The sequence below is a fragment of the Mustela nigripes genome, chromosome 9 (genome assembly GCF_022355385.1).
Source record: "Mustela nigripes isolate SB6536 chromosome 9, MUSNIG.SB6536, whole genome shotgun sequence".
NCBI lineage: Eukaryota > Metazoa > Chordata > Mammalia > Carnivora > Mustelidae > Mustela > Mustela nigripes.
In genome coordinates this window covers 63897546-63969634 of record NC_081565.1, presented here as the reverse complement: position 1 = coordinate 63969634, position 72089 = coordinate 63897546, and positions in this window count along the sequence as shown.

The window sequence follows — 72089 nt, the reverse complement described above, 5'->3', positions numbered from 1 at the left end:
GTCTGTTTCAGGACAGTGGCCATGCTAGCTCCCATGGCTCCCTGCTGCTTTGGGTTCAATCTCAGGATAAATGGGAACCCGAAGGAGCAGTGGTGAGAGAGGCCCAGGAGGACCTGGGCCACCCTTCTGGCCTGTGGTGTCACTGCTGAGAACACTGAAGAGGAGCCCCCCTTTTCCAGAGGCCGAAGGGGCAGGGGACTCAGCCTAAGGATCCAGAGGCAAGGGTGACAGAAGAGGACCCTTGGATTATATTTGACCCATGAATGATTTTGTTTGGCCTATAATTTTTTGAACTTGAATTAGTTGCCAAAACCAGAAGAGTTCACATAAAAATTCAGTGTGTCTTGCAGGAAAAAGTTGGGAGATACAGCTGACGATGCTGGTCAGCATCTCCCTCTCATGCCAATGACCCGCCCTAACTGACCCTTCAGATAGCACTCATGTGTTCCATTTCTATACCCCCAACCACCTGGTTTGGTTTCCTTGGCTTGCAGGGGTCCTGTGGTCATTTGGGCTGGTGGCCCCATGCTGGGATTGCTGGTCCCCTAGAACTGAGGAGAGGCATATGGCCCCATGCTAAATCACACGGAAGGAACAGAAATGGTGGGGCTGCTGAGCCGTGGGCTTACTAGAAGCTGATGGATGGACTACGATTATATCGGGAGCCCAGCACCTTCTTAAAAGAACAAAGCCAGGGGCGCCTGGGTGGCTCAGTGGGTTAAAGCCTCTGCCTTCGGCTCAGGTCATGATCCCAGGGTCCTGGGATCAAGCCCCGAATAAGGCTCCCTTCTCAGCGGGGAGCCTGCTTCCTCCTCTCTCTCTGCCTGCCTCTCTGCCTACTTGTGATCTCTGTCAAATAAATAAATAAAATCTTTAAAAAAAAAAAAAAAAAAAACAAAGCCAAAAAGGTCAACGAGCTCCACTGGTTCTGAACCTTTGGCCCCATTTGTTAAAAATACTAAGATTTGGGCCCCATCTCCAGGAATTTTGGTTTGACTGGTCCGGGGTTGGCCTGGGGTATGGCTATTTTGAAGAGAGTTGGTGTATGCTGGAGTTGGCTTGTACAACTCTGGAGAGCCCATGGTGTGTATCTCTTGCTGAAATTGATGGATGGGAGTTTTTAAACCACGGAGACCAGAGCTCACTCTGCCCCTCTAGGGGGTCTATTATTAGACATTAACCAGCGCAACCCTGAAGAGCCCCATGTTGGTCTAATGGGAACTGTGACACGAGCTGTGGCCTTCGCAGGGATTAGTAGCCCCAACGTGGGATTTGTTGACCAGTTTGGGGCAGAAAACTCTACACACGAAGGGCTTTAGGTCCAAGCTGGTGGAGGCCCCATGGAGTCTTCCATTTGACTTGAGAGTTGGAATTTCCATTCCTCTGATCATTAACTGTGTGACCTTGGATAAAATGTCTTCACCTTTGGGCTCCTGGCTTCCTGTGGATTCGGTAGGAACAGCACTATCCACCTCTCAGGAGGGTTGTAAGAATGAATGAGATCCCACAAACCAGTCATCGCCACCGTGTCTGCCATAGAGTCATACTCCATAAACGCCATTTGTCTCTCCCTTTGTCTGAAAAGGTACAAAGTACACAGTGTAGCTTCTCAAGCTTCCTTCAAGGAGTGTGTCATGACTGACCGCCGATCGGAGAGGGTGTTCGAGAAGATCTGCTTGGAGGCCTTGTGGGGAGAAACACCATGGACCGGTTCTTCTGTGGCTGGGCCTGGGCCCCTGGGGGTGGTAGAGTTCATTTTTCAGGTGGAAATGACTCTTCCAACTATGACTGCTTTCTTTGATACAGGAGAATCGAGGGCTGTTGTCTATTGAAAGAAAAAAAGAGCTACATTAATTACAGTCTCACCCATGACATTCACTCTGACTAAAATCTCACCACTCACCATTTCATATGATCTCTTTTAACCTGAAAAGCAGCTTTTTTTTTTTTGCTCCCTTTCTAACCCAGACCCAGTATTTAGCAGGGTAATGGGATTTATGATTTTGTTTACATCAGTCTCCGTGGCGATCCACCATAAAAGATCAGTTGCTTGGCAACTTGGCATTGTGGCGTTGCAATGGAGGGTGGAATTTTTTGTCCCTCTGAAGCGAGGGCTTAAGGAAGAATGAAAACTTCTGCTCATACTTCTCGTGAATGCTTTTATTTTCAAGGTCAACCAAATGTTTTTTCAGGGAAGACTAATGCACTTTTCTTCAAGCGATACACCGTAAAATGTTTCTCCAAGATTATCCTGTCTTCGAGCCGAGGACAACGGGCTCTCCATGCTTTTATTCTGTCCTTGCTGTTGCAAAATTAGGTTTGAGCAACTCTGGGACCATCATAATGGAGGGGGTCCCTCTCATTTACTGGCATTTTCTACACTCATTAGCAAATGCTTTTTTTTTTTTTTTTTAATGAGCTGCTCTACACTCTGAATCACTTCTCCTCTTAGAAACCAGTTTCGTTTGGTTTGCAATTGGTTTACCACGATCCCTTTGATGAAGGGGTCAATGTTAGCTGAAGCCTGGAGGGCACAAAGCAGGACCCCAATTTCCCTCTGAGGTTCCTACTGATGATAGGCGTTTCTTCCAACGATCAAAGGGCCCGTTTTAAAACATGCAAAAGCCCTTCCCTGACCTCTTTCTCAACACGGGTGCACACGAAGGGGAGAAGTTGACTCATACAGATATGCATGGACGCAGCCCATGTCAGAGTGTGAAGCCTGTAGTGGGAATCAACAGTGAAGGTCATAGGAGCTAAATGAACACCTGCCAAGTGCTTTACTTATAGTACCCGGCATCATTCTTGCAACAACACTCAGCCATGTGTAATCTGCTAGGGGGCCAGTCATGGTGATCTTAGCAATCGAGACCCCCTCTGCGGGGCGATGGCTCCCTCATCAGCAAGCTAAACTCAGACCTCAGCTTCTCATGGTGAGTGATCACTGACTGCCCTGGTCACAGGCCCATCCTCACCTTGAGTCATTTAACCTCAAGACTCTTCTGCATCCCTGTGAGGTGTGTTCATAATCCACTGGGTTGTCACTACCGTGAAGTATGCTTCTCGCACCCGAACGTGTGTGAGAATCATGTGTGGGTCTTGCTCATGTGCACACGCTGAGCCTCATCCTCAGAGCCTCTCATTTAGCGGGTCTCTGGGTTCTGGAAATATTTGATGAGATACTTTATGATGCACTGTTTTCACCTCACTTCTTGCCAAGGACGTGGCAGCTTTTATGTTTGTCGACTGTTGACAGTTTACATGCATTGCGTAACATTTGTGGAGTGATTTGTAATTTACGTGCACTGTGTCATTTGGCCCAGTGGGGTATGGTTTGCCCACTTTACAAATTAACCAATGGAGGCTGAGATGGTTCAAGGGCTGGAGATATAACATCAACCAGGCCTTTGGGTCCTAAGTTCCTGTCTCTTCACTCCACGGGAGCTGACCAGCTGTGTGTCTGGTCATGAAGTTGCGTCAGTGCTGTGAGGCAGTGGGAATCACACTTCCTGAGGAGACAAGATGGAACCTTGGTGAAGAAAGGAGTCCCAAAATAGAGGCTGAGAGTTGAACTCTGACCACTCAGTTGGCATCCAATTCCCTATCCATTAAATAGAGATAAGAGTATTTCTATCTCAAAGGCTGTGCAGAGAATTAAATGTGTATAGTGGGTTTGTCCCAGAGTAAGCTGTTACTAGAATTCCCAGTAAATCAGAAAAGATACTAGCAGTATGAAGATAGCAAGACCATTGCTCACATGGATTCTAGATGTTTCATAGGCAAGGACACACTCCTGTGTTTTCTGATTAACTCTGAAATGCTCATACAAGTTTCAGAATATTACTTTGTGGTAGAATTAAATCTTGGTTCTGAGGTAGTCCTTATTTTGGAACACGACAGCCCATAGCTGGATGTCATATTGTTTCTTTTCTTCCTTTGGTTCAAACTAAAGCACTTGAAAAGGGGTTAAAGTAATTGGTTGTTCAGTCCACTCATGTGTAAGCATGTTACTGAAGAGTCAGGGATGGCTAGAGAAAAAGACTAATAAATTCTACTTATCAAGTATTAGGCGCCAATCCCAATGCCGGTGTGCGGAGGTGGGAGGTAGGAGGAAACCCTGCCCAAAGTTTGCATTGGAAGTCATTCAGCTGTCTCCAAAGCTGGCTTCTTAACCACTCTGCTATATTGCCATGCCTCTTAACCCAAAACAAAAGTCTACCACTGACTTAAAAAACAAAAAATCTGAATTTGGGAAGAGAAGTTTCTGTCTTCTTTCTTATCCAAGCTTGGGCTGTTTTCTGAACTGGTAAGTCCAAGTGCATGTTTCATTTCATCTTGAGTTTCTTTTTGGCTCTAAAGCCCAATGCCTGAGTAAGGGGCACAGGGACATTTAAGGCAGAGAAAGATGGAAGACAGAGAGCCCAAGCCAATGATGCTTCAGGAAAGGGGCCCAAACTTGTGACGCCCAAGGCCAGCATCATTAGACTGTAGTGTGGCTGGTTGGAAGCCATGGATGGTGGGCGCTGCATAGACAATGGGCTTCCCTAGCGGTTGCTTGGGTTTGTTGGGTGGCTCTGGGGCCAATAAGGTAAACTCTCAAGCTTGCTATAACCTTGGAGTGTCTGTGGCATTGCCTGCAAAGTTCCCTCTCCCAGGGCTGAAAAGTTCCTGGAATGACCTTTTAAATTGGGTAACTCGACCTCCTCAGCCAATGCATGAGCTCATGATGTCATCAAAAGAGCAGTGAGCTCTTTACAGCAGCTGGTATAAGGAGGCATCCTGCGGGGTGGCTAGAATTAACTGCATTTTCCAGACATGGAAACGGATTTAAGGAAGCTCGGTAAAGGGCCCAAGAACACATAGCTAGTAAGTAAAGTGTTCTGTGAAAGCATCCACACCTGAATCTGCCAATTCGAAAATACACGTCCTTTTCACTGCTCTCTGTTGCCTTTGATGGGAAGGTCCAGCTCCTGGGAATCTTCTAGAGTAAGAAAGGGCCTTGGGGAGAGAAGGCTCTTATAGAGGGGCTGTGGTCTCCCCAACCCACCTTCTCCTCAGACCACCTGACAGAGAAGCTGGCGGGCTTTCATAGGTGCAGGAGGGTGCTGACGGACACTCATGGACCACAGTAGGCATGTCCTTTCACCCAGATTAAACTGGGACCCAACGTGGCTAAGTAACAATGGTGAAGGAATGTCAACCTGGCCTGAGGGAAAAAGAAAGTACAGGAATTGGGGTGCCTGGGTGGCTCAGTCGGTTAAGCAGCTGCCTTCAGCTTGGGTCACGATCCCGGAGTCCTGGGGTTGAGCCCCCTGTTGGGCTCCCCACTTAGCGGAGAGCCTGCTTCTCCCTCTCCTGCTGCCTGCTGCTCTGCCTACTTGTGCTCTCTGTCTCTCTAATAAATAAATAAACTCTTAAAAAAAAAAAGAAAGAAAGAACAGGAACAAAGTGAGTGGATGGGCTAACAGCTCAATTTCACTGTATTTGGCTCTGCTTCAAAAAGTCCAGGTGGAAGGTGTAAGTGGCTTTCAACATGGATGGAGTCCCAGGAAGCTTCTCTGAGCAAAAAAGACAAATCCTCAAAGTCTATCATGCCATTTATGTAAAGAAACATAATTCCCACAAAGATACTATGAAGTGTCTGAGAGCACACACTTGTATGTATACATGTGAGCCTACATGGAGCCAGCAGGAATTTCTCCTAACTTTGGCTACCTCAGGGACTGGGACTGGAGTAGTAGACTTCAAAATTAACCAAATGTTTTAATTCTTGAAAGTAGAGAGAACTTGTGTATTATTTTTACAATCAAACACTAAATTAAAAATAATGGTTAAGAAAGAGAAAGTGGCTCATTGTAAGGATTGCTTGAGGGGTGACACTTTGATGACTCTGCTTTGACCGTCCCCTGAATAACTGAGGCTCAGAGGCTCCTTGCTGCAGTTCTGTAACTTCAGTCTTACAGATGGAGGCTCCACCAAGTTCCCATTGCCCTTAGGGTTTGGGTGAGCAACAGCCTTAGTATAGAGTAGGGAAGCCTTTCCCCCAGGGTTGATGGCCCCTCACTTTCTCATAGGCCTTTTACTACATCCATTCCCTCCTTTTGAAGTGTCTTTAATCAGTTTTGTTACAGGAAAACTAAATGGTGAAAGCTTAAGGGGTCTTTACTTCCAGACACATCTAGATTTTACTAGGGAGTAAAGAAAGCATTCTGGAGGAAATGATGAGCGCAGTCTGGGGACGCTGGCAACCAGGCTTTATGCGAGTGCTCCCATAGCTGACAAGAGACTCTAATTTTGCCTCAGGCCAAAGGGAGAAAGGAGACTTGTGGTCTGTAAAGCAGGCAGATTCGTTTTAACAGAGAGTTCCTTCTCAACTCATTAGCCACAGGATTAAACAGGTACTCTTTTTTCCCCTCGCCTTAATCTCTGATAATCCCAGATAATCTCCGCACTGAAGATGACACTCCTCAGTGGGGTTGACTCATACATCCCTAACGTCTGGGCAGCCAGATGCCTGCTGAAGTGCAAGCTGTCTTACTCTGGGGCCGAGTCCACTGTCTGGATGGGATCTTGGAGTTGGCAAGTAGATCTGTTGTCAGAGTACAATTTTCACCTTTCTCTTGACTGGGTAATAGAGCTGCAGTCTTAATAATCCAAGAGTCCAAGCCACACAGTCTAAGAAGCACGAGGGACCTGGATAGCATATCCCTTTCCTTCCTTCCTTCCGGAACAGCATGGGAGGCCAGACTTCCTTGTTGGCTATTGAAATCACACAGCATAGTAAAAAATTTGGTGGAAAATAGACATGACTGGTGAGTGTGAGGAGGATTTGGGAGACCAAAGGGATGGTTCAATTAAAAATAACTACATTTTATTTTGATACAATCATTGACAAGCCAATCATGTCCAAGAACAATCTTTATTCCTTGCTGTCAGTATGTGGCAGTTGTCCTTTCCTTGATGAGACAGCTGGTGTAGGGAAAAGAATATGGATTCTTTAGGTGGGAAAACCCGAGTTCAAATCTCGTTTCTGTGACTTATTCATGGTATAATCTTGGACAAACCGTTTGCCCCTCTGAGCCTTAGTTTCCCCCAGGAGAATCAAACTTATAATGCCCTTTGTCCACGGCTATAGAGCTTAGAATACTATATCTTTAGTCTGCCTGGCACATACTATGTGCTTAATAAAAAGGGAATTTATTGGTTTATCTAACTGAAAAGTCCAGAACTTCAGGTATGACTTAATCTAGTTGCTCAAGCTGATTTTCATGCGGAATCAGTCTTTCTTTTTCTCCACCTCTTAGGCTGTTTCCCTTTGAGCTGGCTTCCCTCAAATGACAGCAAAGATGGACATCGGTAGATCGAGATTTATATTCTAACAGTTGAGCAAGCTTGGGAGAAAAAAGACATGTTTTCCAATTGCTTAGTATATTCCCAAATTATTCTAATGGGAGTGATTTAGGTATATCATCTTCCCACCCTTCAGCCAATTATTGTGTCCAGAAGATTGGAATATGTTAGTCATGCTATGGTCATGTGTCTGACCTGGCATCTGGTAAACACACGTGAACCAGACAGAGGGTTAGAGGGATGATCCTAAGGAAAACTGGGATAGGCGCCATTATCAGAAGAAGGGATAATAGATATTGGGCAGGGACAAACAAGAGACCCCAAGGGCGTGTTTTTAGTAGATTCTCTAATTGTGAGATTGACAGCCTTGGAAGATTACTGTTCAACAGATGGTTGCCATTAATTTCCTTAGCTGCTTATAAGTTTTTTGATTCTCTAGTTTTTCAGAAATACAAAAGAGTGAGCAAATTAACAACTTCTTAATGGATATGCAGGATTATAATTTGAAAGTGACCAGTGTCCTAAACGTCCATGGGAGTGATCATGCTGGAGTTGTTTGTTTTAAGTAAGCTCTGTGCCCAATGTGGGGTTGAACTCATGACCCCAAGATCCAGAGTCACATGCTCTACCAACTGAGCCAGCCCCTCATCCCCATACTGGAGTTTTAAAAGTAATTAAAATGGACTTCTAGAAAATGTTTTCAGCTCTTACTATCTATGTGGAGGGAACTTAGTAGACACCCCAGCTCCGTAAACTGCTTTAGGCATATTGCCCCAGGACACATGCTATTTCTTCTGTATTAATTGAGTACCTTTGAGAGTGGAAATTCCTAATACACTAGAAGGTTCTCTTCAGAGAACCATCAGAAAACACTGGGTTTGATTTGCTCCAATTTCACAATCACTGAGCAGCATACCTTGAAGACAAAGAGTCAAAAACCTTTACCACAAGGACACAGCAAGTGCCCCAAAGATTGGATGCTATTGAAAATATACAAAGGTTCCCCCTAAGGGGGAACCAGACAAGGATAAATATTTGGGGGAGCTTAAAACCCCTTCATGAAGGACAGCAAATGGAATGGATTTTGAAGGGTATGGTCATGTTGGCAAAAGCTCTACCTGGCAGTATGAACCTGAGCATATATCATGATGGATTGTTTCCTGTTGGTCTCTGCATATAAATAGTGTTGCTATCAGCTAAGAATGCCTGGTCGACCTGGAGGGTATATAGCATGCCTACAGGTCAGTGAGGCTTGGGGTGGGGTGAGGGGAGAGAGAGAGAGAGAGAGAGAGAACCTGTGAGAGAGCAGACTTGGGGTTCAGCAGTTACTGGGGCTGAGAGGTGGGCACCAAGGTTTTGCAGATTCATTCTCTATTGGTGAATTTAAAACATAAGAGTAGAATTAGGCGTGGGAAGGGAAGACTAGGGTCATTCAAATGGTTACTTATCTAGGTCACCCCAGAACTTTCTAAAAGGAGAACTTAGTGGGTATGGGTGGCCTGCCTCCTTATCTGCTTAGCTGTGTTACACAGCTGGCAATATGTTGTCTTTTAAATGGAGGCCTTGGCAATCCAAGTTTAATGACAACCACTTACACTCCAAGTATTGAAGCCTCCAGAGGATTTCTTCTTTCACAGCCCAAAATAAGAACAACTAGATTTCAAAGAGTGCTGTTGACCTCACAAAATGCCCTCATAAGCATTTTCTATGGATCTAAGAACAAAGTCTCCCAAGCAGTAGACATTCTGATTGCTTGCTTTGGATTTGGGGTTGTGGTTCCGAGGTATGACCTGCCTTGTAAGGAATGCATTTCTCTGCCCCCAGAACTGGCCTTCCTGCTTTTCAACCTTTCTTTGAGCTCTTTGTGTATGCTTTGTAGCTTGATCTGGGGGTCAGATCAAAAGCATTTCAGAATTTCATTTCAAGTTTCAAAAGCATTTCAAATTTCAGAATCTTACCATTGTTAGTGCATTAACATTATATGTAAATGGATTATAATTTAAAGGCAAAAAAGACGGGATTTTCTCCTTCCCCAAGTTGATGGGAACCCAGTGTCCAGCAAGGCTCTCCCTGAGAGCAGACTCTCTCAGAATCATACAGACAGGAATTTTCAACAGCCATTTAAATTGCTTCCTTCACCTCATACATTTTTTATCATGGCCCATGAATTTATGCCCTGGAAAGTCTTTTAAAGATTAGAAAAATTTTGCTTGGCTCCTGTTCTGTGTTATAATTTAGCTGGAAGGCAATGCAGAGAGCAGGCTGTTTTAAAAGGTCTGTGACATGAACGAGGGTCCTGGGCCACTAGATTTTAATTTATACCATGCATGGCTGTCCATTTCTGTCTTTGGTCAGGTTACCTTTTGCTCTCTTGGTGGCCACCTCTCCATTTCTGAAAGGAGACCCTTATTCTGGAACATTAACAGAACAGGGACACTTTCCTGCTCTCGGCTTTCTCCTTTAAAGGCACCGAGTTTGGTTCCCATCTCTTGGATGCTATCCAAGAGGAGTTTCAGAAGAGGAAAAAAAAATCCTCACCAGGTCAGTGGGTAATTCAGGGCCCCCCAGAGTCTTTCCTGGGGATCATGTCCTAACATTGGTCTTTGGCAAGCCTCTTCTCTTCCCTCCTTTACTGGCCAGGCCTTGGCTCTGCGAACCACTTCCCTCTCAGTGCGTCAGTATTTACTTGAGGGGGAGATAAGTCACGTGACAAGGGAGGTGTTTATTGCTCCCTATCTAGATTTAATGGGAAGGGAGCCGTAGAAGCTGTCTGGCATCTCATGTAGTGTCTGAATTCATGGACCCTGTTGCTACCCAAAAGGGGAGAACTGGTTTTAGAATTGAAATCGCGGGCGTGCCATTTGTGACTGTGCCAACCTAAACACTTTTCATATAGAAACCCCAAACATTCTACCCATGAAAGCCACCAACCTAAATAAGAAGGATTAGAGACCTCCTGATATTTGGAGAAGTTTGAAAAGAGAAAAGTGAAAGCCATGTGCTCAGTGGGTGCTGGCCCCTGCAAGCTGTAGCCACAATAAGGTGTCAGGGTGACAGGATTACACCAGGAAGAGGAACACATCTGTACTCATGGGCTGAACAGAACTGTCAAGGAGAAGAGGAAGTTTGTGATTGGAAGGGTCTTGGCCAAGTGGGGAGTCTGAAATAAATAGCTTTGCTTGGCGGTTCTTTATTTCTTCTGTTGGCAGAGTTTGGGGGTAGGGTGAGTGAGCCGGGCTGTGTGAGGAGGGGATTACTGCAGACTGGCTTATTCTTAGATGCTCCATCAGTGGCTGCCTGTGAGTGGAGGGTCCAGCAGTGGGCTTCCCTGGGAGAGGTCCCTTTTGTTCCACTAGGAAATTTCTGTAGGAGTGATTAGAAGGATAAATTATCAAAAGGAAAATCAAGAATACAGGATGCCAGTTTTATTTGGCTCTCTGTGTATGTGTGTGTGTGTGTGTGAGAGAGAGAGAGAGAGAAAGGAAGGGATGGGGAGGGGGCTAAGATGCATGGATTCCTCTTCAGTGAGTGAACCTCAGCTGGTGATAGTTTTTCCCTGCCTTGTTCAAGGAGACACAAACTGAGATTATGAAGTGTCAGGTTGTTTACTAAAGGTCTTGGTGAGCTCTGGGGTAAACCGTACTCTGGATTCAGTCAAGAAAGCACAACTTGCAGACACAGGTCATGAGTGAACTTATATCAAAAATGGGGAGTACAGTTCTGAGCCTTTCCCAGTCCTGATTCCATTTGATCCCATAATACCTACCAGAGGGGGCAAGGCAGACATTTTCTTTTTTTGTTGTCTTCCCATAGATGGGGAGAACAAGGCGCAGAGAGAGTTTGGGTCTCTAGCCAAGGGTCTGCCTACCCTTTGGCAGAATCCTGTTCTCACCTCCTTTATAGGTTATGAGCTCATGAAACAGCTTTGCTGGGGGCATTGGAGCTACTTGAAAGGTAGCATCTTAACTAGCAGTTGTGATTCCAGTGGGCCCATCCTGAAAGCACTTCTCAGGGAAGGGCAAGCTCAACAAACACAAAGCTTTGGCTTAAGGTGTGCAGTGTTATGGGAATAAATCCCAAATCTTGGACCATGGGAAGTAACTCTCACTAGGATTGGGAAGCCCCTCTCAGCTGTCCTGCAGCATGACTACTTCCTCAGCCTCTCTTAAATGCGTGGCCCTGGAAAGAGAGCAGTGCCCAAAGCAGACAAGACTCTCTGTCTCAATGGCAGAGGAAGCAGGGTTAGTAAGTAAAAGTGTGGAGTGTCATATGGTGATAAGTGCTGTGAGGAAGAACTAAGAGCAGGGAAGAGGGACAGGGAGAGGGACAGGAAGAGCAAGAATTGCCCTTCTTGTTTTTTTTAGTTTTGTTTTAAAGATTTTATTTATTTATTTGTCAGAGAGAGAGTGAGTGAGAGCGAGCACAGGTAGACAGAGTGGAAGGAAGAGTCAGAGGGAGAAGCAGGCTCCCTGTGGAGCAAGGAGCCCGATGTGGGACTCGATCCCAGGACGCTGGATCATGACCTGAGCCGAAGGCAGCTGCTTAACCAACTGAGCCACCCAGGCGTCCCAAGAATTGCCCTTCTGAGCAGAGTGGCTGGAGAGCTGTTGCTGGAGGGGTACCATGTGGTAAAGCTGTGAAGACTGTGAGGGGTGAGTCAGGCAGGTACCTGAGGGAGAACATGCCAGGCAGAGGGAACAGCAAAGAGGTCATATTGCTGGGACCATGGGTGAAGGCTGTGGAGGCAGAGTGGGTCCATGATACCCACTGTTGAGGGCCCAGACGCCAACTGAGAGGAGTCTGGCTTTTCCTCTCAGTGAAATGGAAAACCATTAAGGGTTTGGCCAGTGAAGTCATATGCTTTGCAAGTTCTCTGATATTGAGAATAGACCCAGGAGAGAGGCAAGGACAGAAACAGGGAGACTAGGAGCCAGGGCAATAATTGAAGGGGAGATGACAATGACTGGGTTCTGATAGACTTGATGGATTTTGGGTAGGGTGTGAGGGAAAGCAGAAGTCAAGATGAACTGGGAGTACCTGGGTGGCTCAGTCAGTTAAGCATCTGACTCCTGATGTTGGCTCAGGTCATAATCTTAGGGCCATGAGATCGAGTCCCACGTTGTTGGGCTCTGTGCTTAGCAAGGAGTCTGCTTGAGATTCTCTCTCTCCCTCTCCCTCTGCCCCTCCTCCTGTTCTCTCTGTCTCTCAAATATATAAATAAATCTGAGGGGAAAAAAAAAGAAGTCAACATGAACCTAAACTTCCCCAGAGGATAGAAAGATGAAGTTGCAATGAGTTAAGTCTGTGGAAGGATGGAAGGACCAGGCCTTCGGGGAGGAGTCTTGGAACCCTCTTTTGAACATGTTAATTGTGCCCTTTAAACACCCTAGTAATAATGTTGAAAAGGGCTGGTGGATATATATGAAAGGAGTTTAGGGGTGAAGCTGAAGCTGGAGATGTGCTTTAGCATATGATGTCATTGAGAGAAGAGCCATGTTCCTCCAGCATTAAGAAGTCACAGAGAAAAGGGGGACCTTGGGAAATGTTTTCTGTTAATTTGGAAATGAGTTTGTCCAGAGAGAGCTACAGTTTAAGTGGCTACTGAAATTTTTACTTCTAATCACCTACCTGTAGATGAGGTTCCTTTTTAGACTGGGACTTTGCAGGTGACACTGGCCTATGACTTTTCTTTCTGTTAGGGCAGCATGGACTGTGGTGCTTTGAAGAGCCAGAGAAGGACTCTCAGTCCTCAGCATCTCAGATAGAGTCAGGTGAGAAACACAGCCAGGTGGGGGTTAGACACTCTGCTCCCTTTAACCTGCTGGCAGAGCAGCCTCAAGCAGCTCCTTGAACTCTCCAAGCCTGGATTGCTTCTTTGTAAAGTCAAGACAATAATGGCATGTGAGTCATAGGATTGTTTCAAGGAGTAGGTAATAATGAGTGTTAAAAGCACTTAGCTGAAACATAGTAAGCTCTCAATAAGTGTTAGTTTTTATTGTTGTTATTTAATTTTACCTTTTTTTAAGGTACTTTGAGATTTGAAGTGAAAATTGGCAAAAAGGAGAAAAGTACCATTGATTACCAGGAGTCTAAGATAAATTTAAATTAAAATTAGGTGGCATTTTACTAACTCAGTAAATAAATTATTTACTAAAATCTCTGCTTGAAAATACCCAAACTAAAGGGGGGAAATTCTTGGTGCTCCAGTATTTCTCCATTATTTACTTCAGCTAAATATAATTCTATTTGAGGAATGCCTGGGTGGCTCAGTTGGTTAAGTGTCTGCTTTCAGCTCAGATCATAATCTCAGGGTCTTGGGATCAAGCCCCACTTCTGGCTCCCTGCTCAGTGTGGAGTCTGTTTCTCCCTCTTCCTCTATCCCCGACCCCCACCCCAGCTCGTGCTCTGTCTCTATCTCAAAAAAATAAATAAAATCTTAAAAAGACTACAATTCTATTTGGTAAGCAGCTCACAATGGTTACTCTACGGAGACACTGAGATTTCAAAGGAGTTAAAGTAATAAAAATCATTATTTTCCTTTTTCAATATGGCTGAGTCTAGATCTGCTTTGATTCTCACTGCCTCTACGTCACTGGCTTCTTTCCACTCCCCTCACTCTTCCTTACAAAAGAAGGTTCTCTCTTACAAAACTTCTCTTACAAAACAGTGAGCTTCTTGGGGACAGCGTCATCTGTATCACGTAGATGTCAGGTGTCACTCACCTATGTACCCTCAGCACACAATGAACACTCAGGGCATTTTTGTTTAAAAAAAAGTTATTGATGACTGATTAAATGATTGACTAACTGAATGAATAAATGAAACTCAGTCCTTTCCAGGAAATTCTCCATGAGATGGAGAAGAAAGATGTTCATGTAGATCAATTAAAAAACAGTGTGTGATTATTAAGGCAGACAACTTGTATAGGCAGGAGTTTTGAATTGGAGTGTGAATCCAAAGACCTCCCACAGTGTACGTGGGATGAGCTGGTTTTAAGAGATCAACTTCAGATGTTCAAATTCCACATTGACTGAAAAATGGCTGTGATGGGGTAAGCCCATCACCTTTCTCAACTCCCTATTTACCTGGTTAAAGAAAGCTGTGGGCTTTCACTCATTATGAGTCCCTCCATGGGGTCTTGCACAGGGGTGTAAAAGTCTTTGGGGTAATAAAATTATGATTCAACATATTGGTGTTGGCAAAACTTCGGTAACTGGACACCACTGACCTCCAGAGAACCTAGTGTCTTTCTGTTATAGGCTGAGTTCTCCAGAAGCAGAAGCTGAAAGAGTATTTGGGGTGCCAGATATCTTTAGGGATCAACACCTGCCAAGGGAGAGAGGCAGAAGAAGTCAGACTGAGATGCAGGCCTGACAAAGGCTTGGCAACCCTTGGGGAGTTAAGCACTGGCCCCCAGAGTGGTCCTCACTGGGCAGGAAAGGCACACTGGTTGGCTTTCTTGAAGCCAAGGCCAGCCCCAAAGGAGTTAATTGGAGGCCATCTGCTGGCTCACCTCCCACAGTTGGGCAGGGTTTCTTTGGAGGGGATCTTCATAGCATATCGTTAAGTCTACCACACTTTCACTGTGTTGTATGCAATTCTGCCATGGGTGAAATGTGGTGCCCAGAAAGGAAGTATCTGGGCCTGTGAATTCAGATGTTTGTAGAGTGAGGCAATAGGAGTGATGAAGATTTCTGTTCAACAATCTCTCCCCTTCCATCCTTAAAATAATGTCAAAGAATATATACTTCCTAAAGGAAGACTGTCAAACATGGAGTAAAGAAGGTACCAAAAAGCAATAACAAAGGTCTACTCCATTAAAACAATTAATTCACAATGTGGTGCTGTGCCTTCTTGATATCTAAGACAGACAGTTGGTCTACCATTCATTTGCCTATGCATTGATCTCTCATCTCAGAATTCAAATTCAGAAGTAAGGTGGTTGGCTAGCTTTGGGTATTATTAACACATAAAGTTGAAACTGAAATCAGTTTTTCTCTAACTGAAACTAAATCTGGTTTGGCTGCTTGGCTTGACAATGTGGACTGCTTTGCCAGATAGGTTATAGAGCAGACATTTCCCTGAACTGAATCAGCTAAATCTGAAAATCCAAGCTTTAGATGAAAATATACTTAAAGCATGTGATGAAATAAAATAATTTTATTGAAATTGTATTGGTTAGAGGTGGGGAAGGGAGGTTGAAGAATAGTACTCATAAATGCAGGAATTTTTTTTTTTTTTTTTAAAGTGCAGGAGGTCTTAACTGGGGTGATGAAAATGTTCTGAAATTAGATAGTGGTTATGATTGTATAACTTTGTGAATATACTAAAATCCACTCAATTATGCACTTTAAAGGGGGGGAGTTTTATAATATGTGAATTATGTTTCAATTTAAAAAGAAAAAAAATATTGTATTGGCGATGTTGTATTGAAATAACAAGTATTTTAATTTTCCCAAACTTTTCAGTTTAAACAGGGGACCTCTAAGTAAATGAGTACCAGGTATAATTAGCAGTCATCTGAGAAGTCTGGGTATAGCCTTTTTGGTGTCTTTCCCAGAATTAGGAAAGCAAATGACTAATGACTGGGTAACAAATATATTTTCAGCTCTCATGATTTCTAATTCTCTTCTTTCAACAAAATTGAAGGAGGACCAAACTGGTTTGCCAGCTGATGGGTCACTACTAACTTTAGAGACTATTATGGAATTTTTGGCATCATAAAAGTTCTTTCCTTCATGTCTTATTTTTGGGAGAACAAGATTTCTCAGAGTTTTCTATCTAGAAGTGTTAAATAGGAATAGAAGTGACTCTGGATCCTATCTCATCTTAAGAATGAATAATTTTCATTCATGGATACATCTAATTGAAAGTCTATAACATGTATAAATTATTTATGAAAAAATATACGCATAATATATTCTCTTGGTTGTGTTCTGATAATTATTAAAGATTTTATTTATTTATTTGAGAGAGAGAGAGAGAGAACATGAGAAGGGGTAAGGGGTAGAGAGAGAAAGGGACAAGCAGACTCTGCTCTTAGCACAGAGCCTGACCTGAGGCTCAATTCCACGACCCTGAGATCATGGCCTCAGCTGAAATCAAGAGTCAGATGCTTAACTGACTGAGCTACCCAGGCGCCCCTCTGATAATTATTGAAGTTATAAGTTGGTCTAGAAAAAGCTGCTTAAAACTTATAGACTTATAGTGATAATGAATTAAAATTTCAATGTATTTACATTTTCTGTTGCAGAAAAGAATGGTGTGATGATCATTTGTGAAAAAAACTTTCCAAAGTGAAAGTATATGACAATTGCTAAAATGTACAAGGAGTAAATAGAATGGAAATGTGAGTTCAAGGAGAAAAGGACCAATAATTTGATAAATAAGACTTTTCATAGGGTTGCCTGTCTGGCTCAGTCAAAAGATCAAGTGACTCTTGATCTTGGAGTCATGAGTTTGAGCCCCACATTGGAAATAGAGATTACTTAAAAATAAATAAGTAAATAAATAAATAAACTTTAATAAAAAGGAGGACTTTTCATGTATTTTTAAAATCGATAAGTTTCAGAGTATAGAGTTGCTCTGGTACTTAGAATCCACTGGCAACATTTAAAGAGCGATGTCATAATTTTATTTTAAAATGCTAATATTTACAATGCTAAGGAAATGACATCCTCTGGAACTATTTAAACTTCCAGTAAAAGTTTTTCTATGTCATCTTAAAACTGTGAGAAAGGGTGTATGAATTTTCTGACCACTTCTAGGGAGTATGCAAACCAAAAATTTAGGAGACCATTGCTTTGTGGGGCCAGACAAGGGGCAACTTGGGTTGCTCCAATGGGTTGAGCCTTAAGAGGGAGTGATGTGTGAGCTGGACCTTGACAGATGGCGAAAGGTGTCTGTCAGGCGGAGGAGGGCCCTCGGCAGCTGCCAGCCTAGGGAGGCTGATGTTTTAGGGGCACGAGCCAGCTCTTGGCATTCTCACCAGTATTACTATAACTTGAGCCATTACTATAACTATAGCCATTACTATAACCTTGAGCCTCATGAATGTGACAATTAAGACCTTGGCCATTTTATAGGGACCTGAGTGAAAGATGGAGCTAAGTGATGCGTCCACATTTAGCCTCCAGGTGACATGGCCATAGACTGACTCCTTGGCAGCTGTGCTAAGTATTATTCTCCACTTCCTCTGCCCGTTGGCCAAACTTTTGCTTGCCTTCAAAGCTCACTGTTTTTCTTGCCCCCACGTGCATCTTAGGGTCCACAATGTGTCAAAAGGGCAGCCTACTCATCCTCAGCCTTCCAGAACTCAGACTGGCATTTTCCATCTCTGTCATCTGTGAGGTCAGTCTGAGACTGGATTTGGACAATGGACAAGAATAAACTTGCAAAGAGCAGTCTTTGTTTTTTGCCGTCTTAGTGAGAAAAAAAAACCCTTGGTGAAGTTGGGAGGTGGGGTTGGGTCTTGGGTTGGAGGGTTTCCAACGAACTTGAGAAGAAACTTGGGCTTTTTCACCCTCTGAGCCGAGTTCAGAAATTTGTAGATGTTTTTGGGGGGAGAAAATTTGTGCTGCAGACCTCAAAATTGTGTTTGTGTTGAATAGGGAATCACAAAGCAGGTATGATATTCGAATGAGTTCTCAAACTTCTCGAAAATGCTACAATTAGAGCCTGTCCAGGATGGCTCTCCTGGGGGAACAGAGCAGTTCTGGGGCAAGGTCCACCAGGAGAAGAACCTCAGAGGCCCTTCCCACCCCCCACCCTCAGCTTGGATTCTGCTTTTATGCATATTTATTTTAAAGTGTGTATACAGATGTGTGGGTTTTCTGGAAGGAATCTGAGAGGAGGGAGGCAAATGCGGCTGTGCTGAATGTTTTGAGCTCCAGCCATAGAGACCCAGAGGAAACGAGTTTACTTTTTCAAGCTTGCCCAGATGGGCCATGCGTGCGGGTTGTTAGCTCTGGCACTGGCCGCCAGGCTCTGTAAACACCGTGTGGCCTCTCCCCCAGGACGTGTGTTGACTGTCATGCCTTACCGCCTAATTGGCTGTCACTGGAGAGCTATGGGCTGCTTCTTTCTGGTCTCTGTTGTTCTGCAAGGAAGCCTTGGGGTTGGCAATGGGCATCAAGTTATTTGGTTCTGTCCCTTTGTTCGTTTGTTCATTTCCCAGTGGACCCAACTTAATGGCTGAGAAGAACTTGCCTTCTTTTCAGAAGACCTTTGTAGCATCTGTCCTATGTGTCTTTTGGGATAGAAGGGCAAGTTTAATTCACTGCCATAGGTCAAGTCTTAGACGGGCCATGGGAGGCTCATTACCCTCCAGCCATTTCCTCCAGCTCCCCTTCCCCACAATCACTATTTTTGCTCCTTTCCGGGTCCCATTTTTTAATTTCCCCTCTGGATAAGTGCATTTTCTTTCTGCTCTTTTCATTCCAACCGCCCAGAAACTGCTGCGCGGGGTGGGGGTGGGGGGAGTGATGCACGTGCATATGCACGCTAAGTCAGCATGGACGAATGCCAGGTGCCAGGCTCCACAACCAACAAATCACACCCTCTCTCCAGCCCTGCTACAGCCCTTCAGAGACTTGTGTCTATAAATTGCGCCAAGACAGGTCTCCTGGAAACTTCCTTTGCCGCTGGCAGCTCCACACCCATGCATTTCCTTTTTCCTGCAAAAGATCCATTCCCAGCTCCAACTCAAGACAGAAGGTCAGTTATATTGACACCTACTGCACACAGACGTTGTATTTTCAGGAAAATATTTTCACCTTTGAAATTTTTCATGTTGGGTCCCCTTCCCCTCCACAATCCACTGCCCAACCACCCCTCAAACTCCTGAGGTAAAAGTCAACTTAAAGGCCAGCTCTCCAGCTGCACACTCCACCCACAGGAGGATGTGTGCTTTGGGAAATGTTTCCAATGGCAGCAAGGAGCTCCACAGAGATACTCATGAATTCTCCCTTCAGTAGGGAAAAGACACTTGAGTTCCTAGGCTCATGGCAGACTTTCTGCTTAGCTTGATAATCTTGGGCAAAGTTTCTCTCTTCCCTGCCTGCCTTTCTTACTTTGTGAAATAGGAGACTAATGGTTTCCCAGGAGGAAATATACATACAGGTAGCTTGTAAGTTTCCAGTGTTGGGATGTTTTATGGGATGGTGCTCCTTCCTTTATGATCAGGCCAGGGGAACCTTTCCTGCTTTTCCACAGATGTCAATCTGTCTCCAGGAGTCTTGGGTTAAAAATCAAATATATTAACTTAGGGAGGAGGTGGGGTGGACATTTGTTGTTTTTGCTGTTCCCCATTCATACTAATAGCACCCCATTTCCTTTCCAGGAAATTACCTCATCCCCATTCTGTGCATTCCAGGGAATTAGCTCACCCGACTTGGTAGACTGTCAATCATGGTGCCCCACTCTCCCCAGCCAGGCAGTGAGCTTGTTCAAGAGGGGCTGGCTGGATTCTCCTGGTTAGGCGTCAAATCTGGATCAATGTCATGAGTCAGGACATATGTTGGAGCTAATACACGCTGGTGAGCTCCCTACACAGCAACCATGGATCCTGGTTCTTCTGGGCCTGGAAAGACCCAACTTTATGTTTCCTACCAGCCTGGTGCTAAATTAACAGGAAGTAGAGTTTTTTTTTTTTTTTTTTTACCTATCTGATTTGGTGAGCTGGGAGTAACAAGTTAATTCATAAATTCTGACAGACTGAGGGAGAAAATGAGTCAGAAATGCTGGAAAAACTCTCTACAAATAACGGGATACTGGATTCCGCCCTCACCAAACATTCATGTCTCTCTGCATTTGTGTCAAATAAGGAAGGAAGGGCACTCACCCCTTCTTTCTGCTCTTCTTCCTCTTTTTGTTTCTTTCTTTTAATGAACAAAAATGGGTCTTTTTTGTTTGAGAATGCAGTTTTTTCTCTTAGTTATCTATCTAAATGAGTTGAAGATCTCTTTTTATATCTAGATGATCAAAAGTTTAGGGGCTGACTTTCCATAACTGGAGTCTGAAAACCAAATTCATCATTCTGAAGTGTCTCCTATGGAATTGAAACTAGTACTTCAACTATGTCAAACCAGTTGAACAAAACAAGCAGAAAGACCAAAGTCATGGCTTCCCTCTCCTTCTTCCATCACCTCGGGCAGACAGCATAGTTTTCTTGCAGTCAGGCGTGAATCTTCTTTTGTTCCACCTGGGCTTTGGAGAGACACTTTTCTTTCAAAACAACTTTTCATTGCCTGAGTTCACAGGTAACCTTGATGTGAGCTGTACTGTCTCAGCAGAACACACAGGACGTTCCAACAATGCTAAAAGAAACTGTGATAATTGTGTGAGTTTTTCAGTGGTGAGCCACATTAGAGATGGGTCTCAAAGACCCGCAAGTCTGGATAACACAATCCCAGAGATAAGGTGGACATTGTCTCAGGACCTGGGGAATGATTGCACTTTTTCCTATATGGACAGAATAGTAAATAGCTTCCATTTCCTGGAACTCAACATAGGGGCTACTGGAAGGCTTAGGGGTAAATTTTCTCTAGTCTTTCCATTCTTCTTTGTAGTAGTCACAGAAATTAAAGACAGCTGCTATAACAAATATTCCCAAGTTCCAGTGACTTAAGACTAGTTCTTATTCACGTCATTTTACGGCAGCTGTCCTCCAAAGCAGCGACTCTGGAATCATTGTGTGACTTTGCTATATGAGCCAAATGCTTGCAGTTGTGTGGGCAGAAGAGAGAGGATGAAAGGCGGACCAGATACATAACCACTTCAACAAGACGTGTGAGTTCGTTGGCCCAGACTAGTCATGTAATTAACTTAACTGTGAAGGAACAAGGGAAACAGGAAGATGAAAACGGCTATCAGTGAAATGCCTTGAGAAGGATGTCCTTCTCAAGTCCTGGTGAACTGCTTCCCTGCCATAAGAGTTCCAGGAATGGTTAGAAACCTGCTCGTTGCTAAAGTACACGAGTATCATGACCTCTTCCAATATTGTAACTTAGGGCAGGCTAACCTTCTTAACCCAAAGAGATAAGGGAAAGGACTTTTGCTAGCTTTCCTGGTTAACATTGGGGCTTTCTTAATTTCCAGGCCCTAAAATTCAGGTGAATGCTTATAAAGAGGGTCTTGCTACACTTACATGGTCCCCAGATTCAACCCTTGCTTGAACAGCCATCATTCTTAGAAATAAACACAGAAGGAGTTTCCACTGGCGATACTTATGTAAAATGAGGAAAGAACTGCTGGGCCCTGGTTCTTTCCTGCCCAGAGCTTGTCTCATTTGCCTTTTCATTTTCTAGTCAGACTTATGCTTGGGGCTTTTCAGTTCACAAACAATGGGACTGATTTCCATTGGGTGGATCTGTCATCTGGTAGGTCACCCTGGAACTTTATGTTTTGTGCTCTGATTGAGAACAGAAACAAGTTAAAGAAGGAAAAAGGGCAACAAATCTTAACTCACAATTATAATGTGAATCAGTAACAAAGCTCTAAGTTTGGTGTGTGGGATGAAACATTGCTTTTTGTCCATCTATCTCCTGGTTCTAATTTCCAAGAACCAAGAAAAGAGCTTGAGAGAATCAGGAGGCAATAATGTAATCATGGGGAACTTGAGAGACATAATCAAAGGGAGGGTGAACTCAGTACGAAAACATCGGACCAAGGTTACAAAAGGGAAGCCAGGGGCCATCTCCAGTCCTCATACGTATTTTGATGAGCTTCTGGTTGGTTGGTCCACACAGCTTTGGGTAGACAATCTGATTTTGTAGCCAACATTTTAAAGACTCAGAGATTTCTCATAAAAAGCCAGATTTATGACTTCTTTTGAAATATCAAAATTTGTGGCAACATTAAACCTTACAAGAATAGGATTGTAAGAATTGGACTATAATCCAATAAAGCAACAGTTGGCCTTAACTAGTCAGTAGCTGTCCCCTTCAAATAGGACAGTGGCCTTGCAGTCAGTTGAACGTGGTTCCACTATTCCCTCTTGCACCCCCAACTCTAAGCTCAGTGTCAATCTTTGTCCATGACTTGTTTCTTCTAGCAGTCTCATTCATTCACACCGGCTGCCTGGGCACTGCAGGTATATGGAAGGCATGACCTCAGGGGTTTCTGTACCTCAAACTCAAAGCTGCTGAAAGGCATTTAAGACAAGGAAGTACTGGTGGTGCAAAGAAAGAAAAGCAGGAATGAGGACCTTGAAGGCAACAGGAAAAAAAACTCAGGGAGTCTAATTGCATCCCAGAATTAGAGCCTCTTGGTGGTCATGTGATACACTGGGACTCCTTCTCTCTTGGCTGTGACAAGCCCAAAGGTCAAGGATAGAGGCTAGAGGAAGTGCCAGGTACCATCTTGTTGTAGGTGAGGGGCTGGCCATGGCCTGTGCCAGGCTTGTAAAGGGGAAGACAATCAGATGGGGGGAGGGAGGTATGAAGAAAGTGAATATAGACTACTTTTTGAGGAATTTTGCTGCCAAGTGGAGCAGAGAGAATCGGGCAATAGTTGGAAAAAATGAGATCAATATTTGTTTCTTAAGCTGAAAGCCCAGTATTTATTTATTGATTGAATTATTTATTAGAAAGGAAACTGATGATTCTTTAAGAAGCATGTTAAGTGAAGATGTGGGGTCTCTGAATTAGTGAGAGGAAATGAGATTGCACAGATGAAGTTAAAGTAAGAGGGCAGAATATAAGAAACAGGGGGAGTGATGTTTGGTAGATGATTAAGTGTGGCATGTTCTTTGATAATTATAGCTCAGTTGTCCTCTTTTCAGCTATTGGTAATAAACGTACTGAAATTGGACTTAATTTAATGTATTGGGTCTTATTTTCATATATGGTTGTGTAAGTTGTTCACAGCACAAGGGCACCTTGGCAAGAGGATGAAATGAGACAAAAATCCCATTCATGTTCTTCTCTATGTCCAGCAGCATACTTGGAGCAGCACTAAAAACCCTTGGAGTCAGGGGCATCTCTGTTCTCCAGTTTGCACAAAGCAGCAGATAGAAGGAAGAAGGAACTCTATTTTGTTCTCTAGTTCTGTAATGTGAGTCAATCCTGCTCAGAAATGAAAGTGTGAGATCCCTGAAGGAAGAGGCTGCCTCTTATTTGTTACCACCAACAGCACCCAGACCAGCATGTGGTTTCCTCTAGAATGGTCCATGGAACATTGCTGTAATATTGAAATAGATGTTCTATAAAAAGAAATGCGTGCAAAAAAAAAAAAAAGGGGGGGGGGGGAATCTGCACAGTGAAGACAGTCACTCAGTGTCACAGAACAACATTGAGAAACATAGCACTCACCCTCTCTGGTCATGTATAATTGAGCTGAAAGGTGCCCACTGTGGTGGTCCTGGTGAGGACCTGCATGGAACACCAGCCCACACCCAACCCCAGGTCTGTTGCGATGTCTCAGGGAATTCAGGCCCATGGGCAAAAGATGTTCCTCTGGCTAATCTGAGTACTCCAAGGGATGTACATTATTTCCAAGAGTGAGGTTTAAGCCCTGGAGCAATCTGACTCAATATTTTCCTTTACCAGGAAGATAGTGTCTGTAAAATTCACTACATCATTCTCGCTCCATAGAATTATCTAGAGCTCTTTCATTACATTTTCTTTAGGCTTTAAACTCCTCCCAAGGTTATTTCCCTCAAAACCAAAACCACTCCTTTTTATTTATTTATTTATTTTTTGAGAGAGAGAGAGAGAGAGAGAGAGAGAGAGAGAAAATAAAGTACTTAAAGGGTTTGGCTCCTAGGAAATACTCAGAAAATTGTGGTGATGTCACTGTCACCATCATCATCAACCTCATCTTGATACATTGATATCTTTGATGCAAAATTATAATCACAACCAGACTGCACTCCCTCTTTCTATCTTTTTTTTTTCCACTTAAAAATCCCTCTTTCTATCTTGTAAACTTTTACCTGTCCCCTCCCTCCAAATGCCACATTTATCTCTCATCATATGACCTATTTTTCCCAGATAGAATTTCTCTCCAGCAGAATGTGAGGGCTCACTAACAAACTATGGGAGAGACGGACTTGGTTCATGTTTATTACCCAAGACATCCCTGAGTGAGATTCGAGTCCTCATAGGTTCTAGGTGTAAGATTGTCTGCGTGCACCCTTGCCTGCTGCTCCTGCTCAGAGCACCAGAGAAACAGAAGAAGGGGTTAAGGCCCAAGTTTGAGAGCCTGTGGTGCACCCTGCTTCCTGGAGGGAAGAGGATAGTCAGAGCTACTAGACACAGGCAGCTTTGTCTTGTTTGGAGATCCATGGACAGCCTCATTCTGGTCATTTTTATAATTCCTCCCAGTCTCAGTTCTCCAGGCAGAGCTGTTGGCCTCGACCAGAGTGCCCCAGGGAGGCAAAGGCCAACACTTGCCTTTGGAGAGAGCTGCATTCTCTCTGCAGGCCTTTGAACTTCCCGGGAGCATTGCTATGGCCTGTAGATCTTATCTGAAATGTTTTCTTCAAGAGGCCCATTCCCTCACCCTCAGCAGTGGTATGACACAGGCCACTCTCTCATCTGGTTCCCAGCAGCTGGAAATGTGAATGTTTTCCTCCCGGCCAGCACACACACAGACTGGGGCTGCCCCCCACATGTTCTTGGAGAACTGGCACTCAGGCCCCTTTTCTTGATGCTTTGTTAACACACACTTCAAATGAGTGGGCAGGGCTTGATCTTAATCAAATGTCTCATTAATATCTGCCCTTGGCTTCCCTCCAGTTCCTGAGTGCCGTGTATGAGAGGCATTTGCATAACACACACATATACTCACACATGTGGTCATACCACCCACCGTCATAACATGAAGGTCTCAAGCATATGATGAGCCTATTTTTTCAGCAGAGATGGTTTAAATAAATGGATAGAATAAATAGTTCCTCTCCCAGCAGTATGTACTCAAGGTCACTCAACAAGGAAATGGGATAAAAGTTCTTGAGGTGAAAGTCAAGAACAAGGAAAGCCCTATTCGCAAACTGTCTTGTCTGTCGGTCTGTCTGTCTTTCTTTCTTTCTGTCATGAGTGTAGGTACAATCCATGAGTGTTTGGTTGGGAAGTATCTGGATATGTCCGTCAACCCAGATTGCCATGGGATGTTCTAGTCCATTAAGTAAGATGGTTGCTCTGGCTTATCATTTGAAATGTTTTCCCCAAGAGGCCCACACAGAGACAGAGTTTGAGGTTAATATAAGCTTCAGGCTCTGAAGCTAGGTTTTTCCATGCTGAGTTCTCACAGTTCCATGCTGTTTCTCTCATTTTGGTGGGCATGCATGGGAATTAATGAGGGTAGCCATGGGTGAGTTGGGGTCCTTTTTAAAATGTAGGTTCCTGAGGTTCACCTCCAGAGGTGTCACTCCAGCAGGTCAAGTGTGGGGCCAGGAATCTGTACTTTGACAGCCTACTCCCCATATTCTGATGTGGCTGGTTCCAAAGATGGGGACCCTTTGAGAGCATGTGTGGATGTTCCCTCCCTTACCCCAGAGTTGCCACCATCGTGAGGCCCCCTGAATGCCTGGGGAACGTTGCTGCTCCTTTGTCTTTCTCATTCTTGGCAGCCTTGGAACAATTAGCACTGGGGACAGGTGCTGCCTGTTAACATGTAGACACGTTCTGCAGAGACTCTTCCAGGGGATTCTAGGGCATGGCTTGTCCTTCCTTTTATCTGAGTTTTCTCTGATAAGATGATGACAAGTGCCAAAGAAGTGTATAGACCACAGATTCTGAAATGAAATGAAAATGTCTTGAAGCAATTTAAATTTTTTTTTCTTTCTTTTTTTTTTAAAGTAGGCTCTATGCCCAAGCCCACTGTGGCGGTTGAACTCACAACCCTGAGATCAAGACTCACATGCTTTACCAACTGAGCCAGCCAGGTACCTAAGATCTTCTGCAATTTGAAGCCTAGAGACTTCTGTTGTTACTGCATTAAAACAGTGTGGGGTGGGGAAGAGGCTACCTCTCTGATGCTTTTGTTGTTTCTGATCATTTACTATTTGCCGGGTTCTAGCAACAGACATACCTGTTCACTAAGGACAGTTCATTATCCTGTCACACCTATCCTAAGCAAAGATTTAGTTGCCCCTTTTTATAACATTTTTTATTTTTCAAATCACTTTAAATTTTTACCAAAGTAATATATGCACATACTTGTGGGACTCAAATAGTACCATAAGGCTTATAACAAAAAAAGCAATCCCTCCTGGAAATTTTTCTCATAGTGATTCCTTGTGAATTTCCTGCCAACATCTTTTCTAGTCTTGTTCTTGAGCTCCTTTGTGTGTTGAATATCCTGGGTTGATCCTCTGATTCTTTATCTTTTCTAGTGTCCATCTCTTTATCTTTACCCTCATCTGAGGGATTACTATGTCTTTATGATCCAACTCCTTATGGTCATTTTTACTTAGCTACTATATTTTCTAATTTTCAAAATGTCTTATTAATTTTTACAGTATCCTGGCATTGCTTTATGAATGCAATACATTCTGTTAGTTCTCTGAAGTTTATGATTTCTGAAGTTTTGATGTAGCCCTCTAAATTGCTTTTGTTTCTTCTAAGACCCCAAGAAGGACCCAGTGTCTTGAATTGGGGGCCAGAGAAGAGACTGATGCCTGTATTCTGGTTTTTGGGTGAGGGGGCTGGACTGCAGACTTTTACTTAAAACTCCTGTTCAGTTCAGTTGTGGAACCCAGATTCTTTCCTGGGTCTGTGTCTTTGCATTCAGGGCCTTTTTGGTTCCATTGCTGTAGACCCATGTTGTTTAATACAATAACCTTTGGCCACATATGGCTGTGGAACGTTCGAAATGTGGCTGGTCAGAATTGAAATGTGCTGTGAAAGTAAAATATATACCAGATTTTGAAGACATTTTGGAAAAAAAAGTAAAATATCTCATTACAAATTTTAGAAGATATTGATTACATATTGAAATAATAACATATTGGGTTAAGTAAAATGTATTAGTAAAATTAATTTTACCTCTCTTAATGTGGCTACTGGAAAATTTGAAATCACATCCATGGTCTGCATTCTATTCCTATTTCACAGAGCTGCTCTTCTGTGGTTGCTGGGATGGGGACCCGTGGCTGCACTGTTCCTGTTTCACCCCCACGCATTAATGGGAACTGCTGCTTCTAGTACCTAGTCCTTTCTGGGCTCAGCACGACAAATCATTTGCTTCTCCCTGGTGTCCTATGCAGGCTTTTGGTTTCAACTTCCCCTGTTTCCTCTGTTCTGTTTAGGTCAGTTATCCCTCATCAGCTTTATACCTTAAAAAAGTTGATTGACATATCTTTTCTCCCATTCTCTTAGCAAATATTTGCCTCTGCTGTCATTTTAGTATGGGTTTGGAAGGGAATGGCTATAAATGCATGTGATCATTCTGCCTTTTTAAGTTATAATGGCTGCTTGACTCAAAATAAATTGGTAACTTTCAGGATCATGATAATTTCCCCTAAGGTTTATGTGCAGGTCAGCCAAGACTATAATAACCAATATCACAGACTGGGGGGTTTAAACAACAGGAATTAATGTCTCAGAGTTCTGAAGGCTGGAAGTCCAAGACCAGGGTGCTGGCTGATTTGGGTACCTGGTGAGGATTCTCTTCATGGCTTGTAGACAGTTGCCTATCATTGTGCCCTCACATGGCAGAGAGAGAAAGGGGGAGCAAGCTCTCTGGTGTCTCTTTTTATGAGGGCACTGATCACATCATGAGGGCCCTACCCCCCATGTCCTCATCTAAACCTAATTTTCTCCCAAAGACTTGATCTCCAAATACCATCCCACTGGGGGTTAAGGACTTCAACATATGAATTTTTGAGGGGGACATGATTCGGTCCATAGCAGTCTCCCTTCTGGCTCATGGCCCAAGTTTTTAACCAAGAAAAGCTTCTAGACATACAAACAGCCAACAGACATATGAAAAAATGCTCAACATCACTCTGCATCAGGGAAATCCAAATCAAAACCACAATGAGATACCACCTCACATTGGTCAGAATGGCTAAAATGAACAGCTCAGGAAACAACAAATGTTGGTGAGAATGTGGAGAAAGGGAACACTCTTTCACTGTCGATGGGAATTCAAATGAGTGTAGGTATTCTGGAAAACAGAATGAAGATTCATCAAAAAGGTAAAAATAGAGCTACACTATGACCCAGCAATTGTACTGCTATGTATTTACCCAAAGGATACAAACAGTGATTCGAAGGGGCACCTGCACCTCAAAATTTATAGCAGCAATGTCCATAGTAGCCAAACTATGGAAAAAGCCCAGATGTCATCGATGGATGAATGCATAAAGAAGTGATACACACACACACACACACACACACACACACACACACACAGGAATACTGCTCAGCCATCAAAAAGAATGAAATCTTGCCATTTGCAATGCTGTGGATGGAACTAGAGGGTATTATGCTAAGCAAAATAAGTCAATCAGAGAAAGACAAATATATGATTTCACTCATATGTGGAATTTAAGAAACAAAACAAATGAACATAAGGGAAGGGAAGGAAAAATAAAATAAAGTGAAAATAGGGAGGCAAACCATAAGGGATGCTGAACTTCAGGAAACAAACTGAAGGTTGCTAGGGGGGACATGGGTAGGAGGATGGGGTAACTGGGTGATGGGCATTAAGGAGGGCATTGATGTAATGAACATTGGGTGCTACATGCAACTAAATTCTACTTCTGAAACTAATCAAATGAAAAGCTTCTAATTATCCTCTACACAAATGTATTTGTCCCCCTGTCCCCACCCAGATGCTTGCCACCAGGATATTCGTCCCAAAGTTTTTTTAAATCTTTTTCATAGCAAAGCCTTTTCCCATCACCTTTAATATATAGCTTGAAGGCTTTTATTATGAAACTGATAGGACAATTATAAAATTTATTTGGACAAGCAAAGGACCAAGAATAGCCTAAAAAATTGTGAAAAAAAAACCAAGTTGGTAGACTGATGCTACTTGACTTCAACACTATTAATCAGATAAATGTGGTATTGATGACAGACAGGACATGTAGCTCAATGAGGCAGAATAGAGCATCCAGAGATAAATCCACAAATATATGACTAAATAACTTTGGATAAAAGTGTCAAGGAAATTTAATGGGGAAAGGATACTGGAACAATGAGATATTTATACATATGTGAATATTCCATTGTGTGTGTGTGTATAGTGTGTGTGTGTGTGTGTGTGTGTGTGTGTGTGTGTGTATGATGAATCTCCACCCCTACTTTATGCAGGACAATCAATCAATTTGAGATGGATGTAAGATATAAATGTAATATTTATAATATTGTAATATATAAATGTAATATATAAATGTAATATTTAAGACAATAAAACTAATAAAAGAAAATCTAGAGGGATATCTATATGAACTCTGGCTAAGCAAACATTTATTGGAAAGGATACAGGAAGTACAAGTCATAAAATAATGTAAGTTACAAGGAACATGAAGAAACATTTTGGGGAAAATGGAAATATTCTGTCTTGATAAACATTTTTCAAATTGGTTGAATGGTACATATTAGATCAGGACATCTATAGTGTATAAACTATGCTTTAAAAAAGGAAAATAATTAAAATATAAAATGCTGCATAAAATTCATTTACTGGGGGCATGTGCACCTAAATATTTATAGCGGCAATGTCCACAATAGCCAAACTATGGAAAAAGCCTAGATGTCCATCCACAGATGAATGGATAAAGAAGAGGTGGCATATATATACAATGGAATATTATGGAGCCTTCAAAGAACCCAAATCTTGCCATTTGCAACAACATGGCTGGAACTAAAGGGTATTATACTAAATAAAATAAGTCAATCAGAGAAAGACAATAACCATATGATCTCACTGATATTATGAATTTGAGAAACAAGACAGAGGATCATAGGGGAAGGGGGGAAAAAATGAAACAAGATGAAACCAGAGAGGGAGACAAAACATAGAGACTCTTAGTCTCAGGAAACAAACTGAAGGTTGCTGGGGGGGATGGAGGTGGGAGGGATGGGATGGCTGGGTGATGGACATTGGGGAGGGTAGGTACTAATGTGAGTGCTGTGAACTGTGTAAGACTCATGAATCACAGACCTGTACTCCTGAAACAAATAATACATTATATGTTAATAAAAAAATGCATTTACTGTGTTTCATTTTATCAGAAGAACCTTAAGAAGTTACTCAACTTACTTTACCTACTTCATTAATTTACACATTCTTCTAACTGGTGTAAATTGAAATGTTTCTCAGTTTGTTATGAAATTTCTTTCTCTAAAGATATATCTTTCTTTCCAAAATTATTTTTTACTTTTAAGTAATCTCTACACCTGTTTTGAGGCTTGAACTCACAACTCCATGATCAAGAGTTGAATGCTTTACTGACTGAGCTAGCCAGGTGCCCCCAAAGATATATCTTTTTAGATAAGATGCTTGACCTACCTAACTGGTGGCTTGGAACTAAAAACAGAGAAAGCGCTTGGAGTGTCAAGAGCTGAGTCACATACTTTTACCTATGTTTTCCTTTATGGCCAAATTTCTTTTTCCAGAATTCTTATTCCATTGCATCAGCTGACTTTGCCAGGTCCTTAAAGAAGCATTTTTATCTATATATCTGTATCATTCAGGAACCTTTCAGTAAAAAATTCATGGAATGGCTTATTCTTTAAGAAAAATGTATTATGTTATGAGAAGTTTGGAGGAAAGACAGTTTCAAAATGGATTACATTAGCAGCTTCATGACTTCCTCAAGGTCTTGGGTTCTTTCAATCACTTTTCAGTCTTTCTCAGAACATCCAGCTTTGTCCTCAGATCCTAAGTTCTCATATTCATCATCTACCTCATGGTTGCAAGTGGGCTGCTACTGTTCCAGGTATTATATCAAGAAAGAAAAGTCTTCTAGAGGATGAAGATCCATTACTTCCTGTGTTTTTTCTTTTTCTTTTTCTTTTTTTTTTTTGGTAGCTAGCATATCTTTCTCAGAAGCCACTCAATAAACTTCACTTGGCCATCTCATTGACCAAACGTGCGAAGGGAACTGGGATTGCCACTGTTGAGTTAGACCTGTCAGGTCCTTTCCCTGAGGCCAGTACTTGGCCATTCTCCTTGAAGTAATGGGCATACATTGTAGGGTTTATACCTGGCTGTAATCAATGTCTGTTAGAAGACTGGAAATGGCAGTCTTGATGGATATTGGGTTAGCAAGTAACAATGTCTGCTACAGGAACATTTGTGTTTGTTCTGTTTTCCTTAAAAATGTAAACTTGATGATAGAGATTCTTTGAAGCACTTTCTTGTGTACATGGTGAATAGTATAAGGGCCTTCACAGTAGGCCTTTCATAGTATACAATTTAAATCTGCTCAAAAGGCACTCAGCAAATATGTCATTCTAACTAAAAGGACAAGTTTAAGAGTGCAACCCAAATGTTAGAAAAAGTGATGTATTTTAAGACAAATGAGATTTTATTATACAACCAACTTGAGTGTCCTGTTTTGAGGGGATTTTCCTAGGTTCCCAAGTTATCCTGCTTATCTTGGTCTTCGGCGTGACCATTCAAGAATAGAAAGGAACCGAATCAGGAGAAGTTTGACTTTTTTAAGGGCTCTCATTAAAAACTGATGTTTTTGCTTAAAAGGAGACTTGTGTAGTGGGTTTGATGTCTACTTCTTCTGGCCTCCATTAGTGCTATCACCTGTCATCTAGAATGATCTGACTCAAAGGATACCTCCTTGATGGTTTCACCATATATGGGCCCAGATGTTATTTGAGCTGGGAGCTGGTTTTTCTCGGGAGTCAGAGAGAGCTGGTAGCTTTCAGAGATGCCCGGAATATCTGGGGGGCCCAGTTTACAAAGTGCTTTATGACAGCAGATGGAGTGCTTGGAACAGGGGATTCGAGAGTGGTTCGATGTCAGCACCCCTGCAAGGAGGGGGATCTTGTTAGTTGACCTAAGAGATTCCATTCTAATGTGCTGAAGATGGATTTTAGGCCTGGCCTTTGCTGAGGCTAAGAAAGATTCATTGCAAATTTCTGTTTACTTGTCTGGCTTTCATGGGATAGCCAGTGTTTTCCCTTGTCTTAGGTTATCTTTGGCTGGAGGGCAAGAAAAATAGTCAATGATGTCTTGGAAGTTTAAGTCTATACTATATGGCTCTTTTAAAAAATATTTGGTTATCCAGCAAGATATTTCTTGTGTTTCTACATCTACAATTTCCCTGTGGTTTGGCAGACCCATGGCTTTTCATGGCTGCCAGTCATATCTTAATTGGATCACCTTGTGGAAACTTCGGAGACATTTCCTAGAATTTGTTTCCAATTTCAGATGCCAACCCAGCTTTTATTATTTAAGGTGAGACAGACATGACAATCTTCTCATTTCCTTTTCTTTAAAAGAACTTGTCGCATTTTCCAAAATACCTCCCAGAGTGTGCTCACTGGGGATAGCATTCTCCTCTCTTGGCAAAAATGCTTTTGCTAGCTCTGTGACCCCTCAAATGATGGTAAGGGTTTTTTGTTTTTGTTTTTTGTTTCAAATCTGATTGCTGAAACTTCAAAGGGGAAGAAAAACATTACTTTGTACTCATCCCTGGGCCTGTTTTATTGTTACTTTTAAAAATCATGCTCATCTGAGTCCACCTTGGACTCAGATTATGAATGACAGATGAAAGACAGATGTACTTGCCTTTTGTTATGAATTATGAATGTATTATGTATTATGTATGACATATGTACTATGTATTATGTATGAATGACAGATTACGAATGACAGATATACTTGCCTTTCAAAAAATTTTTGTGGTACCAAATTATAAGCTCCTTGAAGGCAGGCAAAACATCTACTTCCTCTTCCACATTTTCAATATCAGCCAGAATGTCTGATATATAATAGGTGCCTGGGACATACTTACAGAATTAAGATGCTTGAAATATATCCATGCAAAACACTGGAGTGGGTATTAAAATTTTTCCCCAAAATATTTAATGACATGGGGAAGATGGTTTTAATGAAAAAAGCAAGACACAAAATTTTGCCTGTAATGGGATTTCACTGTTGTTATAAATGGGTATAAATATGTAGACACAGAAGAAAGACTAAAAGGAAATACGACCAAATAGGAAGCACAGTAATTTTAGGGTGATGAGATTAAGAGATAATTTTAACTCTTCTGTGATTTAACTCATTTTCATATTATCTACAATAACAATTTTATAGTTAGAAAACACTAAATGTTAAAATTTTGTGTAGTTATTTATTATTTTTTTTAAATTTTATTTATTGGGATGCCAAGGAGGCTCATTTGTTAAGCCTCTGCCTTTGGCTCAGATCATGATCCCAGGGTCCTGGGATCGAATTCCGCATTGGGATCCCTGCTCAGTGGGAAGCCTGTCTCTCCCTCCCCGTTTCCCCTGCTTGTGTTCTCTCTCTCTGTCAAATAAATAAAAATCTTTAAAAAAAACTATTTATTTATTTATTTATTTATTTATTTTGAGATTTTGAGATTTTATTTTTAAGCCATCTCTACACCCAACGTGGGGCTTGAACTCACAAACTCCAGATCAAGAGTCACATGCTATACTTGCTGAGCCAGCCAGGCACCCTTGTGCAGTTGGGTTTTTAAAAAATCATTTTCCTTAGGGTATTTTAAACCAAGACATTGCAAAATTTATTCGATTATGGCAATATTTTTTATTTAGTCTGACTGTGTGCCAGGCACTGTGTGTTTCACATTATTATTTCTTGTTGTTGTTACTTAATGACCTTGCTCCATGTGTCTTATTATCTTCATTTTATGGATGAGGAAATTGATGCGCAGACAGGCTAACAGGCTGCCATGCAGAAGAGGGGATCTGGACCCGGCCCCGCTGATGTTAAACCTCAGCCATAACCACACACCCCACTTGCTCTGAGCTGGACTCCACATGTCGATGCTCCAGCATGGACCTTAGGAACATGTCAGACTTATGCTATTCTTTTTGCCCTTGGCTCATATATTAAATCATGTCATGGGGCACCTGGGTGGCTCAGTGGGTTAAGCCTCTGCCTTCGGCTCAGGTCATGATCTCAGGGTCCTGGGATCGAGCCCCACATCGGGCTCTCCGCTCGGAGGGAAGCCTGCTTCCCCCTTTCTCTGCCTGTCTCTCTGCCTACTTGTGATCTCTATCTCTGTCAAATAAATAAATAAAATCTTTAAAACAAAACAAAAAACAACCCCCCCTAAAACATGTCATGACTGTACCATCTATCTGAAGTTTTTAGTCCTTTCTAATTTATGAATATTACAGACTTACCAAACACTGATAACATGACTATAATAGTAAAGGTTACCCTATGTGTAGAGACAAAGAACAAATGGGAAACATACCCCAAACTTTTGATGATAGTTGTCAGGGGACACTTGCTTTCTAGGTAACGTAGTTTTGCAATGTTTTCATTTTGTGTAAAGAACATGTATTATTTCTGGTCCAAAAGGGTAATGAAAATATGAGAAAAGATGGAAATAATTTGTAGCTGAAAGCTGGGTCAGTAAACTTTTTCTGGAAAGGGCCAGATTGTAAATAGCTTCAAATTTGTAGGCCATGTGTTCCCTTCACACTACTCAACTCTGCCAGGGTAGCAAAAAGCAATCACTGATATTTCAGAATGGAATGGACAAGGCTCTGTTCCAATAAAACTTTATTTACAAACAAGAGGCAACAGGCCAGATTTGGTTCATGAGCCATCATTTGCCAACCCTGTGTATTAGTGTCCTCTTAACATTATAGCAAATGACTGCAAATTAGTGACATATAATAGCACAATTTTATTTTCTTGCAGTGCACGAGGACAGATGCTCAAAATGACTATCCCCGGGCTAAAGTCTCCTGTGGGTTCTAAAGCAGCAAGCTTGGCTTGTGGCCTCATCACTTCAAACCCTGCTTCTCTTATCACATTGCCTTCTCCTCTTCAGTAGGCACAGCTCCTTCTGCCTTCCTTTTACGAGGACACCATGATTGCATTCAGTGCCCACCTGGGTAACTGAGGAGAATCTCCCCATTTCAAGATGCTTAACTTAATCGTATCTGCAAAGTCTCTTTTGCCATGTAAATAAATACATCTACAAGTTCTAGGGATTACGATGTGGATACCTTGGGGGCCATTATTCATTCTTCTATACCCCTGTTTAAAGTAATAGGAGTTTTGCAGGCTGCCATAAAATAGAACATTGATTTAGGATCAAGCTCATATGAGTTGGGGCCCCAGTTCCAGAACTATATATATGGCCTTTTACCTCCCTGGCTTTTAGCTTTTCTCATTTATGATGTGAGGGAATTAGACTATATGACCCAACATGCCTTCTTAGCTCTTTAAATTTTATAATTTATATAAAGAATATTTTTTTAACATCTGCTATATGTCACAGTAACCTTTAACATAAGTAATATAAGTCCATTTTAAGCAGGTTTGTGTTAACTTATATCAGGGAAGATGCAATATTTATAAGCAAAATAAAGGAAGAGAGAAATTTTAACTATTCCCAAGTTAACATAAGTATGGGAGAATTATAGGCCAACCCCCTCATTAAGAATGAAACTTAAAAATTTTTACATGCCATTCTGTACAGAAAAGCACTTCAAGAGTCCTCAGAAGTACTTTCAGAACTTGTAGATAAAGAATAATAAATTCAGGATGGTGAGGGAGATGGGATTGAATTATTATATGGACCTAGGTCAAGGGAAAATACAGAAAAGCATACACTTGGGCCTTGGGCAATTCTTAAAGATAGGCTGTAATTCTGTCTGTGAGTTTCCCAGTGACAAAAGCAAAGAGGGAAAGATGATTGTGTAAGAATATTAATAGAATTTTGAAAATTGCTAGAAGTTCCACAACATGAGTGCTATTTCCCAGGTGTATCTCTGAACAGGGCCACCAAAGTTGTTCTAACAGTATCACGTCATTTACTCATACATTCAACAGTTATTCATTGATTGCTTACTACCTACCCAGCACTGTACTATTCAATTAGGGAGATGGTAGTGAGCTGCATAGAAATGCCTCTGTGTTTTTAGTGCTCACAGTCTGGCACTGGGGCAAATATTGACAAGTGCAATGAGTTCCATGAGAGTGGGAGAACAGCAAGGCATAGGGGTTTATAACAGGGAGGCTTAACTGCAGGTTATTAGAAATGTTTTTCTGCAGAAATGACATCCAATGTGTCTATGGGATGATGATAATTAGCCAAGCAGAGTGGAGAAGGTAGTTTCCGGGTAAGGTGGAGAGAATGGCTTGTGCCCATGTTGAGGATTTTGGACTTTGTTAATGTAAAGTGTATTAGAGTAATGTCAGCTGCTGTAGTGAATAACCCTCAAGGTTTCAGGGGTTCCGTGTATACCACAGTTTATTTATGACTCTTATAGTAGTCTTACACCATTTTTCTGGTAGGTGGGCAGCTTTACCTCAGGTTGTGATTCTAGTGTCTCCTCTGCCTCTAGGGACTTCTTGCCAACAGTGGAGGTGAAAGAGAAGAAGAAAAGTGGAGAGAACACAAGTAGACAGGAATGTCTTAATCACCTTGGCCTTGAAAACGACTCATACCACTTTGACATCATTCACCTGTAAGAAGTAGTCCCAGAGCCTCAACTACCTGCTAGTGGTGGGCAGGGAGGGGTGGGGGATAGAAGGATCATGTCTGGCTGGGCAGCCACTTGGCAGCAATATCTTGATTCTGGAAGGGGTCATGGCATTTAGAGTACAGTTAGTTATTTCTGCTGCAGGAGGTCCCTGGAGAGCTGTTAGCAGGATCTTGGTATGATTGAATTTGAATTTTAAAACGGCCATCCTTGGGATGCCTGGGTGGCTCAGTTGGTTAAGCAGCTGCCTTCGGCTCAGGTCATGATCCCAGTGTCCTGGGATCGAGTCCCATATCGGGCTCCTTGCTTGGCAGGGAGCCTGCTTCTCCTTCTGCTTCTGTCTGCCTGTGCTCGCTCTCTCTCCCTCTCTCTGACAAATAAATAAAATCTTAAAAATAAATAAATAAATAAATAAATAAATAAATAAATAAATAAATAAAAAAAACGGCCATCCTGACCACAGAATGGAGGATGGTTTGGAAGGGGCAAGACTAGACACAGAGAGACAAGTTATGTTGCTCAATAAAATTAACAGTGGCCATTACAGCAGAGTTACTAGGGGTATTTCACAGTGACAGTCAAGGACATGATGCCAGTGTGCACGTTCATGAACTCCATTATGTCAGGGTTCTGTCAGGTGGAAATACACTCAACTGTGACAACCAAGGGATTCATTTGCTTTTTATAACCAGAAGTCTGCGGGTAGACAGCTGATTGGTTGATGCCTAATGTGATCAAAGGTGGTCCCAAAGGCTAGCTTCCTTCTGTCTGCTGCTTCACTGTCTTTAGTATGTGGTGTTTATCCTCATGGTCCCGGGATTGTTGCTGCACTACTTGGCAGGGACAAGGTGGGACAGATTGACAAGCAAGAGCTATTTCTTCTTGACATTTTATTCAGGAAGCCCAACCCAGGGACCTCCACATCTCATGGGTCACATGACTTCCCTGGAAGTCTGGGAAGGGAGTCTGGGAAGCTGAGTATTTCAGCAGCGTATGTGTGCATGAGTCCGTGTGTGTGTGCTCACACATGCACATGGAGGTATAGGAGGGAGGCTTGACCAAGAACTATAGGGGACATACTGGGAATGAGTGATGAGATGGGAGAAGCAGAGACTGCTACTCTAGGACGAGCCTTGCAGCAGAGGGTGGAATTCTTATGGAAAGCAATTGTGCCATAGTGGCCAGGAGCGCCACAGGCTTTATTCTTGTGGGGCGTCTCTGAAGACCGACAGATGGTTCAGGAGTGATCTTCCCGTCTTATTCCCCTCTTATTCACAGCAGGTACCAGTGCTTGCATGTTAGGGACAGACATCTGAGCCCTGTGATCTGGATGGTACTGGCTCAGTACAGCAATATGTGTCACCCACGTCCCAGGCTGGGCAGTGACACTGGATTGCCCAGCTTTGCAGAAGCAGGAGAGAGGGGGGGTATGAAGATGAGTTCAGCCCTGGGTTGCTCCCTCCCAAACCACTCCTGCTGTTGAGAGGGTAGTGAGCAAAGAAGCAAAGAAAGGAGAGGAGAAGTTGTGGGGTGGTGAGGAGATCTGGAAGCACTGTACCCCAAGAGTTCTCTTCTTCACACGACCACCAAGGTGGTCATCATGCCTGGTCATCATGGCTCCGGGCAGACCCGTGGTGTTAGCGTCTCTGCCTTGTAATACGTACATGGCAGTGACTTTCAGATGTCTTCTTATGGGATGGTTCCTCTTCAAAGGAATTTCAGGTGTTACTAAATGTGTAAGAGGGGTATTTGGGGGCAACGAACCTCTGAACCCCTGAAACAAATTCAACATGCAATGACACTCCTGTTTTTGCAGCCTCGTGCTTATACATGGTTTCCCTCTCACCAGCTGCGGTGGCTGTCCTCGAGATGGCATTTCAACTCCCTGCCCCTTCAGAGGCCCCTCCTCCAGCTGCCCCCCCTTCACTGGTTTCCATCTACTCCCCATGATGTTTGTTGCTGACTGCACCTGCATTCTGGCTGCTTTGTTTGGAAAAAGGGGTTATGATTTATCATGCAGATGGTCACACAGTTCGCCTACTTTAGAGAAAGATGAAAAGGAATTTTACTTTTGTCTCATTTACTTCACTTACTGTTCAGATTCCCTGAATGGCATCCTAGTTTGGAGTGCAGGCATTCTTCCTCCTCAGTAGCCCCGTCTCAGACAGGATTTCCTCCAGTCTCTGAAATTGAAATGATGAAGCATCTACCAGAAGATGAGCTTGACATTTTCTTCTTTCAAAATGGGTGATTGGCCATGTTTTTTTTTAGGAGGACTTGAGTTCCTGATGTCTTCCTTGTCATCAGGCTGCTGTTCCACTGCCTGTGCTGACCCACATTCAGTGACACCCCGACAGCTCTGTCCTGCACTCCCACTTAGTCTGGAAGGCTGTGTAAATCTCTATGTTGCCAACATATAGGTAGGAGGTGTTTATCAAGGCATAAGCATCCATTTCTTCTTCTGACTGTGAACAGAAACCCAAAGAAGTAAGAGGACACAATCTGAGTTGGAAGAGCTACAGATCATTTCCTTCATGATACTTTTTTTTTTTTTTTTCCTGCATGAACTGAAAGAGAATTATCCCTGGTATGCAAATTGAAACTGAACACATTAGTAGCAAGAGGTAACTGGGAAAGGGAAACGAGTTTGCCCTGGTAAGAGGCACACGGGTGGGTACCTGCGCCCTGGATGGAGAATATGACCGCATACTTCCGGTGCCTCCGCGGGAAGAAAGATTTCCTCTGCAGCTAACACGACCACTAGTTCTGGCTTTTTAAAATGCCCCATTCCAGGCACCCTACATTATGTGTGCCTCCTGAGGGAAGCATGAAACACCGCCTATGCAGAATTTTTGCCAGAAATTCCAACCTGAAATTTGGTCAAGTCTGGATTTAAGTATCAAATTATAGGATAGGAGTGCCGTGTAATGAACAAATATATCTCGTGTTTGTCCCTGCTCCCTGTCTCAGAGCTTCAAAAACTCTTGGAATTCACCCATTGGTGGGAGCATTTTGTTATGCTAATGAGGAGATCTTGGTGGCTCTTAGATGGCTTCAGGATGAGGCTGGTCACCAGAAAGACCAACACTGGGATTAGGCTGGACCCCTGCTGTCCTCTCTAGTGGAGCTTTCCTTTTTACATTGGCATTTTAAACCACATTTGAAGGCTTTGAAAAGCCCTGCAGAAATGAAACCCCATCAGCCAAGCTGGACTCAAAGTTTCCCAATCTACTGGCCTGTGGAGCACTTTCTTCTTGTCACACATATTAAACTCCATGGAATAGAGTTCTCTAAATTACCCGTTTAGGAAACAAACCATCCATTTGATTTAGCACAGAAATTTTCTTTAAAAGATCTTTTCTGAGAGGATTAAGAAAAAGAAAATACAGCATTCTTTTTGCTTTTATGAATTACCAAAAAATGAAATGCATTGAATTAGAAAAGATTTAGGAAGAAATCAGCTTTTTCAAAAGAATGTAATTTCCTATTATATTCTGTTGTACACTGAGCAATGTATCCTTACCTGAAAAATTTGGAAATGATTTACTAAATTTACAAAGCAGTTTTAAATATTTAGCCATGGCTCTGACTGATTTTAGGGGAAAGAAAAGAATCAAGACTTGATTATTAAGAAAATTGAAAAATTCTTTTATGTCCATCTTGTTAGTTAGTCCTTTGGTTCAACTTGAGGTAATTTTGCACACTGATAGTCTGTCTACCCATCATCTGAAATTTTAATAAATACGTAGTTTATATTTTCATTCACATCATTTAAAAAATGTGAGTTTTTTTCCACATCATTAAAAAATGTTGAACAAGGCAATTCTCAAGTCTGAATCCTGTGACACATCACTAATGAACCGAATGAATTAACTGATCCAATCATACAACAACCTACCCATGTTCATCCCCATTCAACCACATTGCTTACATATTATCAGGATTTTGTCAAACGTTTTTCTGATATCAACATTTTCTGCATCAACAGCATTTCTCTGAGCTACTGGTCTAACAACCATTCCAAAAAAGGAAATGAGGTTAATCTAAAATGGTTTGTACTCAGTGAGCCTATCAAAGCTCATAGCAATCACACTGGTCTTAAAATAATCTATTCATGTTAGTTGCCTGAGATTGAAATCATATGGTACTCAGCCTTTTCCTTCTTTATGGAAAGTGAAATAGGGTTTGCCCTTTTTTTTTTTTTTTGTCTTTTGGTCCTCTCCTGGTCTCCATTATTCTCCAAGGTTGTTGCTAGGGGTTGATTCTACCATTAGCCTCAGGGATGATTTGTCTAAATCAGGAAATTAGAATTCATTTTAGAGCACTCATTATTTTCTTACATTCTATCTGTATCAAGGTCCAATCCCCTCTAACCAATATGCATTGTGATTTTGTTGTTGTTGTTCCAAAGTAATGTCTTTGAAAGAGAATGCAAATTCCATACTTGCTTTTTGCCATCCATCAACACTATAGTATAGGTTTCCACAGCATATCTATCTCTTCTTTATATGTTTTTCAAGTAAAGTTGATATGATCCATCCTATAGCTTGGAACTGCAAAAAAGTAGTCATGGCTATTTTTCAGAGTCAAATGCATATGAAATTAGCAAGGCACACAGTTCTTCTTGAACACCTGCCCAACCCATATTCCTGTCCCAGGGTTTTATAAGGTAAAGGGTGCTATTTTTATTTCGTGTAGATGCTGTTGGAGATGCTCTTATCTACCGACTTGCTCTACCTGTTCTTACACTGGTTTGTTGCCCTTATGCACTGCTGGGATGGTGCTTCTGCTAGTTCGGTGCCTCTGGGATGGACAATTCTGGATCCTCAAGTATTGTGCTCCATTCTTGGTCTTCCAAGACTAGAGTCTTTGGATTCATCCTCATAAACCATACATTGTCCAAAGAAGTCTGCAACAGCTGGATCAGATAGTCCATCTGAACTAAGCTACCTTTTAGGCCAGAAAGAGTCCTTTCCTCAAGATCCCCCAGATTCTGGTGTGAGCCCAGATCTCAGCCACATTCCCTTCCCTCATCATGAGTTCTCTTCTAGACCCTTCATGCTTTTCTTGCAGACATCAGTCAGAACATGCCAGATCCAAGAAGGTGGGAGTTGAGCTCTTGCCCTGGTCTCCAGGAGAAGTTGACCAGTATTTGAGCTCTGCAAACCACAGGAGAGGGGGCACCCTTTGCCAGGACACAAAGGCTCCAAGCCACTCACTCCCAAGGCAAAGGGGGCTTGGACTCCATATATTTGAATGATCAAGACAGTCATGACCATGAGATCCTATCTTGCTCAAAGGGATCTTCCAGTATCTACCTAGAAGGCAGCTTTTGAATTGGAGTTTCTCTAGTTAAAGTTCTGCCTATCCAGCACTTGCTGTTTGAACATAACTAAAGGCAGACATTTAAATTGCCTTCAGTGTTGTTGTTGTTGTTTTAACAAGCTTAGCTCATTTGAAAGTTTGGCTTTCTTCCTTCTCTTTTTAGAACTCTGATAAATAGAGTTCTATCACACACTAGTGGGAGAAGGAGGAGAACCATATTAATCTGGGTAGGCTAGGCTATGCTAACAAAGATACCTAAACATAAAATGGCAATAATACGGAAGCTTATTTCTCACTCATGTGATGGTACTAGGCTGGTCAATAAGTCATTGGGGCAGTCCTCCTCCCCTTGGCCACCCAGGAACCAGGCTTATGAGGACTCTCATCTACAATGTGTGGCATGTCAAGAATGTATCTTATACCTTACTTTTTATATGTGTGTATATATATAACTACTTATTTTGAAATAATTTCAAACTCACAGGAAGTTACAAAAAATAGCATAGTGAGTTCCTATACTTCCCTTAGTGACCCTTAGTGATTATATCTTACTTAAGCATAGTACATTATCAGAACCAGGAAACTGACAGTGATACAATAAAATTAACTCAGGTATAGACCTTATTTGGCTTTCACCAGATTGTACATACATTTTAAAAAATCTGTCTTACTTTAATCCAATGTTGTATGTAGGTGCCTGATAGTGTGTGTGTGTTTCAGCCCACTGTAGTGGGCTCCCAGGGGCTGTCTGGATAGCTGAATGGCCTCTATCACTCCCAAGTACTTCTTCCATCTAGCCAGCAGCTAGCCATATGATCTCACTTCTATTCCTGCCTCCTTATATCTTCATCCAAATCCATTCTAGCAGTATTCACCCTTGACTCACATAGATCAGAGGAGATAATTTTCTCAACATCCAGTCACCAATTTGTTTAAAGACGATTGTGTCTGATGTACAATAGACACTGTTTCCTCCCACCAAAAGTCTGATGCCAATTGAATTGGAAGTTAATATTTGTATTTTTCAAAATTTATGTTCAATTTTTTCCTTCTTCCTCTTATCCAATGGCCCAATAACCCCGAAAACAGAATTGGTTCCTTTTGAAGCCTCTGGTGGATAATGGCAGCATTTTATTGGGTTTTAGTTTTCATTTTCAGTGTAATACAATGATCTGGAGAAAATACTTCCATCTGTATTTGCAGCTCTATGGCACCTCCTTGCCACTGAAAATACTTTTCTTAAACTGCACAGGAGAGTTTAAACAATTGTGCAGTTCCTAAAACTGCCCACTTTGTTGCCAAGAAGTCTTCTTCTGGCTGGAGTCCAAAGTGGTGGCCTCAGCTACCTTTCTGGAGCCCGGTTTCCGACATGGCACTCTCTCACTCTTAATAAATGGTTTGAACATCTAAAGTAGCCACAAGGATTCCTGGCATTTGTCAGAGGCGGAAATCCGCATGGCAGACTGAGAGAGTCATAAAATCTTTGTTTTAGTTTGGACTCGTTTAAAAACTGGAAAGAAATTAAAAACGTTTTTTTTCTTATGTGGTCACGGAGGTTTCCTCTTAAGAGGTGGGAATTCTACCAGGATGTGATGTATAGGGAAAATGACCATTGGAGTTTTGTTTTTATGCTTTGTTTGGCTCATCTGTGGAAGTGTGGATCTGCTAGGCTTCTTCTGAGTGCGCATGAGCCCCTTCCCTCCAGTCAAAGCCCTGTGTCTGATATGAATTCTCATCAAATATTGAGAAACATTTAATTAAGCAGTTGGCAAACGTGCTTTAGAACGTGCCTTCCGTTGTGTGCAAACATCCATCCCTACATTCTCATGTTTGTGGATTCTCTTTGTCTTCCAGAAACACTAGCGTCTGTCCAAACCTTTCAGACCCAAGGGTGTAACTTTTGGTTTGTGGTCTCATCTCTCAGTGTCTCTCATTTCAACAACACACAGAAGCTCAGAAAGGTCTGCTGGAAAGGGAAGAAACCGTTTCTCCCCTCTGCTTTCCAAGTTGCTGTGTTCCAGACCCAGTGGAAGGCATGAGATTCCGTGGCTTTGGGGTGTGGTGATCCCCGCCTTACTGGACAATACGAATTGATGGATTAGAGACCTGCAGACTATTTATGAAACCATAGTTTAAACTAAGAACGATGTTAGCAGACGCAGCTTCAGGCATTGAATGAAATTGAACCTGAAGTTACATGAGAGGTGATTTCTTATAATGAAAAAATTCCTTTGTTTGGAGCTTTAATCTACCCAAAGTCAGCTAACAGCATGATTAAGACTCTTTCATCCATCAGACCCTTCCTGAATGTCTCCACCTTGGGCTAGACTATATGTTTGATTCTGAGGATACAGTCCTGGGAGCCAGTCCTTGAGAAGGTCCTGGTCAGGGGTGACAGGCATGACAGCCTGTGTGCTGAGGTCTGTGAACAGATGTAGGACAAGCCAGTGGGGGAACAGAGAGGGGCTGGAGAAGGGTTGGAGATGGGCAAGAGGTGTTGGAAGCTGTTTTTAAGATGAAATAAGGCACGGCCTGAATCTTGAAGGAGGAGTTAGCCTGATGGGCATTTAGAGAAAACGAGAGTACGGAAAACTTGGTTGTGTGAGAGAGGAGCAGTGGTTTGGAGATGGAGGAGGTTGAAGTTAGGGAGGCTGCCACACGAAGAGCTAGCCTAAGGATGTTTAATGTTCTCTTCTGTAGGCACTACCCGGTGACTATAAAAGTTGAGGCCCAGGCATGACGTGGGCCAATGTGTAGTTTAGAATTACCTACATGTGCATTCTTTATGGCAATTAATAGATGGTCCATGTGATGTAAAAACAGGAAGTCAATTAGGTCAACATGGTCTTATGGATGAAAGCTTATTAGTTAAAGCATCCTGACAACCTTCAGTAGTTCATTCTTTCAACATAGGAATTATGGATGAAGATGTGCTTCTAGAAGAAGTGTCTTTGATGTTCTCTTGTGCAACAGGGGAATCCATTCTGCTCGCTCTCCAATTGCTCTTGTCCTATGGAAAAAGAAATCAGTAAAACTTTGAGTGGAGGTAAAAAAGACAGAAATTTTGAAAGTTTGAGTGGAAATACTTACACATTTCCCGTACAGAAATTAGAATAGAATGTTTTCTAGGTAGCAGAATTTATATGCCTCTGTACCTGTACAGAAAAATTTTTCTCAATAAAAAAATCTTACAGTCTGGGGACATCTGGGTGGCTCAGTAGGTTAGGTGTCTGCTTTGTTTCAGGTCATGATCCCAGGGTCCTGGGATCGAGCCCCATGTCTTGTTCCCTGCTCAGTGGGAAGCCTGCTTCTCCCTCTCCCTCTGCCCTCCCCCCCAAACTCTCTCTCTCCCTCTCTGTCTCTCTCTCACTCACTCTTGCTCTCAAGTAAATAAAATCTTTAAAACAATATTATGGTCTATTGAAATGACTGTTGAGAAGATGCTAATGATTTAAGATTTGTTAACCATAAAAAGTGATCTTGAAGAAAGTTGCTGTAGTTTTATAAAAAAGATAAAAAGGTAACAAGACCAAATTAAAGAAAATATATTTTTTAGAAAAAAATATTAGTGGTATGACATTCAAGAGAGACCTAGCTAAGGAACAAATCAGAGCAAGTAAATATGATATGATAAGAATATGATAAGAATAATTCTACTTATGTTATTTCTCAGCATTCTGATAATCAATATAAAGAAGGTTTTAGGGCACCTTCATGGCTCAGTAGGTTAATCATCTGCCTTCCGTTCAGGTCATGATCTCTGGGCCCTGGGATGGAGCCCCTCATCACATCAGACTCCCTGCTCAGTGGGGAGTCTGCTTCTCCCTCTCCCTCTGTACTCTTTCCTGCTCATGCTCTCTCTCTCTCTCAAGTAAATAAATAAATAAATAAATAAAATCTTTTAAAAAATATAAAGTAGGCTTGAGTTTGATTTATACTACACAGGTATATATTACTTACAATTTTAGAAAGTTTATTTTTGAAAGTAGTCTTTGAATTGAACTATTTGACAGATCCAACAAAACAGTAACACCAATTTGCAAGTCAATAAAAAAATAGTTCAACACGACATAACTTTGATTGTTTTAATGACCATTTCCTTCTAAAAGTGTCCCAGGTAAGGGTGATAAATTGCTTTAAATTTTTTTTTTCCCTTTTCTATCACTAAGGTTTAGGTTTACAAGTGTAGAAACTCTCAACAGTACCAGCTTCAGCAAGGGGTTGTCTTCTGTTTTTCTTTTTTGTAAAGTCTGGGATCAACTGTCCAGGGCCTGCGAGCAAGTCCTGCCCCTTCCCCTGACTCATCCAGTGTCGGGAATTTGCATTGCCAAGTCTGGTTGTTCCAGCTGCAGCCACATGAGGAAATTGCAGTCCACCAGAAGGAGGGCAGAGGAAAAAGAGAGATCGGTCATGGGCCGGTTGTCTTTTAAGGAAGTTTCCAGAAATCATCTTATTACCTCACTGTTTGCTTTCATCACCTTGGCCAGAATTTAGTCACAGGGGCATGCTTACCTGAAAAGGAGTCTGGGAAATCCAAAATTGGTCATGGCTGGTGGTGGATCAAGGTTAAAATAAGGGATTTATTACTCTGGAAGAAGGATAGTACTTAACAGTGGTCCCTGCCTCACACTCTCCCTGCAAATTCATGCCACCCTCCCCCAACCCCAGGCTGACTAGTTTGGTTAGGGAACGCTCTTCATCTGTGCTTTCTAAGTATGCCAAAGATGGGTCCTTAATACCCCAAGACTGCATTACTATTCCTTACAACATTTCTCTGAATCTCTCTTTTCATTTGAAGATTCATGCAAATTTTGATATTATTCTATAATATTTCTATATTTGATTTAAAATACAAACTGTGTCAAAGTTAGGTAGGGTAGAAAAAGTAAACACTAGGAAAATACACCTATTTTGTCTGTGGCTGATTTGAGGAAAAACTGTTTCTCTAACCTTGGATGGCTCAACTATCCAAAGGGTATTCATATTTTAACAGGGCTCTCCAAATTCTTTTTTTTTTAATGATTTTATTTATTAATTTAACAGAAAGAGACACAGAGAGAGAAGGAACACAAGCAGGGGGAGTGGGAGAAGGAGAAGCAGGCTTCCCGCTGAGCAGGGAGCCAGATGTGGGGCTCGATCCGAGGACCCTGGGATCATAACCTGAGCTGAAGGCAGATGCTTAAAGACTGAGCCACCCAGGTGCCCCAGGGCTCTCCAAATTCTAAAGAAACACATTTTTTTCTGGTGGAATTCAGGTGAATGGGAAGGTATTGTGGACATGGGACTCTCCAACCCTCTCCTCACACCTCCCAGATAGATAGCCCTTGGCCATGAATTTTATCTGTGTCTGTGACTCATCCAGGTTTTGATAGACAAAGAATTTACTTCTTTAATTCACTGTTTAAAAGAAGGAAGCAGAAGCGAACTAAAGTTCTGAAGGAGGAGGCCTGGAAACCACGCGTTCTCTATGTGTTGTTCGTGTCAATATTTAGAATTCCTGTGTCAATTTTTTGGAACTTTGAACACCCCTTGCATCCATCCACTAATTATTATCACACTTAGCCACGGCATGCACAGCCTTCCTTACAAGGAAATTGTACAGTAATTATGAGGCAACTTGCCTACCATCCCCTTGTTGAGAGGTCGATGTTAAATCTTAGTAACTAAGACTTCAGCTTCTGTTGGAACCTAATAGATAAAATACAGCGGTACCTATCAGGAATCCTCAGTGTGGGTGGGAAATATTTATTCGTTCATAGTATCTTGATCATGGGCCTACTTGTGCCACTCCTGCGCTGGACCTGGGACAGACTGGTGATCCAGAGCAAGCATTGATGTCAGCTCTGTCATAGACCGGACACTCACATGAGATTCAAATAATTAATTTTAATAAAAGCGATGAAGGAAAATACAGCCTCTGAAAGACTGCACGGTAAAGATGCACCCACTCTGGGGGACCGGCAAGGCCTGCCCGAGGGGCTTCATCCACAGGGTGACAAGTTTGGGGCATAGTGTTTTCATGGCAGATGCACTGCCTGTGTGGAGGCCTCTGAGGCTGAAAAGACTTTGATTTTTTAAAAGAACTTCACGCCAGCCACCTTAAAGAATTACTGAAGAGTTTAAGCAGAGAGATGATATAGTTCGATTTGCCTCATTCAAAGATCCTGGGGGTTGGTGACATTGGCTTGGGTAGGCGGGCACATGGGCTCAGGTCAAGTGGAAGCTGAAGCAAAGGTGAAGACAGGTGGGTGTCTTCATGAAAGGATGCAGGACCTAAAATCGACAGGGCTGGAGTGTGGACACGACGGGCGTATGCTGGGAGGAAGAGACGGAGAGAGGAGGAGTCGCACATTTATGTAGGAAAATGGCAGTGGGTGGTGGTGCCACATACCATGATAGGGAGCACGGGGGAGGAGAATGAAGGACGGGCTTGACAGGAAGATCACGAGTTCATAGGATTTAAGAGGTCAGTGAACCCAACTGTTGCAGATTCCCAGGCCCAGAAAAAAGAAATGGTTCCACCGGAGGCCTTACTCTTTGAAGTGTGTGCCAGGGACCAGCAGCATAGGCTTTGATCGGAAGCTTGTTAGAAATGCAAATGTTCATGCCCTCCCAGACCCACTGAACTACATTTTAACAGGATTCGCCGAGTGAGCTGTATAGAAAAGATTCTAACTTAATACATGGCAAAGCTGGATTAATACTGAGCTAAACATATGATTTAGAATAAATATTCCTGTTTGTTTTTTAAACTTTACTTATCTGCATGGGTTAGGAGTGATACCCAAGTTAAAAAGGTAAGTTGAAGGTGGTCATTCATTTAGGGATACTTTATTTAATGGACAAAGGGCTACTAATGTTTTACCTATAATATTAAGGAAGGAAGCTGGAGGAGAAAGAAGGGGAGAAAGAGAACAGGCAAGATCTTCAAAGGCCATGTATGCAATGGATTATTCACAATTTGTGAATTTGGGATGGGAAAGAACTGGCCAAGTCAACTCGGCGTTACATATTGTGGACCCAGGCTTTGGTATATTCTTTAGAACGGACTCAAAACTTCCAAATTCCTTTTGCTTTCATGAGTTTCCTTTTCAGGAAGGGGTATTGGTGGTGATGGTGGATTTCTAAATGTTGCTCAAATAACCAGCACTATAAAAATTCTCAGCAAGAGAGTTCCTTTTGTCTTTGTTATTTATGAAGCCCCACTGGGCAGGAATTCTAGCTAACACTTGGCCTTGTGCCGGCACGTCTACCTCCTTGTTGGTGCTCAAGTACGAAACCCCAGCACAGATGTAGAATTCAGAAATGATGCATAACTGTGTACGTTATCTAGTGTTACATGACAAATTACTGCAAAATTTAATGGCTTAACACACAAACCTTTCTTGTCTCTTAGTTTCTGTGGATAGGTGATCTGAGTTTGACCTAGCTCGGTGCCTCTGGTTTGAATCTCTCATGAGTTTCCTACTGAGCTGTTGATTGGGGATGAGATTTCATCTGTGGGGGGTCACCTGCTCCTAAACCCACTCAGGTATTTGCTGGCAGCCCTCAGTCTCTTGCCACATGGGCCTTTCCATCGGGTTCCTGCCTTATACCATGGCAGCCGGTTTCCCTAGGACAAGCAATCCATGAGAAAGAAGGTACTTAAGGTAGAAGGAAAAATCTTTTTATAACCTAATCCAGACTGGTCACCTGATTGCTTCTGTCATATTCTACTTTTTAGAAACAGTTCAGTCAGTCCAGCCCACACTCAGGGGGAGGGGACTGCACAAGGGTGTGGCTATGCAGGGGTAGGTGCTCCCAGGAGCCTCTTAGAGGCTGCCCGCTACACAAGACTATTTTCTTCTTCATATATACTCTTACCAGAGTGATATGATACTTAAAGATTCTTGTCCAATGAATCCTTTTCTCCTGACCAGTGCAGGGTGTTGGGTTTTTGCCCCAAAGTTTCCAAGGAGAGACTGAGTTTACTACTTTTTTACACATGAATGGGAGAGTACCAGAAAGCCTGTTGAGGACATCTGAAAGGGCTGAGAGGCGGGGATGCAGGCAAGAGGGAAGAGATGGGCAACTGTCCAGGCCGGCAGGCCTCTCCTGCATCGGCCACCTCTCACAATCCGGGGCCTTGAATTCCATAGGGAATGTCTTCTCCTGTTCATTTCTTCCCTCTTATCTGCTTTAATAGCGGAGCAAATTCTGAACCTAGGCAGACCTCTTCTCTTATTCCATTCCTTGCATTGCTGAAGGCCCGACTCAAAGTACCAGCTCAGGCCCAACTCAAAGTACCAGCTCCCCCCGCCAGGGCTCATTCTAGACCCTGGCCTCTCTCCCTGTGCTGCTCTAGACCGTCATGACTGCTAGCCAGCACATGCCTCCCATGCGTGGGGTGCTATGGACACCACTATAGGCAAAAGGGACCTTTCCCTTGTGCTTAAGGACCTCACAGTCCATTTGGAGAGACAGATACTGATCAAATGACCACATAAAGAAATGTACAACTGCTACAAAAAAAGTGGACCAGGAATGCAGAGACCTAAGTCAGTCTGCAGGTTTGGGCAAGGACTCCAAAGGCACAATTATGCAGTCTTAGGAGGGGAGCAGAGTTGGCTGGGTGTGACAAAGAGGACTTGGGTGGTGGCAAACCCAGGATAAAATTGAGAGTAGTCCTGGGGCAGCACCCGGGTGGGTCAGTCGGTTAAGCATCTGCCTTCAGCTCGGGTCATGATGTCTGAGGCCCTGGGGTGGAACCCCACATCGGGTTCCCTGCTCAGTGGGGGAGTCTGCTTCTCCTGCACCCTCTACACCCCCCACTTGTGCTTTCTCTCTCTCAAATAAATAAAAACTTTAAAAAGGGGGGGGGCTTGAGAGTAACCCTTTAGAAAAAGGGAAGAGGTCCTAGGAGCCTGGAACAAAGATCAGGGGGAGTAGTCTGTGACCCACAGGGGGGATGCTTCATTTCATGTGTGTTATGGAGTGACAAATGGGAAAGACCAGAACAACCCTTCACCTAAGGCCAGCTTGGGGGTAGAACATGGAATTCCCAGCTTCCCATGAAGGTGGCAGATCTCAGAGGTATGAGGTCCTCCGAGGTTTTGTGTCAAAGTCCCGAAGTGATGTGGACAGAGTCTTTACACTTGAGTTCGCTCCCTGCCATTGTCCCGTTCCTCCAGAACTGAGAACTCTTCCTGGACTATCTGATGTGCTTCTTGCCTCTGTCTCTGGCTCTATCTCTCCTTGTCCCTCCTTCCATGCTCTGCCCTGATCAGAGCTTCCCGCATTGTCATATGATGTGTCATTCTGTGGACACACCCCCTGAGAATCTTTGCACTTTGCAGCCTTCCCACTTGGAATGGTCCCCCCTCTCCTGCAAATGCCCTTTCTCAGAGTGGGACCAGAGATGTAATTTGTGGGGCTCAGTGCAAAATGAAAATGGCAGTCCCCTGGGTTTAAAAGCAGGAAAGGAGCTTGTTCCCTTCTTCTTGCTCTTTCTCCTTTGATCGTTGCGAGGTTTTTATTTGCTATTTAACGTCACTCTTCCTTGGGCATGAAGAAAGTTGTAGGCCAAGTACAGACCCTTGCAGGCTCCTAGGGCTCAGGCCCAACTCTGCACCTCCCTGCGCTAGTGCCACAGCCCTTGACGGGCACAGACACTGAGAAGGCATCCTCCAACATATGCTCCATTGCCCACCACACATTCCTTACCAAACATTCATTTACCAAATAAAATGAAGATAGAATTACTAAGAATTTTAATATGGCAACTGCAAAGTAGTAATCTCTGAGTAGAGGGCCTCTTTTGAGCACAGGGTCCTACATGACTGCAGGGTCTCAGGGACCTGCTCAGATCACGGGATCTAAAATCACCCCATTCTATACACATGGTGCAAGGTGCACCCCATCACATCACCCTGTTGTGTGTCCCTGAGAGTAATATTATGTTCCAAAAGTATCCCTTTAATCTGCTTTCTCTTTTTGCTGTCTGCTTCCACCAGAAAAATGTAAACTTTACAAAAGCTTGTCCTAATGATCTCCGTGCCTAGTGTGGGAGCTGGCACATGCAAGACCGTCAATAAATATTTGTTGATTGAATAAATAAACATATAAGGGAATTTATTGAGCATAGCTTTAAGTAAATTTGCTGTTTCTCCTAGCTCATGCAACCTGGCAATGCGACAGAACCTTCCAGTTAATTGCTTCTCAGTCTTTATTTGGGGTTTCCATCGGAACCCGGGTGTTCCTGCCTATGTCAAGTTTGACATAAAGGCCAGTCCAATCTTACCTCTGCCTTGAAAATTGTTCCTGAATTCCTCTGGCCCATGGGTGTTTTCTCTCTTTGCTGGTCTTCTGGCCTTTCTTATTGGCACTGTGCCTCAGAGCTGACAGAAGGAACACAAGGAAGCCCTGGCATCGGAGTGACCTGCTGTTTCTCAGTTTCATCAACATCATGGCTGGCCTTCCTGGTGCCCCCGTGCTCTCCTTCTTGGTCTTCCTGCCCACAGTCCAGGAGGCTCCGCTTGCCCAGGTCACCCACCAGGCACCGTGACGACAATCACCTCCCATGTTGCCGAGCAACTGCTGCTCGCCTCAGTGAAGCTGGATTCTTGGAAAGTTCCCGAGTATACCAAGATCTCCTGTTCCCTGTAATGAATATAGGCAGTCATTCCTCAAGATGAATGCTAAGGAGCTTAAATATTATAGCTTTGAAAAGTTACACATTTAGTGCATTATTTATGACAAGTGTGCCATTGATGGAGGCTTAGAAGCTTTTTTAGTTAGCAGAGAGTTTTATACTAAAAAATAATGCAGCATGAAAACTACCAGGAGGGTGTCTCCACCATAGCTACAAATGATTTCAAACTGTTCTATTTCATAGATGAAATGAAAAGATATAGAGATGAAATAATCCTCCAGTTTTCTTTTCTTTTCTTTTTTAAAAGATTTTATTTATTTACTTGACAGTAAGAGAGAGAGAGAGCATAAGCAGGGGAGTGGCAGGCAGAAGGAGAGGGAGAAGTAGGCTCCTTGCTGAGCAGAGAGCCCTACATGGGGCTCCATCCCAGAACCCTGGGATCATGACCTGACTGAAGGCAGACCCCTAACTGACTGAGCCACCCAGCCACTGTAATACTCCATTTTTTAAAAAAATAAAGATTATTTATTTATTTATTTGACAGACAGAGATCACAAGTAGGCAGAGAGGCAGGCAGAGAGAGAGAGGAGGAAGGAGTCTCACCATGGAGCAGAGAGCCCGAGTGGGGCTCAATCCCAGGACCCTGGGATCATGACCTGAACTGAAGGCAGAGGCTTTAACACACTGAGCCACCCAAGCACCCTTAATCTTCCTTTTTTAAAAAAAGATTTTATTTATTTATTTGAAAGAGAATGAGTGAGAAAGAGCATGAGAGGGGAGAAGGTCAGAGGGAGAAGCAGACTCCCCAAGGAGCTGGGAGCCTGATGTGGAACTCGATCTTGGAAGTCTGGGATCATGACCTGAGCCCAAGGGCAGTCGCTCAACCAACTGAGCCACCCAGGTGCTCTCTAATCCTCCATTTTTAAAAGCGACCTTGGATCTTATTTTTTTTCCTAATAAAAACAGCAATATTTTGAGCAAATTCCCACACAGGGTATGTATGTGTACAATTTAAAGTGTGGTTTAGGTCTTTTTCTGTGGGCTACTCAATTTGACTCTATATCTGAAGCCAAACTGTTTATTGCATGCACACATATGATTTTTTCCTGTTTTCTTAATGGAGTAAGTATGAATGGCTAATCTTTCTGAAGCAATTTCTCCCCTTGAACATAGCATTAAAATGGACATGTATGCACTATATGTGGGTTGAAGCATTTTTTTAAAAGTAAGTCTCCACAAACCAACATCTTGCTTTGTGGGTTCCCTGCATTGTTTGTTTTCTATTTCTTTGATTTCCTTTTTTATCTATATTTTTTCCTTTCCTCTATTTTGGGTTTACTTTGCTCTTCCTCTTCTTAAGATTCTTAAGTACCTTAAGATTCTTAAGGTACTTAAATTTAGATACTTAAATCACTTATTTTAAACTGTTTTCTTTTCTAATATGACATTTACTTATTTTTTAAAAAAGATTATTTATTTATTTATTTATTTGAGAGAGAGAGAATGGGGTGGGGGGAGAGGAGCAGTGGGAGAGGGATAAGCAGACTCCATGCTGAGCAAAGAGCCTAACATGGGGCCAATCTCATGACCCAGAGATCATGCTCTGAGAGGAAATCAAGAGTTGGACACCCAACCGCCTGAGCCACCCCGGCTTCCCTCTAATATAGACACTTAACACATTTCTCCCTCAGGATTGTTTTTGCTGCATCTACAAATTTTGACATGCTTTTTTATCATTCAGTGTGAATACCTTCTAGTTCTATAGTGATTTTTTTCCTTTTTGAAAAAAAAAAAGCCTATGTAGTATTTAGATATGGGTAATCTTTAGATACTTGGATGTTTTCTAGAAATCTTTGTTAAAAGTATCATATTTTTAATTTTTTATTTTTTTTAAAGATTTTATTTATTTATTTGAGAGAGAATGAGTGAGAGAGAGCATGAGAGAGGAGAAGGTCAGAGGGAGAAGCAGACTCCCCAAGGAGCTGGGAGCCTGAGGCGGGACTCCATCCTGGAAGTCCAGGATCATGACCTGAGCCCAAGGCTGTCGCTCAAACAACTGAGCCACCAGGTGCCCATATTTTTTATTTTTAATTTAATTCCATTGTGGTCAGATTTCAATCCGATGACATTTATGGAGACTTGCTTTAGCATGACATATGCATCTTTAATGAACTGCCACATGATTTTGTCTTCAACCCTCACTTCAAATTTCTCTCTCCTCTCTGAACTTATCATGGAAGTTAGAGTGAATGCTCATGCCCCGAATAGGAACAGATAATGCCAATGCAGGGCCTATTTCTGTTGGAAAGATCTGCTTATTTTGGAATTAGCAAAGTTTGGCAAGCTTCTCCTAAAATGTTGACTTCCAGGGCACAGATTTCAAACTCTCTCTACTGAAATTGAGTAATGAATACAAGCAAAATGTGGTCATCTCTGTGTTTTCCAATGCGTTCCATTTTAAAAATTTTATTTATTTATTTATTTTATTTATTTGTCAGAGAGAGAGATTACAAGTAGGCAGCGAGGCAGATAGAGAGAGGGAAGCAGGTCCCCTGCTGAGCAGAGAGCCTTATGCAGGCCTCAATCCCAGGACCCTGAGATCATGACCTGAGCCGAAGGCAGAGGCTTTAACCCACGGAGCCACCAAGGCAGGTGCCCCCACTGAGTTACCTTTGACAAGCAAGAGACATCCAGTGGGTTTCAGCATAGTGCGAAGTGTAGGATCTGTCACTATCATTCAATACTTAAGTCTCTGTGTCATTGCCCCATTATGGTTTCCAGTTCATTGACATCTCATAGTGTCTCACGGTCTTGGACATGGCAGACACTGAAGAAATTCTATTTAATTGAATGATGGATATATAATAAGCATCCTCCAGCAATGAAATGGTGACACTGAGAAAACAAATTTGTGAAAATGAACATTCCCATTAGTTAGACAGTGCATTATTATCTTTAATGAAATTGATGTATTGGATGTTGCCAACCAACAACCAAATGTTTGTTAACAAATACCACAGCTTCTACACAACTATAAGCTTCTCGTTAAAAGTCACGAGTGTTGAATTCTAAAATCAAGTCCCCAAATTTTAACATAAACATAGTGGGGAGACTTATTTATAAATTAAGAAGTAAAGTGTTGAATATAGCAAAACAGTATAACATAACAAAAGGCAGATTTAATGAGAGGTGAAGGCAGTGGGGAGAGGTAGTTTTCTCTTTTATAGGCTGTCTGGTATATTCACATTTGTTGGTGGATTAAAGAAAGGCAATTTTATCCTTGTGATTAAATTTAATGTCCATAATCTTAATGTAATAGAGAATGGTATACTAATTATATTTTTATGGCTTTGTTTACCAGATTCAAGAAGAATGTGTTGATTCCATAAATTTAATTTTCAAATCAATGAGCATCATGTAGCCAAATTTGCAAACTGTTTGAATCGTTGTGCTAATAACTGGTTATTTTGGTGTTGTGCTGTGCCTCGTATATTATCTTATACATAGTAGATATTCAGTGAACATGCTTGGATTTAACTGATTTTTCATACAACTGCAATGGGAAACAAAGTAAAGCCTTGCTGTCATGAATGCACATATTTAATAGGATTGACTGAACTTAGAATCAATAGCTAAAGAACTAAAGAATATCCTTTTCCTTCTTCTATACTAACCTGCATGACTATTCCTTGCTCATTTCACCAACACTCCTTATTCCATTCATTTAACCTTGCTCATGACTTTGTAAACTGACCTTTCACTGAACTCTCTTGGGTGTGAGTGCATCTTCTGTTTCTGGAATCCTGACTGATAAGAGTTGGGGTTTTGCTAGATATTGGGTGGGGTTCTCTGGAAGAGGACTCTGAGTGGACATTTGCAAGCAGAAGGTTTACTGGGGAATCTCTAGTAAAGGAGGGAGGGAAGCAGGATGGGAACCCTGAAGTGTGACACAGTTGCAGCCAAGTCCTCAGTCGGTCCCACCAGACTCTGGAGCCGGGAGAGCTGTTCAGAGTTGTCTGGGATCAAGGTGAGGGGTCCTGGCTTCTGCACCGCTGTGATGGGTGCAGGCTGCCCTTGGAGACTGGAGCGGGAGGGAGACATGGAGGGTTAGTACGGGACAATTCCTCTCTGCCAAAAGCCATTCCCAGAGAGCCCGTGAGTCTTCAGCCAGCAGTGATTCTGACAGCGGCAGGAACTAGGCTCTCCAGTCCAAGGGTAGCACCCCACCTAGCCCGCTGCACCCGTTGAATATAAGGTGAAGCGGGGGCGGAGAGGGCATAATGATAAATCCTAGATTAGCCTCTAATGAGGCATGAGTAATGGGCAGTGAAGGCAGATCAGTGAACGATAGGCCCCAGTGGAGTCCTGGAGCAACACTACTACAGCAGCCACGTTTAGATCTTCCCAGAGCCCAGCAGCGGAAACAGAGACTACGGGTTTCCGGGCTGGTGTGGGTGAGCGCAGAAGACCTGAGGGGCCAACTGCTCGGGAGGGCAAGGGAGGGAAGCGGGAGCGTTGTCTTCAATGACAGTAAACTGACCGAAAAGCATGATTGAAAACATTATGAAAATACTTTAAAAACATATTCAAGTGCTTTCTATTGTCCTTATTTGGTATTTGGGGAAAAAAATACCATTAAAAAGTATGTGGAGTAAGACAAATACGTTTTGTTTAAAACAAGACCACCAGTTGAGTCAGATTTTAGGTTCTAAACGAGATTTCTTAGGATAGAGGAGGACTTTTCCACTCGAAGGCTGTGCCCTTTTCTTCTTTGGGAGCTGTTTCAGCTACTTCGGGTCTTTCTCCAAGTTGTAAACCAGTCTGTCCAGATACTCATCTCTGCCCCGTTTTGCTGCCCTTCTCCTTGGGAGGTTCGTCGGTAACCATCTGCACATGGCTCTGCTGTTCTCTGCTGCTTAGCTCTAGGCCAGCTGTGGCTGCCAGATGTCTGACCTCCTCTCAGAGAGAGAGAGAGCTGGGGTCACCTCTTCTGCCTGGAGGCTTTCAGCTTTTGTGTCATTCTCTGAACCTGGTCTTGGCTTCCAGCTACCAGGAGAAAGCCAACTTTGATCATGCTTGGCTTACAGAACACCATTAAAAGTTGGCAAGTGCTATAAATTTTATTTTGGACAAAGCATTTTAAAGGCTAATGAATGAAACTGAATGCGTAGAATTTTATTCTTTTTTTTTGTTGTTTTTTGGTAGATTCTTGAAAAAAATTCCACTCTCTGGTCATACTTAATGACTAGCAAACTAGATTCCCTGCCCTTGGTGTCTGTTTTGGCCATCTCCATTTCTGGATCTGACTCTAATTTTCCCCCTATGTTGATTGTTATTTTTTCACCGTTCAAAGGAATCACTATTCGAATAATCAGTAATCTTTTATTTTTCTCTCTTCCTCTTCTCTTCCCTTCTTGCAATATAATATCTTCATTTTTCTAATTCCCTTTCCTGAACAATGCCCATTAGCATTAGATTTAGAGAGAGAATTAGAGATAACTCCTTCTGTGGCACTTCATTGGTTTTTAGACCCATAATCAAGTGTGTGTGTGTGTGTGTGTGTGTGTGTGTGTGTGTGTGTGTGAAGTTAGTCTTAGAATGCCTTTGTGGCCTTCCAAAAGGGCCACTGGAGCAGTTTTGCTATTGTAAATAGGGACCTTTAGGTGGTTTGAAAGCACCTCCTGAGTTTTGCAAGAGAGCTTTTAATTCATCAAATTGGAATGACTTAAAGAGTTTAAGTTCAGTTTGTACATGGAATTCATATTACTTGGTCAGAGTATAACAGTTCCCCATGGCTCTAGGAACATTAGCTGAACAGTTATTTATCTCTGCTCTAACAACCTCATTGTCAACCACAAATATGATGAGTTTCCTTAGCATATGAGTCAACAGAAGGGGCTTTCTCTCATAGCACCTACCATGCCCTAATCAATACTATTGGCAAAAACTGGTACGAAGACTGCAAAAGTTCAAAAATGAACTTTTGTCTCTACAGTTCCAGGACATCTTTTGCAAGCAGAGTTTTGAGCATCTTTGTTTTCCTTAATTGTTACCCAGTTAATTAAAAATGTAAAGTATTTCTCTGATTATAAAGTGAACAGGTGTTAATTGCAGAAATATTAGATAATGAAAAGTATAAGGAAAAGAATAAAATTCACCTTTGATTGCATTGATTACAGAGAATCACTGTTGACTCCAGGGCAGCTGTTTTCCAATTATATTTTTTCTATTGCTATGACAAAAGTGGGACCAAAGGAGATATATAGCTTGCAAATTTCAATTCTTTTCACATGATGAACACTTTCCCAAATCATTAAATGTGAGATAATTTTTAAACGACAGCATACTATTTGCTCAGGCGGTTAGTCACAATTTATTTGAACATTTCTCATTTGTCTTATATATTGGCTGTTTTAAATGTTTCATCATCACAAATTATGTTGCCATAAACACTGGACACTCCAGTAGAAGTGGAATTACTGGATCATATTATAGTGTTTTGCAATCTGACAAAAGCTTGTAAGATGAAGGTGAAATTTCAAAACCAAATTTATGAAGGTTTTATAGTTTTAAAAGAGATTTCATTTTGGTGAAGTCTCTCTTTCATTTCTTCTTTTTTATAGTTTATAAAGTCATTACAAAGATCTACACGTGGAATATTCATCTCGGCTCTTTTATTGATGCCAAAGGGGGCACAATGAGTGCGGGCTGAGGAGGGGCTCTGTATCCTCATCAAGCTAAAACCACCAATGCAATTAATATGTCAAATGGTCATGTGCTTTACTGAAAGTCAAGGAAGACTGTCAACCTCAACTTTGTCTGGGCATGTATTGTCTGGCCCCGCAGTCCATAGCTCTGTCATCCAAATCCCAAACTATCACTCTTCTCTCATGTTTATAAATCTATTTGTCACCATCATTTCTCAGCACTGCATTTGCTCAACTTGAAGTTGAAGACAGAGCTCCTTAATTCCCGTGGCCATTAAGTTACCTCCTCTATTTGCTCAAGGGATGACCCCAGGCTGATCATTTTTTTCCCCCTTTTAAGGTATTCTCATCCTTGTGCAAATCAGTTTATTTCTTCTAGGATACCATCTCTTCTTCCCAGACGATTAACATTGTCTTTTTCATACTCTCCTTTCTCATTGGATAATAAATTATGTTGTGTGACGATTATTAGTTTACCCTCCATGCATCCCTTATCAGAGACTACCTATTGATCCTGATATTCCTTCTATCTTCCCAGAGCCTGTCAGAGTGTGTGTAATAGGAGATGCCCAAATACTGGCTAAAAGTATGAGTGAGTGGGGGTGCCTGGATGGCTCAGTTGGTTAAGCCTCCGCCTTTAGCTCAGGTCATGATCCCAGGGTCCTGGGAGAAAGCCCCGTGTGTTGTGTGTTGGGTTTCCTACCCAGCGGGGTGTCTGCTTTTCTCTCTCCCTCTGTCTCTCCCCCTACTCATGCTCTCTCTCTAGTAAATAAATAAAATCTTTTAAAAAAGTATGAATGAGTGCTGAGCTTTACTAACTGCCTACTTGTGCATAACTCATGGGATATTTGGATGCGGAATAGACCATATTGAAAGACCATGTGTATGGTGATCATGATCATAATCTTTTTTTTAATTTTTAAGATGGCTTATAACTTCCCAGTGTATTAAGATCAAATGCAAAGTCTCTCACTAGGTTTTCAGACTTTTCATACATGGGTTTTTGTGCTTTTATGGAACTTTGGCTTATTTTCCACCATGGATACATCTAAAACTGGACCATTCTGCTCTCAAATTCATGAGAATTGATGGGAACACTTAACTGGATTTATTCCACTTGGTTATGTCCTTCTCTTTCTATCGGTTCTCTGCACTCCTCTTGCTTTTAACTCTGTAAATATATACTATTATGTAAATGTGTCTGTGAACTGTGTCTGTATAGGAGGAGCTCTCCTGGTTTGAGGAAGATGAACCAAGGAGAGTCTCAACTACTTAGTATTCATCTTTTACATTAGCTGGGACTCCGAGCACCGTGACAAACACGGCTTCCCCTCTAGTGTAGATACTGATCCCCTACAAAAGAATGGAATTTTATTGAAACTTTTTGTCTTTGAGATAATTTTTTGAGATAATTTTTAAGTAAAGACAAAAGTATATTTCCTATTTATCGAATCTTCTAGGGAGAAAATTAGCAAGTGGAAATAGTTAAGATAAATTAATTGGTTTCATAACTGAGAAAAGTAGAATGATATCACTCCATATTGGACTATCATTAATTGACCAGTAGTTCTTAGAATATTTACTTTGTTTTAGAATATCCAACTTGCAAAATTAAGAAGAAAGACTTTGCTTTTGAGGACGTTTTAAACACATGAGTGTATTTTAATTAAATTGGTTAAATAAAAGCACATGGGAGTTTAAGGATTCATTTTTACATATCCATTTTGGTCTAGCTGACAGTATTGCCTTTTTAGATTTATGATATCGCTAAGCAAAACCATTTTGGTCATGCATTTTAAAATGGCCTCTGCAATTTTGACCCAGGTAATCACATATCTGGGAAAACACAAGAGTTAGTGAAATAAAACACACCAAGTGGTACAGGTAGGTTGCTACATGGATCAGGTACAAAATTCTCAAAACATGCTAAAGAACACTGGTATTTCCATATAAAATGATTATAAACAAATAAAACAGAAGGCAATGGAAGGCTTGTATTTTTGCTGGAATCCAAAGATATAATATTTTCTAGCTATAAGGTTAATGATGCTTTGTTTAGTTATAATTTTTTAAAAGCGCTGTGTTTAAAAAAAAATTACTTTTGTTAAAGTTTGATCATTAGTATAACAATTAGGCAGCTGCTAATAATCAGTCCTTTTTCTGGGGATCTCAGAGGAAATGAACTGTTTTCTTGTTCAGCATTTTGAAATAAAAATTGCAGGTCAGGTAGAACTTTCTGGGTCACTGTATTTCTTCTGTGACTTAGGGAAGGAGAAGAGGTGAGTAAATCGTGCTTATTTTACACTAATTGCTCTTCTCATTCCTTCAACACTCTGATGAGCTAAAAAGATTCCAAAAAAGAGCGTGAGCTCTGGCTCAAGACTGCTCAGGACCCACCACTCTGTCCACATTCTGCACCCCTAAGAAGGATGGCAGAGTAATGGATTCCACCTACAGCTTCACTGCAAAGCATCTGTGGACAAACCTTGCTCTCTAACTCATGTGAACCCAGTAGCCACGTCTACATGTGGATGGGCACCACTGTTCTCAAAACCGGCTCTGTGCATTGACCTCTGGGGCTGGCTGGTTGTTCTGTTACACAGTTGAGATCATGATGGTGGGGGAGTGCCTGTACTTGTTCCATGGCTAGGTCAAGCATGATCCAGTGGGGGCTGTTACCACTCCCCATCGGAGAGAAGGAAGGTTGTGATTCCCTTCTCTCTATTGCCCGTAGCCTTAGATTTTAGGTACTAGTGACTATAAAGCTGCTGGTGTGCCCTCCAATAGAAGATGTCCCCAGGTCATCTCGCCATGAACTGATTAGGGCTTCATCAGGGAGCTTCCACTGATCATGGCTGTTAGATTTCAGTCTGATGTAACTATGAGCTGTTTAGTGATAGAACTGGATACATCCCCAGACCTTCCTATAGAGAGGTGGTTGTGCTGGGAAGGGCTGAGCAAGGTTGCTGCCAGTTATTTTAATGGCTTTGTTTGCAGGCTTTCTGTACAGAGAAATTATACATGCGTGTCAGATTTAAAGTGTATTTGCTTCTTCATATCCAATTGATAAGGGGCCTAGACATCTCATTTCTTCTTGTTTCAAAGCATGTGTTCTTAATTTAGCAAATACTTGAAGACTTGCTCTGTATTATAAGATGTGGCAAAGCATTGAGTAGAAGCAACATGGTTTTCCTCCCTAACTTATTAGACATGACTACTGAGTTTTTTTTTTAATTTTTTATTTTTTATAAACATATATTTTTATCCCCAGGGGTACAGGTCTGTGAATCACCAGGTTTACACACTTCACAGCACTCACCAAAGCACATACCCTCCCCAATATCCATAACCCCACCCCCCTTCTCCCAACCCCCCTTCCCCCAGCAACCCTCAGTTTATTTTTTAAATGAATGTACTGTAGCTCTGTAAATGTATGTTCTCTTCCTTACAACTTTCTTAACACGTTCTTTTCTCTAGCTTATTTTACTGTAAGAATGCAGTGTGTAGTACATATAACATACAAACTATGTGTTAACTGACTGCTTATATTATCAGTAAGGCTTTCATCCAATAGTAGGCAATTACCAGTTAAGTTTTTGGGGAATTCAAAATTATAAGTGGATGATCAACTGAATGGGAGGTTGGCACCCCTAAGCCCCACACTGTTCAAGGACAACTCTAATTATTCTATATACTCCTGGATTCTATTTGCAAATATTTTATTTAGAATTGCTGTGTTTATACTAATATGAAATTCTTTTTTTTAGAATTTATATTCGTGAGTGAAATTAGTCTATAGTGTTTGTCCATCTTTACCGGATTTTGGTGTCATAGCTGTCTTAGATTTGAAAACGAGGCAATTTTCTACTGGCCTAGAGCCGTAGTGCAATAGTCTGTTGTCATAAGTTATTTCCTGAGCCTTCACCTTTACCTCTACAAAATGAAAATCACAGAGTTCACTGGACACTATTTTTCAAAATTGCCATGAAGATCAAATGTATGTGGAAATGTTTTTGCAAATTATAACATGCTATACAAATGTTAATTACTATCATTCTAATCCAAAGTTGAATTTGTCTGCATGTTTATAGCTGTATTGCCTTCAAATATCTTTCCCTCATTCTTTCTCTTTTATGTACTTTGCATGTTTTTGTCTAATTGACTTGGAAATCCGGTATGATTAAGAGCTCATTTTAATCTTTGATTCTGTACTAATTTTGTGACCTTTCATCTAACCACTGAATATTTTAAGCCTCAGTTTCTTAACCTATGCCATGAGTATAATAGAACCTATCTCACAGGCTGTTGTGGGGGCAAACACACCTCATCTATTCTTTGAATATACTCATAAAAATCATAGCTTGGTGTCTGGCACAAAAGAAGTCTGAAATAAATGTTAGCTATTATTATTACTATTATTAATGGTACTATTGTAAGAGATTGACTGAATTCTTTGGGAGATCTGGGATGGATATATGAAGCAGTTTGACTCACTAAGAAGCTTGTTACTATCCTGCCTTTAGTAACTGAAAAGGATTTCAATTCAAGTTCTTACCCCAGATGGCATTCTGATACACATTAAATATTTTTTTTTTGGTAAATCTGTACTTTAGCTACCACAAATTATGTACCCCCTTAGACAGTTGGGGTAGAATGGGGTGATTTTCCAGTATCTTGGTGCTCTGGGATTTGAAATGCAAAGGTTCATATTTGGAACTGTGTTATTTTTTTACATTTGGACAACACCCCAGACTGTATACAACTTTGTTGAAAGAAGGGGGAAAGAAGAAATCTTGAGAAATCTTCCCCTGCCCCCAACTGTACAACCATTCTGCCAATCACTCCTGCCTGATTTGTATTTATTACTCAGATGTCCCCCAAATAGGTCCCAACAGGGTGGAAGAGGAAGCAATCTGAGGGAAGTCGCTTTTTTCCAGAGGTCAGTCTTACCTCTAGTGCTAGTAGGTGAGATCTGGACACATATCAACCATGGAAAGTTGGTTTTCCAGAAGAACTTGAAAAAGAAATTTATTCTTATTCCCAAAATACACCCGCGGACATGTCCTACCATTTCCACTCAGTGTGCTGAGTAGCTAACTGCAAAGAACAAGCCTAAACCTTTAAGAGGTTTTTTCTTAGTGAGAGCTTTACCTTAGCCTTAGCCATTGTGGTCATTTCCTCACTCATAACAAGTGACCAGTGTTCTGAGTCGCAGTGTTAACTGTGAACCTTGTTTGTGTTCATTCACCAGAGAGGAAAATCACAGGGTTCATGTAATTAGCAGTCTAGAAAAATATCAACAAACAGATGTGTCTTCTGTGGCCAGAAAATTTTGAGCCTTGGAGACCACCCTGAGGAGTAAGTGACATCTCGGGGGACATGGTGTGCAGAAATGCTTGACTGTGCTGCAGTTCATGGGGACAGAGGGGATTGTGACCACATAATTGCTGTTTTTCTCCAGCATTTTATTTAGAGTTAGGAAGACTATTTTAATGTGGCTACAACACCAACCAAATGATGGACCTGCATGCTTTCCATCAAAAGTAGCTAAAAATATGTATATTTTTGAAAAGTGACAAAGATATCTCTTGTTACTGCCCCCCCCCCAATCCCACCCTGACTTTTATGTCTGTCTTAGTTTGATAGGTTTTGAGGGATTTTGCTCTCATTTTGGTGGCATAAGCTTTACAAAAATTCTTATGAACATTACTCATTGTAAGTGGTGTGCTGGACCCAGTTTATACTGGTTTGTTCCAGCTGATGAGGGCTGACTACACACATCTCTTCCCAAACCTATGGTCAATGGCATCATGTTGGCAGTTTGAAATGGGCCCTGGTGGGAGTATTACACCATGGAAATCAGCAGATGCTACAAATCATCTCCCCAGAAGGCTGGCTGTCCAGCACTTCCCAGCACTCTACCTCATATCACTATTCTTAAAATATTTGATCAATTGGAAGAGAACTATGTTTTATTTACTTATTCATTTTTAAAAAAAGATTTTATTTATTTATTTGACAGTCAGAGAGATCACAAGTAGGCAGAGAGGCAGGCAGAGAGAGAGGAGGAAGCAGGCTCCCCACTGAGCAGAGAGCCTGCTGCAGGGCTCGATTCCAGGACCCTGAGATCATGATCTGAGCTGAAGGCAGTGGCCCAACCCACTGAGCCACCGAGGTGTCCCTATTTATTCATTTTTAAATTTATTAATTTCAGACAGAAAGAGACAGAGAGAGAGAAAGCATGAGAGGCAGAGGGAGAAGGAGAAGTAGACTCCTTGATGTTCAGGGAGCCTGATATGGGACTCGATCCCAGACCCGGGAGATCATGACCTGAGCTGAAGGCAGACACTTAACCATCTGAGCCATTCTTTTTTGTTTTGTTTTATTTTTGTTTTTTAAGAACTGTGTTTTAAAGCTGATTTCAAGGGGGGGAAAAAGTAAATGCAAACCCCCTCCCCCTAAAAACAAACAAAAAGCCCCAAAACTTACCTCATGAACTTCATAAATCCATGAAGATACCCTCTATGACCTGTCCTTCTTGGGAAAGGGGAATTTCATTCTGAAGTGAATATTTGGCTTTCTGCCTCCATTTATCTTTCTTTGGCTAATAATAACTCAATTTCCATCTTCAATGTGCACGTTATTTACTCATTCTCTCATTCACTTTGGGCAGGGCCCCGTCCTGGCTCAGAGTTGGAGTATGTTTTGGTCAAAACCCATCAGAACACAGCCTTCCTTTGGCCAGAGTTCAGGCATGGGCACAGAACGCATGTGGCACTGATGAAGCATGAGGGACAATTTGTTACAAATTCTTGAAGAAAAACTTGGTTTTTGTGTTGGAATTGAATTACGAAGATGTAATATCTGGAGTTGTTGCTACCATCTTGCTACAGTAAGAGCACTGCCACTGAGCAGTAAAGCAGTGCAGAGAAGGTAGAATCAAGGGACAGAAGAACACAATTGGTCCTGGTGGCAATGTCCTTCTTTTGATGTCTTGCCTGAAGTCTGCTTTTCCCACTGTTTTTCAGTCATGTGAGCCAGTATATTTTCTTTTTACTTAAGTTATTTGGAGTTTGGTTTTCTTTTGCTATAATCCAAACAACATTCATTGGTATAATGAGGAATCTGTCAAATAATTTCTTCTTGATACCATAGAATATTATATTAACCCTGCTGCTAGGAAATCAATTCTAGGTCTATTATCTGGGATAAAATATTATACTTCATCCACTTTACCAGGGGCTAAAAGTAATTCTTAGACAGTATCATGTATTCATAAATATCTATTACTCCTAATATGGACACAAATGAAAAAGAGCCTGGAGAATCTTAAATCATGAACTCTTCATTTAATTTGTTGTCTCAATCTTTAGAAATAGGATGTGGTTCCAAGAAAGAAGGAACATTTGGACAATTGTACAATTCATAAGTGGTGGATTCTCATGACAAACACTCTTAGGATATTTGAACAGATCCCTCTAAGCCAAGGAAGAACATAGTCTTTCTGCCATTGCCCAAATTTGTGTGTCATTCAGCCTCATGGGGAAAACGCCCTTCTTTGATCTACAGAGGACACTGTATTAGTAACCACAGTGTAATTCCCTAAATTCTCCTCATTGGGCAAGAAAGAGGAGGCTAATCCACTTGGATTCATGCCTTTCCTAAATCTCAGATTTGTCAGCATGTAGTGTGGCCTTGTGCGATGCCTGGAACAAGGCAGGTTCTCAGTAAGTGTCCTAAATGGATGACCAACAATGAACCTAATAAACAAATAAATCGCCTGGTATAGTGAGGCACACAGGGTACAAAAATAATCTGCTTATATTAGTCCACCTATTACGGTGCATTCTGAAATATTATTAAATATTTGTTTTAGCTTCAAAAGAATTAAAAATCTGTTAGAACATAGGCTCTATCTTCAATTGAAAATTTTATTTGTATATTGGAAAAAAGGCTTTTGATACTTTTATTGGTATTATTAGTCAACTATTTCATTGAAATTGTAATTTTGCCTATTTCCATTGTTACAGGAAAAAGATAATGTTCTTAACTCACTGTTGCTGAAATAAATGCTTTTGGCATCTCCCATTTTTCCCCAAACTCCAATCTAGATTCCTTCCTGTGGCTAATGATGCTCACTTAATGACTCAATCAGCTGCTTTAATTGCATAGCAGAGTTAGCTTTAAAAAAGAGCTAGTGGCTTTATCTATTGAAAATCATAGTAATCACACTGATCGGAGTGCAGAGGAGGTGAAGGCAGTGAGTTTAAACCTGAACAAGCCAAGTAGTTTTAATGTAAAGCAAAACAAGAAAAAATTCACTTTATCCTAATTAGTCACAGAAAGCAACTTCAGACCTGGCAAGTCTAGTGGGTTTTTTTGCTTTGTTTTGTTTTGTTTTTGTCACAAGTAGCTGGGTTAAAATAGTTTAACCCCATTGTCTTGTCTTTCTGATAAGGCTTGGGAATGGCAGTTGAATCTGTAGAAGGGTACATTTTATGTTGCAAGAAACCACCAATGAGGCCCAAGGTAATAAAACAAGTCCTTTAAACTTCCTTTAATTATACAAAGAGTTCTTCTGTTAGGCCTTTACATTTCTGTCTTTACACTAGAAAACTGGCAAAGTCTTTGGAATCCCAAAGTATCCATCCAGTGGCCTGCAGACAAAGTAGTTGTTAGAAGAGCAACATCACTGTCAATTCAGTGACAGCGGAGACCAGAAATTCGCAAACTTTCTTATTCACGGCTCCCTTAATGTCACAATAGTTTCTTTGGTGGCACTCTAGGCCAAGAGAAATACCAAATAATTCCATTTATGAAAATCCAAATACCTTAATAATATTTGTGTCCTAACAACTTAGTAGTTGTTTGAAAAAATAGAATATGTACATTAAAAATTATTTTATTTCATTCTTTAATAACCACAGTTACTGCTGGGATGTATGTACCTATTGACACTGCCTAACTTCTCAGACTTTGGAGTTAGATTGGCCAGTACCCCTTCATTTTGTCTATTGGTTTTCATGTAGTACTGGCTTTTTAATCACAGAAACCACAGAAAACTCAGTTTTGCAAAGATATGGCATCACCAAAAAGATGTCAAGTAGCTCTGCATTTCCCTCAAAAATCTAAAATATTCCATTATGTCCTTGGGTGTTTATGTAGCCTTGACACAAAGTTTGAGAACCAGGGGTATAACCAATTAATATTAATAAATACCCTTGGTTCATCATCAATAGGGACAATTTTTATTATACTTTCAGTAATTTTGAAAACTGTAGGATGTATTTCATTGTAATTTTCTTTGATGTTTGAATGTTTTGATCATCTGTAATAATTCTCTTGCAAAGTATTTCCAATCTATTCATAATGTGGGTCAACACAAATAGTTGTCTGTCTCTACAGTTTTGAGCATATTTAAGCATGGATGGGTCAATTTTTGTTGTAAGTGTTTAATGCTTTTTATAAAAGACTATATAGGAAAGTTGTTGAATTGAGTTGAAGCTATAACTAAACTAGATGGGTCAGACAGAATTTGAGTAGCTGGAAAAGGAAAGCAGGAAGTAGGAAAGCAGGAAGATGTGGGATGAGCTAGCCTTTCAATGGAAAGACTAGAATCTGCATTCATCCTTGAAAATCCAACTCATAGATAATCTCTCCTGAGAGGCTTCCTGACTCACTGTCACTAGGAGGAACTACTCTGTCTGATCACTATACTATGGCTGTTGGTTCACCGACTGGCCTCACCCACCCCATTAGTAGCTCTTCGTCTTTGTTATCCAAGAAGCAAGCACAACACCAGACCATGGAAGAATAGATGAATCAACATTAATAATAAGAGCTATAAGAGTTGGAAAAGGAAGTACTGATAAGAAACAATATTGCTAAGAGAAATTATAGAAGGCATTGAAAGGGAAGTGATGTTTTATTCATCACAAAGCAAAATGAGAGAGTAGCTTGGGGGAGGCATTCCAGGTGGTCAAAACAGTAAGCATGAATTTCAGTGGATATGGATAGAAATGGAGTATTTGGAAATGTGTGAGAAGTTCTGTGGGGTTGGAGAGGAGAGTGAATGTCTAGAAATGGTAGGAGTTGAGAATGGAGAGGCAGGTTTGGGCTAGACCATTCAGGGCCTGTGAGCTGTTACAGTGAGTGTGGGTTTCATCCACCTGACAAGGGGAGCCAGTGCAGGATTCCAAACAGGGCAATGGGATAATCAGACCTGTGTTAGAAATGGAGCATTCAGGCTGCAGGGTTGGAGACTGAATAAAGGCATGCAGATTAGTTAAATGACTTCTATTTTTATTTTTATTTTTTTAAGATTTTATTTATCTGTTTGTCAGAGAGAGAAAACACAAGCAGGGGGAGCAGCAGACAGAGGGAAAAGTAGGCTCCCGCTGAGCAAGGAGCCAATGCAGAACTTGATCCCAGGACCCTGGGACCATGACCTGAGCTGAAGGCAGACACTTAACTGAGTGAGCCACCCAGGCATCCCAGTTACATGACTTTTAGAAAGGAAGGTCCAGAAAGGACCAGAAAAGAAAAGAGGTAGATATCCTTCACAGGGCCTGGGTCTCTGACTGCCTGGCCTTCATCAGCCTTTTATGTATAATGTGTTGATATGACATGACAGGGACTTTTTCAACCTTTTCATCTTGAAATAATTTTTAGACTTACAAAAACATTACAAAAATAGTAGTTATGGTCCTGTATAGTATTCACCCAGTTTTCCTTAAAGTAAACATTTACAAATCTATGATACAGTTATCAAAACCAGGAAATTAATGTTGACGAAACACCAGTAACTGATCTACACACCTCATTCGATTTCAATTTTTCCCATTAATGTTCTTTTTCTGTTCCTAGATCCCACATTGCATTTAATTGTCATGTCTCCTTATCTTTCCCAGTCTGGGCCAGTTCCTCATCTTTCCTTATCTTTCATGATATCGATGCTTTTGAAGAGCATTGACAAACTGTTTTGTAAAAAGTCCCTCAGTTTGGGTTTATGTAATATTTTTCATGATAAGATTACAATTATACATTTTTGGCAAGAATACAAGGTGACATTGTGCCCTTTTCAGTGCATAATATCAGGAAGTATGTGATATTGATATATCTCATTATTGGAGATGACTGGTGAACATTTACCAATTGGTGAGCATCATTTGGGTGAGAATTTTAGGAAATCTTAGTTTTGAGTCTCTCTCCTGTCTTCTCTACCAATTTAGATCCTTTGTTGCTTTTATTCATCCTTCTTTCATAAAGAGGTTCCCTGAATTCTTTGGTATAAATTGGTCTCTCTCTTCTCAGATAGCAGTGATGGGACTGCTGTCTTCCCAGTATAATCCTTCTTTTCCTCCTCTTAGTAATAGAATTTCCTTAAGTGCAGCTCAGTATATGAGTGCCTAGCCAAGGATTATATTTTCCAGATTCCCTTGAAGCTAGGTATGATCATAGACCAATAGGAGGCTAATGGAGTGTGAATGGAGATGATCCCTGCTCATTAGAGAAAGTCTTTTTTTCCTAGACTTCCTCTAGGAGTTATCACCACCCATGCAGACTGGAGCAACCACTGTCAACTCTAAGTCACATGACCAGGATGGCAGAGCTTCTCTGAGACTATTTCATCAAAGAAATAATACCACTGTAGTTGAGATCTTTCTGTTACAGCAGCTTAGCCTAGTCTCTATTACAGGTACTTAGAGTTAAGAGAGCACAACCAAGATGACATGTATATTTTTTCTTCATATGTTAGCCTTATTTTCATAGTTATATTCCTATGGAGGGGCACTAAAATTACATAGTATATTTCTTATATTCTCTAGGCACATCTGCCATAGTTTATAGGCGTGAGTTTTCCAGGCTATTTCATCCTTTTTTGGGAGGTGGGAAATCATGATAAGCTGTCCAATAATTCTTCTGTTTCAGGGAGGGATAGGTTTGCAAATACTAACATACAGGCTGGTACTCCCCTCTCTTAAACCCAAGACAGACATTGCTAATTAATCCCATCACTCTGCTCTTGAGCTGAGATGTAACATCATAATCTTTCTCAAATAAAATACCAGCAGCCACTACTTATCCACTGGAACTGATTCAAAACATGGCTCTCATTTACCCTCCTGGAACTAGAATTTTCATAGAAAAGGTTTATCAAGTAGACTATCAAGCTTTCCACTATGAACAATTTTATCACTTTACTATAAACAGCATGGACTATAATTAAGTATAGAGCAGATTGTAACCAAATCTGTAAAAGATTTTTCTTATCTTTTTCTTTCATATTTTAGATGGAAGAAGCAACTCTCACCACTTTTCTTCACTTTTTAATTCCCCTGAGACTGGGTTTACCAATCAACCGTGGCTCTCTGCTACCCGTAATTGTTTTGCAGTCTCTCTTCTCCCTGGGGTAGGCACTTCTGCAGAACTGTGTGACCCTGT